Below are 60,948 nucleotides of genomic sequence, written 5' to 3'. Positions count from 1 at the left end.
CGCGGGTTGGCCACATCCACGGCTTCTCCTGCGGCACCAGCCGTACTGGGAGGTCGTACAAGACGTCGTACGACATGCAGGTGGGGGCGGCATTCTTGGATGGTCTTGTCCTCACCCCCGTAGTGAGGACGGGAGCGAAGACCTCTTCGTGCGCGCTGGTGCAGCGGCCGTTCGCTGGTATGGTACTGGCGCGCAGGTGGCCGCTGTTGTCGGTGCTGAGGTGGTCGCCACCGCTGGTGAGGCTCCCCACTGCAGAGGTGGTTGCCTCCGCCGGCGAGACCGTCAGTGCCACCTGCTGCCGGACCTCCGACTCTTTGGCTTTAATGGCCTATTGTCGCCCCCTGTAGGGAGACGGGGGCGAGGTCCTACCTGCAGTGGCGCACATGCTGGGATCATTGCCGCTGCTGGCGAGTCGTCGGTGCAGAGGCGGCCGTCGCGGCCGGTGCTGATGCGGTTGCCTCTGCTGGTGAGCCGCTCGGGGCTTGCTATCCCGCGGTCCTTGCTGGTGTGGAGGTAGTTCATTCCTGCAGGAATGGAGCTGGGGTCCCGCTTGTAAGGGAATGTAATGACATCTGTTTGAGAGCAAAATGTAATAACATATGTACGCAGGATTTTAGCCTGGGAAGCCCAGTTATGTGCCCGAACCCCCTAGATGGTGGCTTTAAGTACTAAGACACCTGCCGCAGGGGGGTGGAGTATGCAGGCTCACGGTACGGGACCAGGCTGAGCGGCTACATGGTTTCCGGACCACCCCAGGAGACAAGTGCCCGTTTTTCAGAGCCGGGCCTCCAGGTCGTTGGATGCACAGGACTTTAGTTTTAAATACTAGGACACCCACTACGGGGTGGTGGAGTGTGCAGGATTTTGGGTACGGGACCAGGCTAACCGACCACACAGGCTCCGGACCACCCTATGGAGCGGGCATCCGTTCTTTAGAACTGGCCCCCAGGCCTTCCCTTGTTTTTGTAACAAATAAATATTGTCTTCTAAGCTGCATTTAACACTTATCTGTGTAACGCCTGTTCCTGTTGTGAGCGATGTTGTTGACTCCTCCCTGGTACCGGGCCCCCCGCCTGGGATGCAGGCTTGATGTGTTAAGGTTGGATACCAGTGTTTCTGAAAAAGGTTGTCAACAATCCTCGGGAGGCAACCTCGCCGGGATCTGAATCTGTACACAACTTTTAACTAGGAAGCATTAGTAGTACACCTCATAGGGCTCTCCATCTGACATTAGTCGTCCTTTGATACATACTCGGGACTTGCAGGTTTTAGTCCGGGTGGCCAAGTTGCGTGTCCAGACCCCCTTGGGTCGCGGTTCTAGATACTAGGACACTTGTCGCAGGACGGTGGAGTGTGCAGGCCCACGGTACGGGACTTGGCTGAGCGGCTACACGGGCTCCGGACCACTCCAGGAGACCAATGTCCGTTCTCTAGCTCCGGTCCCAAGGTTGTCGGACCCGCAGGAATTATAACTCTAGATACTTAGTCCCCGTCAAGGGGTGGCGGAGCATGTAGGCCCACGGCACGGGACCTGGCTGAGCGACTACACAGGCTCTGGACCACCCTATGGAACAGGGTCCCGTTCTCTAGAGCCGGCCCCCAGGCTGTCGGACCTCCCTACTTTCGCGTCAGGGGCCCTAACCTGCAAGCTTCTAGCTAGTGGTACACCAATTTTGATGAGACTATAAGAAAATATTGTTGTATTGAAAACAAGAAAGATAATTGCATTTAAAGTTGAAGAATGAAAAGTGTATCTTTCTAGTTATGTATGTAGATGGCATACTACTAATTAGCGGTGATAAGAACCTGTTGCTAGAGACAAAGAAGTTTTTTCCTTGCATTTTGATATGAAGGACATGGAAGAAGCATCATATGTGCTAGGAATTCAAATTCACAAAAGACATAAATAAAGGAATATTAGTGCTCGAGTGACTGAAAAAGTTCAACCATGGCGGCAGTGAACCATATCGGACCTTCCTCACCGGACACCAAAACTCTATCCCACTAGTAGAAAACAACTCTAAGCATGCGATGAGGTCTAATTTTTATAGGTGGTTTCAGTTATCGCGCGCCAGCGAAAGAAAATCGATGTGCCCAATTAAAGAAACGCCAGTGGAAACACATTTTCACTGGTGCTTCTCTTAACTAAACCACCAGCAGAAATCATTTATTTCCATTTGCGGTTGGTGTAAGTGAGCCGCCTGTGAAAACTATACCATCACTGACGATTGACTTCAACCATCCACCAGTGGAAATGCATTATTTCCACATGTGGTTTAATTAGCAGAACCACTAGTGGAAATGTGTTTCCGCTAGCGGTTCCTCACTCTAACTGCATGTGACATTTGTAGTATAAAACCCCTTTTTCCTCCTTGTATAGTACCGTTTCTCGCGTCCACCTTTCATTGTAGGCGATTTTGGAGATCCATATTTTACAAAATACAAGGCTATAAAGTACACCCTTGATTTCATGTGTGTACATAATTAGTTGATTTCACAATGACTATTACACATGCATGGTTTCTTATGTATTTTATTACATGAATATGAGGTCTTGTCTCAATTTCGTAAGATAATGAATGAAGAAGTGCCACACAAAGACGCAACATAAGTTCCCGAGACGACCACTGAGAGTTCAAGGAAAAGGAAGGAGAGTGATAAAAAAATGAGGTGACAGAGGACTGAACAGGTGACTAGACAACACATATAGAGTCTCAGAAGTGAGCCCGAAAGGTCAGCTTCTAGCTCCTGAAGAGACATTGCCAAATTTTTGGAATGCGCTTGGATTCTTAGTTAGAAATAATCTTGACATCACATTCCGATAGTGAAAATATGTGGTAGACGATGTCAAGAATCAAATTTGGGGTAAGCTTTCAATGAGGTTAGTTCTTCCTTTGGATTTAGAAGAACTCGTAAAGGAATACACAATAAAGCAGTGTGCCATAATGTTTTGAAACTAGAGGTCCAAGATGAATATCAAGTGGTCAAATAATGGCTTGGACCCAACAAAAAATATAAAGTCTCAATAGGTCAGTGGCCAGTATTTATAGAGCAGAGAAGTAACCCAGATTTCATATCTATAAGCGAAGTCAATTTAGAATTGATAAAGAAGAACAAGTACCACCACCTAGGTACATGTGGTTACTAGCGTCAGATTTCAAAATGGTGACAAGAAGATGCCACGAAGAATACCATAGGGTTGTCGGCGCTGTCTGAGAAAATTGGTGAAAGGACCGCCAATTGGATTCGTGCTCAAAAACCAAGAGAAACCTAGTCTAGTGTGTCTTTTGATAGTCCCATTGTTGAAGAAACAACAAAGATCATTTATGCGATGGCAGCTAAGCAAATTGAAGGATCATTCAAGACACAGCGGGAGAGAGAGAGACATTCTTACGACTGGTATGTGGAACGCCGAGCATCATAGTCGTGTATGAGGCATGACGTCTAAATAAGGATGAAGATGGATTTGGATCGTAGTGGAAAGGTATATACAAGAATGTGATCGAAACAAGGAAGTTATGGTTGATTATTTGAAGGAGGCTAAGAAAGAGTTCAAAAACTTGATATCTGAAATGCTATTGAATCCTCCTCCGGATTTGATGCAACAATTGGCGAGTGTGATGCTCATTCAACAGATGACCACTCAAGCTCCACAGATCTGTTGCTAATTCAAGCATCTCACCCATCTTCCATAGAGTGTCCAACCATCCTAAGCTCTATCACATCTACGAGAAATAAGGTCTGCTATCTAGTTGACGGCATCGCAAGGCCTACGACGTGCTCTCTACTTATAAGATATGGAATTAACAATATTTGGATAAGGAAAGTAGCCACAAGCTTTGTGATCCTAGGACACCAGTTCCATGGCCGCGAAATTCTAAAAGATTATTGCAGGGTAGAAGTGTCAACAGTCGTCCAAGGATACGGGGACGACATGCTAGACATCCCTGGGCCTGAAGGTATTGAGACACTTGGATAGGCTATCAAGAATTTCATACTTTGGCCTCGACGGGATGTTCAAGTGGTTGAGCCACCACCATCATTATCTGATGCCCTCTCCCTAACTCAAGAGTCATCACATGCAAATACTATTGCCAAGAAATTGTCCTCACCTCCTCAATCTTCACCTACTGCCAAGTCAATTCCTTTTCAGCTACCATCGCCACCTCCTCATCTTCTTTCTAACCCACTGTCTCTGTCTCTAGCATCGCCATTGGAAAGTGTTATATATATAATTCAGTCTTGGTGGAAAAATTAAATAAAGACGGAAAACTTCCACGGACCGCTAAATTAAATAAATCCTCTAAGGGCCCGTTTGTTTCGTTGGAATTGATTTCCATTTTAATAATTATAATTTAGACAAAACTAATTGAGTTTATATATTTATATATGTAATATATTTGTATATTATCTTAAATCATACGAGAGAGATAGTTATATACTACATTTATGTTATAGAGGCGCAAGTAGAAGAATATGCTATAAGTTGTACATCGGAAAAATAGCATGTAAATCTATAGAATCAATTTCCATCTCTCACCCCATGAATTTGAGGTAGACTTATATGATAACTTTGGAAAGTGGTGGAATATCATACTCTAAAAAAATAGTCTATTCCATTAGTAAGATTCCAATTCCTCGAAATAAAAGGAAACAAACGGGGCCTAATGGAAAAGGGAGTTCCACTAGTGGTTGTCTCAATACATCCGCTAGTGGAAAGTTATTTACATAGTCGGGTCTTTAAGAGAAATGACAGTGGAAATCCCTTTTCCACTAGCGGTTGCTTGAAGAGAACGACCAGTGGAAATATGTTTCCACGGTCAGTTTAAAAATAAACACCGGTGGAAAAATCAATTTTCATTGGGCCCCAGCGTAGGCGATTCTAAAAATTACCTAGGAAAATGTGTTACAAACCGGCTCTATAGAGTTTTTGTGTACTAGTGTCCTAGACACCTAATCCACAAGGAGCAGAAGGATCAGAAGGAGTGCATGACACCACCGCATCAACTCGTGACATCACGACGATCTCAACGCCGCTATCTACCTCGGCTCCGAAGGTACGATCACCTATCCCCCTTCCCTTTGTGTGATACTAGATCAAACTCGAATACATCTATGTCTAAGAGATTAGACGGTCAGGGAAAGGTAGTTAGGTGTTGCTTGGTTCACAAAATATACTACCGGAATCGCGTTCTTTGCCAAGTGTCTAATGGCTATTTTACACTCGGCAAAGGCTTTGCCGAGTGTAACACTTGACAAAGAACACTCGGCAAATACTTTATCGGCAAAGGGTTCTTTGCCGAGTATTTTTTTCAGACACTCGACAAAGACTTTGCCGAGTGTCGAAAAGCACTCGGCAAATTAAGAATCGAATTTTTTTAAAAAAACAACAAACCATTTTTTTAAATTATAGGAACTACTCTCCAACCCTACATATTACCTTACCCATTGCTGTATCATTTTTAACTATTATTTTGAATCAAATTTATATGTTTTGTGAACAGTGAGATTCGAACTCGCAACCTCCATCTCGCGCATACCCTCCTACACCACTACACAAATTATGTATATTACGTTTTCATTCCCCATGTACTATAACAAACCGAGAGTAATTTGATTATTTAAGTCACTAAATGAGTTCGTTTGAAAATGTGACCAACTATAAAGTTGCATAACTTTTTGAGATCTATAAGTTTTATTTTAATAGTTTCTACATCCGAGACCGTTTACAAAATTTGAATTTAAAATTTGGAAACTTCACACGATTTTTTCAATGATAAGATGATTTCAAATCAAAAAATGTTAATTACAAAGTCTCATTACATTTCAAGACATACAACTTTTATTTTAGTGGTTTTTCCATCTGAGATAGTTTGAAAAATTCAAATTTCAAAATTCAAACAAGTTTTGCATAACAAGATGATTTCAAACCAAAACATTGTTAAATAAAAAGTTTCATAACTCTTCAATACCTACAACTTTCATATTGGTGGTTTTTTCTTTCGAGGTTGTTTTCAAAATTCAAAATTTAAATTTTTAAATTCATACGTAGTTTTCGTTGACAATATGACTTCAAATGAAAAAGTTGTCAACTACAAACTTCTATAACTTCTCAAGATCTACAAAGTTTATTTTGGTTGTTTGGTCATTTGTTAATCTCACATGATGGTTCTAACAATATGCACAAATTCTATACGTCTCTCTCGTAGTTTCATAAACTACGAGAGAGAGATAGGTTTTATAAATAAATTTATTTTTATTTTGTCATATAAAGAAATGTTCAATATATAAATTGTACATCATGATGAGTTATACAAATTTGTAGTTGAAAACTTTTTCATTTGAATTAATTTACTGCTTTAAAATGTGATTTTTAAATTGTCTTTGCCTAGTGTTGAAAAAAAGCACTCGGCAAAGAGCTCTTTGCCGAGTGTCAAAAAAAGACACTCGGCAAAGAAACTCTTTACCGAGTGCCAAAAATAAAACACTCGGCAAAGAGCTTCTTCGTCGAGTGTTATCTTTTACCGAGAGTTTTTTGCGTGGCACTCGGCAAAGAGCTATTTGCCGAGTGCCGAAAAAAACACTCGGCAAAGAATTTGGCACTCGACAAAGAGCCAAATTCCGGTAGTGATAACGTAAATGACAATGATAATAATTTGCACTCGAGTACCAACGGTAATAAGTATGAATAGGCCGGTAGCAGTTCCTAGTGTGGTATCTGATTACGGTTAGACTTAAACAAAAATAATTTAATTTTATCAGTTCTCTACCACGTTACAAATATGTGAACAAAATAGCACCTTAGATCCTAGGGATTACAGATTCACAAAAGTTACTCCTCATTTCTTCTCCTCGATGAACGGTGGATTCGGACGTTGAAGGAGAAGGGACAACCTGGACAATATATACTCTGGACCATGAGAATTCCCACTGAATTTTGAGGGAGTTTAACTGATCCTTGCTGAATTCTTGTGAAATGCCGCACTTAATTTACCCAATTCCATGTTCTAGCAGGAAGGGAATTTGTGGGGAATCTGTAGCAAATACGTACGACGGAGCGGTGGGGTGGTGAAGACTGAAGAATACATGGGAGGAGGATGGGCCACATAACATAAATTGTGGGGAGGGTTCATTCAACAGACTGATGATTTTGGGAGGTGGGACGGTATGCGTGCCTCGAGAGCAGCAACAGCCCTGCGCATACAAACTCCTCACCGATCTCTCTCTCTCTCTCTCTCTTCCAGCCTGCCTGAGGCGCGTGCAGTGCGTGCATGCGGCTCTCGGTTCTGGACCATGGCCAGGCGCGCGCGGGCGGTTCTTGTCGTGGCCCGTCTCGGCATGCAGATGCAGGTCGATCCGGTCAAGCGGCCGAGAGCGATCAGTTAACCCCCCTTGTCCTGCTCGTTTACTTCTCACCGTGCCTAGGTGCCTTCTCTGACTAGCTAGCTTTCCAGGCACCTTTTCGCAACCGCCGACTGAAAACTGTTTTGCTGCGTGGAACACAGGCTGACTTTCACTCACTGGATCGAAGCGGAAAAATGGGACGAACGAACCCTTCTCCGAGACTGCAACCCGATATCTATGTGGCCTGCGTGCTCTCTGATATTTATAAATTTTATAGTATTTTAGTTTCCTTTTTAAAAATAAAGAATGCATATGCTCGGATGGGAAATGAAATAAGCAACATATAGCCGGGCCTCGGTGCAAAGGGGAGAGAGGAAATTAAAGGCAGCAACGTCTTCTCCACCTGCTCTCTCTCTCAGGCGAAGAACGGCGAGGAAGCCAGGAGAAAAGCCGGGGCTGTTTGCATGGCCTCTTAGATGCAGCGAGCATGGCGCCAAACTGAAAGTCTGTTTCGCCATTAATGGCCCAGCACCTCCCTTACTGGAACCCGTAGATACAGATGCACAAGAGATCGAGCCCAGGGATACGTAATATATCATCAGCAAGGGGCTAGGATGCCATTAGATTGATAGAAAGAGATAGACTGATACTACAGAAGAGAAAAAGGAGGAGCTAGCGAGAAAGAGAGAGAGAGAGAGAGAGATCGAAGGAGGAAAGGAAGAGCACTAGAACACAACAACTAGTCAGTGGTTTGTTAGTATTAGATAGCTAGGCTCCAAGGGCCACCACAAATGACTAGCGTCCTAGAAAGATTGGGTCATGGGGTGGTTCGCTAGTGTGGAGGGATAGAGGTGTTGCTTGGCCGCTAGCCCTCCCTCCCCCCCGGCCCGGTCCCTAGAGTCAAACCGTATTTCTAGGTCTCTGGCAGCCGGCTCGGCGATATATACACGTACTACACCGCCTGTGCGCGTATGCTGTGTCGGCGTGCGCCTGCGCCCGCAACAGCCTGTGCTTGCAGCTAGCGATCCGTCCGTCGACCGGCCGGTGCATGGTGAGCGGCGGCAGCACCAAGGAGCAGCAGCACGAGATGAACATCTCCTTCGGGATGATGAACCAGCACCATCAGCCTCCGTCCTCCTCCTCTTCCTCGTCCATGCATGCGGCCGCCGCGAGCTTCATGTAAAGTTTTTTTCTCTCTAATTCCTCCACCTGGCCTTTTGCTGTTTTCTTTGATTCAGCTGGCCTTTTTGTGCTCTTTCTGTTTGCTGTTGTTCTTGAATTCTTAATCGATCGATCCATCCACGCCCGTCCATCGGTTTCTTTGGCCTGGATGGGTTTGATTTGGTTGGTCGTGGACTCCCTGATCATCTCTCTTTCTTTCACTGATCGACTTCGGTTCTTGTGAGCTCGCTTTCCTCTCTCCTCTATCTAGATAGGAAGGTAGGGTGCCGACCTGATGATATGGCACCGAATTAATTCACCGTGCCTTTCCTCTTTCCAGTTCCACAGATTTTTTTCATTTAATTGTTGCCTTTAATTTGCACTGATCTTGTTTGTTTCCCCCCTTTCACTCTATTTATGAAAAAAAATTATGTGGTTCTTGATTCTGCAACAGAACCATAAATCAGCTGACTTGCTACACATTAAAAAAATATATTTGAGTGCGATTGCTAACTTCGATATGGCACACCGGATTTGATTCTTCGATATCTTGTTCTTCCTTCCTACTTCCAAGAGGACAAAAGTGTGGTAGATGGTGACCAAACCAACTATATCGATTTGAAAAATCTGGTGCTTTAATTTGATTTGTTATTGGTGCCAGATAGTTCAGTTGCAGTGAATTAATTGATTAACGAATCACTAGCTATAGTCTTTCTTTTAAATCCTGGATCCATTCAAGGGGCAGTAATTGTTTTCAGAAAGAGGACAAAAAACAATACTGATTTATATTAATTAGTACATGCAGCAGCTGATATATTGCTACCTCTATCTTTATTTTGCATCTCTTTCAACGATTCTATAGCTTGCCTGCAGTCACCACACATGAAATTTCGAGACTATAGATGCGTAGCGTAGGTAGCCATATTTTTATGGGCTGCCAGATATAAATGCTACAAGGCTAGAGAAGATTCCATATTATTCTCCTGTTCCCATCCTGCAGAGGTTGGACCAGAGATAAATGGCCATCATACTACGCAGTCACACACATACATAGGCGCCAAGCTTAGAGCAGCATGATTTCATGATGATATATGCATGGCAGCACAGCGCCGGCCTTTCAGAGTTTTCAGAGCGTCTATATCAGTAGTGTCACACAGTCACATCAGTGTTGTTACAGATGTATCCATGTGTGTATTTCTGTTTCACAAGCAGGAGCGGCAAGGAGGCGTCAGGGGCGTATGACCATCTGGGCGAGCTGGACCAGGCGCTGTTCATGTACCTGGATCACGGCAGCAGCCATGGCGGCGGCGCCACGCAGCAAGAGCGAAGGCGTAAGTGTGTTAGTACTACTACACGCTAGCTAGCTTGCAACATGCACTTCTCTCTGACGACGACCGGAATTCAACTGCGGCTGCTGCCGGCCGTGTGTGTGTTTTGCTTTTGCATTCCTGTGTTGTGTTCTGTTCTGTTCTGCAGGAAAGTCAAATGCAACTGACCAGCAGTAGTAACGTACAGTACGTATACTCGTAGACTAGTGCAGTACTAGCATGTTTAATTTTTGGCTGCATTTACATTTAGTGGCCAGTGGTAATACTGATGGCATAGGCCCAGAAACATATGTGTCGATCGTAGTGGACGGGGATAGCAGTGTAGCTGCAGGGATTCCTCCGATCCCATATCGTCCTCTCGATCGATGCAGTCAGATAGATGCATGCATGCAGTAGAGTGCAGAAACGCGCGCATCCTTTTCCGTGGTCAGTCATGTGAGGATCAAGAGAGCGCGGCGATACGCTGGCCTGCATGCAGCTGTGCAGATTCTCAGGTAGTACTCCCATTTGACCAGGATGCTGTGCTGCAAATCGATCTGCAGCTGCTAGAGCGGTTTGCAGGACCCAGCAGACCAGCAGGAAATCGGCAACAACATACATACTGCAAGCTCAAAGTCCATGCACGAAGCCAACAGGCCGGCCTCTCCCTATAGCTTTTTGGCCTTTTGTTTCCCTTGCTTCTTGTCCGTTCTCTTCTCTCTCTCTCTCTCTCTCTCTCTCTCTCTCTCTCTCTCTCTCTCTCTCTCTCTCTCTCTCTCTCTCTCTCTCTCTCCCCATGCATCTTCTCTTCTCCATCTCTCCCCCTACCTCCGGCCGGTCGGACTGTGACATGTAACGGACTGCTCAATGATTTCCCCGCGATCGAGCTGCATGTGCCCGCGGCAGAGCAGTACACGCAGACGGGATCATCTCCATCGGCCAGTACTACGCCAGTGGCTACACTAGTCTCGCTTTCTCTCTCATGCATGCATGTATATGCCCTCCTCTTCCTCTCTCTCTCCTGCACGCTGTGCAGCAAGTGCAAAGCAGCCAAGCACAGGGCACAGCATCTGTACATGCATGCATTGTTTGACTCGATCCTATCCGCTTATCTTTCGGTTTCAGTACAGGCACGCCTTAGCTGTGGCCGCTGTGCGAATCCCTGCTGTCCCGTATCTCCCAGCTTTCTCGTGCTACTGACTGTTGTACTAGTCCTACTACACTGCACAGAGCCCAGCTAGTATCGCCATGATTGAATACTGCAACTCCTGCTGCGTGCTGCATGCCACACCAGAGAGCAGCGTTTCAAGCTCTTCCCCATAGTTCAGTACTTCAGTATATATGTGTGTGTTGTCTGATGAGAACGTACATGGCCCTCTAGCTAGCTCCGGCTCCGCCCACTCTCTATCCAGTAGCTAGCCACAGGCTCTCATCCGCCTCTTGTTCCTTGTCTTGTTCATGGATGCAGAGACACTCAACATCTTCCCTTCCCAGCCCATGCATGTGGAGCCGTCGCCGAAGGTACGCCAAACATGTATCTCAGATTTGTTCAAGCACTCGATGTCTTTTCAGACGCGCACAACTGCTGCCACGGATGAGATTGCAGCTTATTTGGTTTTGGTTGTTTAACTGATCGGTTTTAATTTCTGGTGTGATTAATTGGTAGGGGGAGATTAGTTTAGTCCTGTCCCCGGCGCCGGTGGGATCCAAGCAGCCTAGGTCACCGGACCATCACCATCACCAGCAGGCGGCCATGGAGGAGTTGGCGGGGAGCAGGAGGCAGCAGGAGCACCTCCACCTGCAGCACCACCAACCCTTTGCTGCCGCTGCTGAGCCAGCAGCACCCGGGATGATCAAAGATGTCAAGCCACTGGCCAAGGTGAGTGGTTAACTAGTGCTCCACTACTTGAATACCAATCTAGAACAAGGCTACTAAATTGATTAAATGTGTTCTCTCTCGATTTGACCATTGCTGTTTTGTGTATATATGATTATTTTAATTTCCATGGTGTTAGTAATATTGTTTTTTTTCTCGATTTTTTGCTGATGTATAGAAGGATCACAGGAGAGGCACATCGACCGCTGAACGCGACCCAAAAGTATGGCCGGATTGTGATACTGCTCTTAATTAAGTAGCAATTATTGATGAATTATTTAACCGCTCAGTCTACCTACTTGAAAAGAAAACACTACTTGTCATCATTTTTGCTGCACTAACTTTGTTTCTTGTTTCTGCACCATGCTGTAATGAACACGCCTGCAGACGCTGAGAAGGCTGGCCCAGAACAGGGAGGCTGCAAGGAAAAGCAGGCTAAGGAAGAAGGTGAGCGAGTCTCGATACTGATGACCTACATCAAGATTGGAACAAAAGAACGAGAAAAAATATAATGGCAAAGAGTTAACATCGTTTTCTTTGTTTTTTTTGAAGTTTGACATGGTTCAAATTCTTGTCTCCACCATCCAATGACAGTGTAGATTTATATTGTTTTACTTCTCTTTTGCTGCATGCAACAGGCTTACATCCAGCAACTCGAGTCCAGCAGGATCAGACTAGCTCAGCTCGAACAAGAACTGCACACTGCAAGAGCTCAGGTATATGATTAGTATGCAACAGATTTAATAATAACCACAAAGGAAAAATGAAAAAAAAAGAAACGTAGTGCTTGTATATCTTGCCTCTCGACCCTTGTTGGCTTCGTAAAGGTTGAATTTTTTTAACTGATCTCTAGATAAATATGTATTCTTTCTGCAGGGAGTTTTCTTCCCCAACAGTGGCATCCTCGCTGACCAAGGTGTCGCCGGCAAAGGCGTCCCCATCGGCGGCATCGACGGCCTCAGCTCAGGTACAAACTAAACCACCTCTCCTCGCATTAATTCCATTCGGTTGATAAGTTCGTCCAGCAAATATTTCCTTTTCTGATTAAGAGCTATATATATACTCGTACGTCGGCCATATATACGGGGATTCCAGAGGCGGCGATGTTCGACGTGGAGTACGGGCGGTGGCAGGAGGAGCACTACCGGCTGATGTACGAGCTTCGGGCGGCGCTGCAGCAGCACCTGCCGGAGGGGGAGCTGCAGATGTACGTGGAGAGCTGCCTGGCTCACCACGACGAGATGGTGGGCATCAAAGAGGGCGCCATCAAGGGCGACGTCTTCCACCTCATCTCCGGCGTCTGGCGGAGCCCCGCCGAGCGCTGCTTCCTCTGGCTCGGCGGCTTCCGCCCCTCCGAAGTCATCAAGGTACGTGCACACGTGTCCCTCCCTCCCTTACTAGCGCAGTAGCGCTCCATATAATTGTCATCGGGAGAAACGAACCCGCAACTTAACCCTAAACCTAGACAGTCAATGGTTGCCGTCATGATTGATTTGCGTTAGAACGTCGCTCGATGGCCATTGACAGCGACGTCGGTAGACGTGTGAGGAAAAGAGCTGTTGTTTCTCTACAAACTGGTGCATGAAAACATGCATGTAAAACCCTATTTTTTTTTTGCTATAGCAATTTCAGGCAATACATGACTAACTACAGGCAAGGGTTTTAATTTCAATATTCGAACTTTTTTCAGTCACCTCCAAAATTTGCTAAATTTCATAAAAAATGTTAGAGATATATATGATGATTTTCTAAGACCTAAACAAAACATGACTACACACCTGAGTAGAAAAATATAACCCTTTTTAAACAACAAAGACAATATGAGCCTAGAGTACGTTAGATATTCATGATAAAGCACATCCATTAGTGTAATACAAAAACTTGAATATTATTTATTTCAGCCTCTCTCGAATTCACGAAATTTCACCGAAATTTCGGAACTTGATACATGCATGTACTAGATCTAATATATAATCCACCTTGTTACTAGGTCATATATGGGGATTGATCCGGTCACTTTGGACTAACTACGAGGTTGGCCATTCCAGATAGGCAGCGTTTACAATCCCTAGATACCCAAATAAAAGAATGCATTGGACCCGCCTGAAATGTAGCAGTAAACGTGTGTGATGTGTACGCAGTCCGATATTTAGAATATTAGTGTAAAATATAAAATATTAGATTTAAAGGAAAGAAAAACTAAAGTACTATTTAGAAGCAACCCAGTTTTTAATAAATTGATTTTTATCTTTTATGTAGGAGAGACCAGCTTCATGGTTTTTTAAGAAACTGATAATTCAATTTCTATAAATTGAAGCATAAATTGGTATGTTTGGAGCCACCTCAATTTTTATAAACCAGCTTTTTAGAAACTGGGTGCTTCCAAATAGGCCCTAAATTGTCTTGCTAGAAGTATGGTCTTAGCTCCCTTTTGCGGGGCTCTTTTAAAGGATCCTCTAACAACTCTTTCAAAAAAAAATCTACCAAACAGAAAGCTCCTTTGGTGGATTCTTTGTAAAACTAGGAAGGAGCTATCCCTAGAAATCGAACTAAGTGAGGAGCCAAAAAAAGGCTTCTTCGACTCTCTACTCCTTTCCTGTCCCACGAAAATAGAAGGAGCTATATTTTCAACCAAATAGAGTGACGATAGTGCTCCTATAGAGGCTCTTCATGAAAAAAAATTAATGAAGGAACTGTTTCACATAAAAGGCAAAGCCGGAGCTAGAGTTGTTAATACAAGTGCCTTATCACCCTGTGGTAGGGCTCTTTTAAAGGCTCCTCCAACCGCGTCTTCAAAAAATCTGTAAATGAGATGCTCCCTTACTGAGTTCTCCGTAAAAATAAGGAGTTGTCCCTAAAAACCGATCAAAGGCGAGAGCACCAAAAGGAGGCTTCTGTCGTTCTTTCTTGTTCTCCCCTCCTCCATGAAAATAGAAGGAACTATGTTTCCAATCAAATAAAGTGCTCCTTTATAAACTCTTCCTGAAAATAAAGAGAGAAGAGTGCAAGATCTCTACATAAAAGGGCCTAAATCACATTAGATCAGTAGCCGTTTCACAATATTTGTTTTACAATATTTTTAGCTGACTAACTATTAGTTCTAGTACATTCAAACACCCTTAAAAGTAGCCATCTAGAACCTGATCCACCAGTAGCATTGATGACGAAGCCGTGAGAGGAGTTGATATGTGTATGCCCCGGTGTGTGCAGCGGTTGAAAGTAGCAGCAATGATGGGCGTTCGTTCCCGCAGCGCCGTGGGTGACGGCAGCCGAAATGTTCCTTCGGTAGGTACGGCTGCCGATAATGGAAGTGGCAGGCCTTGCCCGGCAGCGCTCTTGAAGGCTTCCCGCCTTCCCCAGCGGCGAACCGGGGCGCGCGGCATTGAAGCGCCGGGGCCCTCGTGAAATCTCTGTCGATGGAGCGCCGTACAGGCATGCGCGCCCCGTCATATACGCAGCGCATGCATGCACACATGCTGCTGTGCAGCCCCGACATGGACGATCATAGTATATATAGTAAGACGTAAGTACTAAGTAGTAGGTGTGAAGTCTGGAAACAGTAGGTTTGCAATAAAGTTTTGTATACGATCGTCGTATAATCAAATTAGCAAAAATTACGAAAATTTCTTAAAAGTTATTGTTTACTATACTAACATATTAGATTTTAAATTATAATTCATTCTATATTACAGCATGTAAAAATAGTAAAATTATTGTTTTTCATCCTTCGTATTGAATTGCATATTCCCTTTTTATATCCCTTAACATATAGTGAATTAGAAACTTAAAATTTGATATATTAGAGGGTGTTTGGTTTGTAGGGACTAATTTTTAGTCTCTCTATTTTATTCTCTAAATTATCAAATACGGAAATTAAAACTCTATCTATTTTCGTTTTCATATTTTATAAATTAGGGCTAAAATAGAATAAAATTGAGGGACTAAAAATTAGTCCCTAAAAATCAAACACCACCCCTTAGCAGAGTAAATAATAAAATATATGTATACCTTTTTTTAGAATTTTTATATTTTTAGTAATTTAGTTACATAGAGGTGATTTTTAGTAATTTAGTTATATAAAATTAGTCTCTAAAAATCAAACACCACCCCTTAGTGTGATAATACAGTGATGGCTACCCAAAACCCGAATATCCGACGGGCTCTACCTGATATCGAAGTGGGTATGAGATGATTTCTTTACTCGCAAGTATGAATGGGGAAGAACTTTTACTTATCAGGTAGACAGGTACAGGTGTGGATGGGTACTACACATACCCGTATACCCATAGATAAAATATACATGCTTCGTACCACAATTACCATCTAATAAATTAAAGCACGTCTTAACTAAAATAAATTCTTTCGTTGGCTATAGTTAGTTATATGATATTTTATGGATACCGATATACACTCCACGAACTCTTTACTGAGTGTAACTCTCGGTGGACTGTACATCGACAACGGTTTCTTTGCCGAGTACTTTTTGTCGGTGTCACCTGGTACTCAGCAAGGACAAAGAGTCGGATTCCAGTAGTGATAGAGTGGTACTATCCGATAGGTATGTATATATATACACGTTTCTATTCTTAGATATAGTGTATATCTAAGTAACATTAGTATATTTAGGAAAGACAAAAAGTCTTGTAATTTAGAATGGAGGGAGCACCATTAAATTGTTATGCAATGTGTTTTTAGTGTGTTTGTTTAGTGATAAATACTGACGTTTTTTTTTATAAAATTGGTTACACTTTAGATGACTAGTGAAATATAGAACTTGAATTGCATTTTTTGAGATGGAGGCAGTAAATTCGAGCATCTCATTATCGTTCCATCACATTTATTTGTACAATGAGTGCGTAATACATATGAGCCGGGTTACGAAGTATGAATTGCTGCGTATATACCATGCATATATGACGTGTAGATGCTTAAATTAATTAATTGCACGTACTCCCATATGTATACAGATGCTGCTGAGCCACGTAGAGCCCCTGACCGAACAGCAGATCGTGGGCGTGTACGGGCTGCAGCAGTCGGCGCTGGAGACGGAGGAAGCGCTGAGCCAGGGCCTGGAGGCGCTCTACCAGTCGCTGTCTGACACCGTGGTCTCCGACGCGCTCAGCTGCCCCTCGAACGTCTCCAACTACATGGGTCAGATGGCCGTCGCCATGAACAAGCTCTCCACGCTCGAGGGCTTCGTCAGACAAGTAAGTAACCAAGGCCGTTGGCCGATGCATCCGATCCATTCAGTTCGTTGGTGCTAACTTGCACTGCTTGCTTCAGCATCACTACTACTCTTCCCAGCTAATTCGCTGTCGCTGTAATGGGTTAGTTATAGCTGCAACTAAAACAAATATTGATCAAAGATCTATATAGTATAGTATAGTAGCACTCCATAATATATCGTCAGTTGAAGCAAGGTACGTTGGATAGCTTGGATGGTTTACCTAATTATTTGAGCTCGACAGTCCAGTTCTTTAGTCATACTAAACAGTGGTTTAGATATATCGAGCATGCACGCCAGGTGCAGGCCGGCAAAGCAGACGCATGGATTAGGTATCAATAAAAAAGCACCGAACTGTCGCCATCCCGAAATTGGAGAACCTGCAGCATTGTTGCACAAACTCCAGGGCTCATTCAGATTTTCATGTTGGGTAGGTACCCTTGATGCCGACATTGTTTAGGCCGGCTTCACCTGCCCAGGGCCCGGCCCTCATACAGTCATACTAGTTACGTGCGTGGACTGTGTTCATTAATTAGGACACTGCAAATAGTGCTGCTGGCTGATATTATTGACTGATTCGTTTGTGACGATGGCAAGACGCCAGACACAGTACTGACAATGATATATATGATATGTCGTCCCCCTAATCATTTTGATCTGTTCTATCTTGTATATATGCTGCGTGGTGTTTGTTTAATTTTGTGTTAATTATTAACTATATATCGATCAGCTTCATTCTGACGAACATCATGGACGCATGCATGACGCACAGGCTGAGAACCTTCGGCAGCAGACGCTGCACCGGCTGCACCAGGTCCTGACGACGCGGCAGATGGCGCGGTCGCTGCTGGCCGTGTCGGACTACTTCCACCGCCTCCGCACGCTGAGCTCGCTCTGGGTCACACGCCCCAGGGCACCGCAGGAGCAATAATAGGTCCACAGCTGGTGACGGCGGCGCTGATGAATGGCGTGATCGCCGGCCGCCGCATACAACGGCACACGCGCATGTGTCCATTCATGCATATATGAGTCGTGCATGGGCGCATGCATGGTGTGTCGTTCGTCATCAAGAACAGAGCTTGCAGGTAGAGCCAGTTAGGGCCGGCCGGGGGAGAGAGAGCTAGTGAGGACGAGAAACCAACCAAAGGATAATGTTAATCTTGGCGACGATTGTCGTGTTGGTTGCTTTGTAGCTATAGCTAGGTGTACTTGATCGTTCGATCGCGATCTATCGATCGATCGGCTGCTGCTGTAGTCGATGCGGTGGAGTGATGATGTTGTTCTAAGTTATTAGTTATCTCTCATGATCACCGGACGCATATGCTTCGTAGTCGTTTAATTTGGAGACGTGTGTGGGGTTTTAGGCAACCGTCATAAATCTTTGATAGCATGTAACACATGCTAATATAAGCTTGCTTTGATGGTAGAAGTCAAGACGGTGATGAGTTTCTCATCCCCCCCCCCCCCTAGAGTCCCAGTCCCATGTATAGACTATATATAGTACCTGTTTGTTTATAAGAGCATAAATATAAATATGATCTAAACTTTATTAAGATGGTAAGTAAGAACGAATAGCGGGCTAGTAACCATGGGAAGACATCCAAGGCCTTGAATGGTGTAGCTAACTGGATAGAACGGGGTAGTATCTCTTATGAATTAATGGATCGTATAGGTGATATCTGAGAGCACATAGAAGAGTGGTGTATAGGTGATCCTGCAAAACTAGCTTAAAACAACACAAACTTGGTCCAAATTATGGGTTAGAGTGACTAAAAACCAAGTTCGGATGAGACGAGGATAGAAAGAAAGACTCTTCACTTGATTTCTCACTTGAGATGTGTATTAAACTAGGAGCAATATGTAAGTGAAGTTCATGCTCAAAGGAAGATGAAAATCATAATAAAGTAAATGGACAAGAGACACATCGATTTTTTCCGTTGTTCGGCCAAAGTCTACTCCACGTTGTGGTGACCTCCTTCAGTCAAGGGTTGCAGTCAACCCCTCTTAAGTGATCTAAAGATCAAACTTGAGTGCCACGATATTCTTCCTTATATCAATCCCGTTTGTGAGGAATCTCTATAAATTGGAGTCTCTCACACCTTACACAAGATGATCACAATCCAAATCATAGTAAGAGAGGGAGTAGAGTACACATACGATCACAACGCAGCAACAACATGCACAAATGCCAAGAAGAGAGCACAACAACAAAGCGACAGAGTGACGATTCAGAAAAGCGCTAAATCTCCCTCAAAACACTCTGAAGGCGTGGTCACGAAGTTTCGGTGTTTTAGTGCGCTAAATCTCCATGACACCTAGGGGTCAATTTATAGCCCCAAGGGGCCTAGGAGCCGTTGGAGCTTCATTTGTAAGGCCCCGGTTGCCTTCTGTCCGTGGTGCACCAGACTGTCTGGTGGCGCACCAGACAGCTCCTATGCAACAACCACTGAATCGTCTGGTTGTCCACCTTCCTTTTCAGGTGGGCACCGGACTGTTCGGTGGCACACCGCACATGTCCGGTGACCCTCCCGATCGTTGTCATGCTGACGAGGCCGGCGCTGCTCGCGCGATCGATCGTTGACGCTGGGCAGAGCCATTGGTCGCCTAGCGCACCGGATAGGTCCGGTGTCCAGTGCACACCGGACTGTTCGATGATTTTTAGAAAGTGAGTACCAGACGTCTTCCCGAGAGTGGCCAGTTTGAGCGAGCGATCGGTCCAGCATCGGACATGTCCGGTGCACATCAGACAGGCCGGTGGTACCCAGTTTGGCCCAACTCCTTTGTGTCAAACTTCTTCCCTTCTTTTTGGCTCGACTTGAGAAGTTCCCTAGCACCTAGATGAACATCGTTAGCAATTAAGACAATTTACTAAGTTCTAGAATCATACCTTTGCACCCTCATTTCAATAGGATTTGCAATGAGCTCAAACTAAGTCCAATTGCCACTTAACTTGCATGAAGAAGTTCGTAGCCAAATACTGGTGCAACAAACATACCATTAAATAAGTGTAAAATACTTAAACCTCCTGTATTTGTGGTTTTGTCCAAGGGTACATTTTTTTGTACTTTAATCCCACTCATTTGGCCTTAGCATCTTCAATTTGTTCAATTAGAACATGTGCTCATGCTCATCCCAAGATGGTTAGTTTATAGTGGTGTGTTGAGCAGTTAATCACCAAAACACTTATAAATGGCTTGATGGCACATTTCTCTTTCAATATCCCTTGCCTTTGGTGAGGTTAATGTATACACCACTGTAGAGTTTCATTTTTTGCTATAAATTCTATGCTCTAGATACATACTGAAATAAGAAAGGACTTGTCAAAGATCAAGCTCCAATTGTTAATTTCTTGAAATTTCTTAAACATGCTTCGATTTATTAGTAGTTAAGATAACATTAATTCATGTATAAAATTCCTTTATGCAAAACTAAATACAATCCTTGCTAACAAACCAGATGCACATTTCTTGTAATTATATCTAGTAAGTCCTATTGTGTACAACTGAGTACTCTCCCTATAATTGTTTGAGTCTCATAGGTACTAGTACTACCGCTCCCTCGTATGATTTCTTCTATGCAGGGCTGGATCTGCCGTAAGCGACAGGGGCGACCGCTTAGGGCCCAAGCAGCAAAGGGGTCCAAATTTTTAAAAGACTATTTTAATGTAAACTTTTATTACACATTTTCTAAAAATACTATGTTTTACCTATAAAATCTTGTATCCTTGAAAGTCGCCTAGAGGGGGAGTGAATAGGCAAATCTGAAATTTATAAACTTTAAGCACAAATAAAAGCCGGGGTTAGCGTTAGAAATATAATCGAGTCCGAAAGATAGGGTGAAAACAAATCACAAGCAAATAAGGCAGATGACACGGTGATTTGTTTTATCGAGGTTCGGTTCTTGCAAACCTACTCCCTGTTGAGGTGGTCACAAAGACCGGGTCTCTTTCAACCCTTTCCCTCTCTCAAACGGTCACTTAGACCGAGTGAGCTTCCTTCCTTGATTTCCCGAGTCACTTAGACCCTGCAAGGACCACCACACAATTGGTGTCTCTTGCTTCGCTAACAAGGCTTTGAGAGTAAGAATGAGAGAAAGAAGAAAGACAACCAAGCAACAAGAACAACAAAAGAACACAAGTCGATCTTCTCACAAGTCCTAAAAACTAGAGTTGAATTGTGGACTTTGATTTGATCGGAGGCTTTGATTTGTGTCTTGGAGTGTTGTGTATTGCCCTTGTATTGAATGAGGAGTAGTGAATGCTTGGATGTATTGAAGAGTGGTGGTTGGGGTATTTATAACCCCAACCACCAAAATGGTCGTTGGGGAACTCTGCTGTCGACGGGCGCACCGGACAGTCCGGTGGTGCACCGGACAGGTCCTGTTCACTGTCCGGTGCGCCATCTGCGCCTGCTCTGACTACTGCGCGCGCAGTCCACGCACTGTAGCGTTGTCAGCCGACCGTTGTGCTAGCGACCGTTGCTTCGCTTGGCACACCGGACAGTCCGGTGCTACACCGGACAGTCCGGTGAATTATAGTGGAGTGGCTTCCCAAATTCCCGAAGGTGGCAAGTTTGGAGTCGATCTCCCTGGTGCACCGGACACTGTCCGGTGGCACACCGGACAGTCCGGTGTGCCAGACCAGGGCAGCCTTCGGTTGTCTTTTGCTCTTTTTATTTGAACCATTTCTTGGACTTTTTATTGGTTTGTTGTGAACCTTGGCACCTGTAGAACTTATAATCTAGAGCAAACTAGTTAGTCCAATTATTTGTGTTGGGCAATTCAACCACCAAAATCATTTAGGAAAAGGTGTAAGCCTATTTCTCTTTCAATCTCCCCCTTTTTGGTGATTGATGCCAACACAAACCAAAGCAAATATATAAGTGCAGAATTGAACTAGTTTGCATAAGGTAAGTGCAAAGATTGCTTGGAATTTAAACCAATATACATTTCATAAGATATGCATGGATGCTTTCTTCATATTTAACATTTTGGACCACGCTTGCACCACTTGTTTTGTTTTTGCAAATTATTTTGGAAATTCTTTTCAAAGTCTTTTGCAAAACAGTCAAAGGTATATGAATAAGATTTTGAGAAGCATTTTCAAGATTTGAAATTTTCTCCCCCTGTTTCAAATGCTTTTCCTTTGACTAAACAAAACTCCCCCTTAATGAAACTCTCCTCTTAGTGTTCAAGAGGGTTTTAGATATTAATTTTGAAGAGGTTATATCAATTTGAAATTATATCACAAATAAGATACCAATTGAAAAACCTTCTTTTAATACAAATTTGAAAGACTACATTTTTGAAATTGGTGGTGGTGCGGTCCTTTTGCTTTGGGCTAATACTTTCTCCCCCTTTGGCATGAATCACCAAAAACGGATACTTGTGAGTGAAATATAAGTCCTTTCAAACTCTCTCCCCTTTTGGCAAATAATATATGAGTGAAGGATTATACCAAAGTGAAGAGCGATGTGGAGTGACGGCGAAGGATGAATAATTCGATGGAGTGGAGTGGAAGCCTTATCTTCGCCGAAGACTCCTTTTCCCTTTCAATCTATGACTTAGCATAAAATACACTTGAAAAACACATTAGTCATAGGGAGTGAAAGAGATATGATCAAATGTATGAGCTAGGTGTGCAAGGAATCAATCAAAGTTCCTAGAATCAAGAATGTTTAGCTCATGCCTAAGTTTGGTAAAGGTTTTCTCATCTAGTGGTTTGGTAAAGATATCGACTAATTGTTTTTTGGTGCTAACATAGGCAATCTCGATATCCCCCCGTTGTTGGTGATCCCTCAAAAAGTGATACCGAATGGCTATGTGCTTAGTGCGGCTGTGCTCAACGGGATTATCCGCCATGCGGATTGCACTCTCATTATCACATAGGAGAGGACTTTGGTTAATTTGTAACCATAGTCCCTAAGGGTTTGCCTCATCCAAAGCAATTACGCGCAACAATGGCCTGAGGCAATGTACTCGGCTTCAGTGGTAGAAAGAGCTACTGCGTTTTGTTTCTTTGAAGCCCAAGACACCAGGGATCTTCCCAAGAACTGACAAGTCCCTGATGTGCTCTTTCTATCAATTTTACACCCTGCCCAATCAGTATCTGAATAACCAATTAAATCAAAAGTGGATCCCTTGGGGTACCAAAGACCAAACTTAGGAGTATGAACTAAATATCTCAAGATTCGTTTTACGGCCCTAAGGTGAACTTCCTTAAGATCGGCTTGGAATCTTGCACACATGCATACGGAAAGCATAATATCCGGTCGAGATGCACATAAACAAAGTAGAGATCCTATCATCGACCGGTATACCTTTTGATCTACGGATTTACCTCCCATGTCGAGGTCGAGATGCCCATTAGTTCACATGGGTGTCTTGATGGGCTTAGCATCTTTCATCCCAAACTTGGTGAGTATATCTTGAATGTACTTTGTTTGGCTGATGAAGGTGCCCTCTTGGAGTTGCTTGACTTGAAATCCTAGAAAATACTTCAACTCCAGCCATCATAGACATCTCGAATTTTTGAACCATAATCCTACTAAACTCTTCACAAGTAGATTTGTTAGTAAACCCAAATATGATATCATCAACATAAATTTGGCATACAAACAAATCATTTGCAATAGTTTTGGTAAAGAGAGTAGGATCGACTTTTCCGACTTTGAAGCCATTAGCGATAAGAAAATCTCTTAGGCATTCATACCATGCTCTTGGGGCTTGCTTGAGCCCATAAAGCGCCTTAGAGAGTTTATATACATGGTTAGGGTACTCACTATTTTCAAAGTCGGGAGGTTGCTCAACATAGACCTCTTCCTTGATTGGTCCATTGAGGAAAGCACTCTTCACATCCATTTGATAAAGCTTGAAGCCATGGTAAGTAGCATAGGCAAGTAATATACAAATTGACTCAAGCCTAGCTACGGGTGCATAGGTTTCACCGAAATCCAAACCTTCGACTTGTGAATATCCCTTGGCCACAAGTCGGGCTTTGTTCCTTGTCACCACACCATGCTCATCTTGCTTGTTGCGGAAGACCCACTTGGTTCCTACAACATTTTGATTAGGACGTGGAACAAGATGCTATACCTCATTCCTCAAGAAGTTGTTGAGTTCCTCTTGCATCGCCAACACCCAATCCGAATCCCTTAATGCATCTTCCACCCTATATGGCTCAATGGAGGACACAAAGGAGTAATGTTCACAAAAATGAGCAACACGAGATCGAGTGGTTACCCCCTTTTGAATATCGTCGAGGATGGTGTTCACGGGGTGATCTCGTTGTATTGCTTGGTGGACTCTTGGGTGTGGTGGTCTTGGACCGTCATCATCTTCCTTGTCTTGATCATTTGCATCTCCTCCTTGATCATTGTCCTCTTCTTGAGGTGGCTCCTCTTGATCTTCATTTTTATCATCTTGAGATTGATCCTCATCTTGGGTTGGTGGAGACGCTTGATTTGAAGATGATGGTTGATCTTGTGCATGTGGAGGCTCTTCGGATTCCTTAGGACACACATCCCAATGGGCATGTTCCTTAGCGCGACGCACGGAGCCTCTTCATCATCTAGCTCATCAAGATCAACTTGCTCTACTTGAGAGCCGTTAGTTTCATCAAACACAATGTCACAAGAAACTTCAACTAGTCCAGTGGACTTGTTAAAGACTCTATATGCCCTTGTGTTTGAGTCATATCCAAGTAAAAAGCCTTCTACAGCCTTAGGAGAAAATTTAGATTTTCTACCTCTTTTAACAAGAATAAAGCCTTTGCTACCAAAGACTCTAAAATATGAAACATTGGGCTTTTTACCGGTGAGGGGTTCATATGATGTCTTCTTGAGAATTCGGTGAAGGTAGAGACGGTTGATGGCGTAGCAAGCGGTGTTGATTGCTTCTGCCCAAAACCGGTCTGAAGTTTTGTACTCATCAAGCATGGTCCTCGCCATGTCAAGTAGAGTTCTATTCTTCCTCTCCACTACACCATTTTGTTGTGGCGTGTAGGGAGAAGAGAACTCATGCTTGATGCCCTCATCCTCAAGAAAGCCTTATATTTGTGAGTTCTTGAACTCCGTCCCATTGTCGCTTCTAATCTTTTTGATTCTTAAGTCGAACTCATTTTGAGCCCGTCTCAAGAATCCCTTCAAGGTCTCTTGGGTTTGAGATTTTTCCTACAAAAAGAACACCCAAGTGAAGCGAGAATAATCATCCACAATTACAAGACAATACTTACTCCCGCCGATGCTTATGTAAGCTATCGGGCCGAATAGGTCCATGTGGAGTAACTCAAGCGGCCTATCTGTCGTCATGATGTTCTTGTGTGGATAATGAACACCAACTTGCTTCCCTGCTTGACATGCACTACAAACCCTGTCTTTCTCAAAATGAACATTTGTTAGTCCCAAAACGTGCTCTCCCTTTAGAAGCTTATGAAGATTCTTCATCCCAACGTGGGCTAGTCGGCGATGCCAGAGCCAACCCACGTTAGTCTTAGCAATTAAGCAAGTGTCAAGTTCAGCTCTATTAAAATCAACTAAGTATAGCTGACCCTCTAACACTCCCTTAAATGCTACTGAATCATCACTTCTGAAAGGGAAATGTGCCCTTGGGCCATTTCTAAGTATTTTGGTAATTAAGTGCCCAACACAAATGGTTTAAGTGCAAAGTGTGCAAAATGGTGGATGAAGTGCAAAACATCAATAAGGTATGATTCTAGACTTAGTACATTGTATTTTGTGTACTAACATATTTGTCTAAGTGCTAGAATAAAAAAACACAAAAGGAAAAAGACTTGGCTGGAGCAGCCAAGACTCTGCGCAGTCTGGGTACACCGGACTGTCCGGTGGTGCACCGGACAGTGTCCGGTGCGCCAGGCTGGCGTCTAGTCAACTGGCTGCTCTCGGGAATTCATCGGCGGCGTACGACTAAAATTCACCGGACTGTCTGGTGGTGCACCAGACTGTCCGGTGAGCCAATGGTCGGCCGCGCCAACGGTCGGCCGCACAATCCGCACGTGACGCGTGGCCGAGCCAACGGTCTGATGGGGGCACCGGACAGTGTCCGGTGCGCCAACGGCTCCAAATCTTCAATGGTCGGCTGCACCAATTTAGGAAAGCAATCTACACCAGACACTGAACAGTGCCTGTCCGGTGGCACACCGGACTGTCCGATGCGCCACCCGACAGAAGGCAAGAATTGCCTTCCTGGATTGCTCTCAACGACTCCTAGCTGCCTTGGGACTATAAAAGGGACTCCTAGGCGCATGGAGGATATAACCAAGCATTCTTTGATCATCTCTAAGCACCAAGACTTCATTCTAGCGCGTTTGATTCTTTGTGATAGCAATTTGAGCTCCTCTTGAGTTGAGAACTCCGTGTGTGAACTTAGAGCTCAAGTTGTGACCAGTGTGCGTGTTTGAGCTGTTGTTTTTGAGACTTGTGTGTGTTGCTTTTCCCTCCCTTACATCCGTGCTTCTTTGTGATCATCATTTGTAAGGGCGAGAGGCTCCAAGTTGTGGAGATTCATCGCAAACGAGATATAGTGAAAGAAAGAAACTTTGTGGTATTCAAGTGGATCCTTGGATCACTTGAAAGGGGTTGAGTGCAACCCTCGTCTATTGGGACGCCACAACGTGGAGTAGGCAAGTGTTGTACTTGGCCAAACCACGGGATAACTCGCGTGTCTTTTGTGATTGCTTTTCTGTGATACTTGTGTTCACAAGAGCTTGCTATTTAGCCTACTAACACATAATCAAGTTTTGTGGCTATAAGTTTCAAGTTTTTACAGGATCACCTATTCACCCCCCTCTAGGTGCTCTCAATTGGTATCGGAGCCGTTCTCATCACGAAAGGGACTAATCGCCCGAAGAGATGGATCCTAAGGGAAAGGGGATGGTGGTCAACGACAATGAGAAGGAGTCCATCTTCAATGATCCGAGGGACGACAAAGCCAATGACTCCGGCTCGAGTCAAAAGAAGAAGGATGGAAAGAAGAAGAGGTGCATCAATAAGATTGTCTACTACGACAGCGACAAATCTTCCTCTTCTCAAAAGGACGACGAATACAAGGAGAAAAAGAAAACGGTTAACTCGAACTTTTCTTTCGACTATTCTCGTATTCCGCATAATTCCAATGCTCATTTGCTTTCCATTCCACTTGGTAAACCTCCACACTTTGATGGAGAGGACTACGGATTTTGGAGTCACAAAATGCGTAGCCATTTGTTCTCTCTTCATCCAAGTATATGGGAGATAGTAGAAAATGGAATGCAATTTGATAGTTCGGATAATTCTATGTTTATCAATGAACAAATCCATAAAAATGCACAAGCCACTACTGTTATTTTAGCATCCTTGTGCAGGGAAGAATACAATAAGATGAGCGGCTTGGATAACGCCAAGCAGATCTGGGACACCCTCAAGATCTCGCATGAGGGGAACGACGCCACCATGCTCACCAAGATGGAGTTAGTGGAAGGCGAACTAGGACGGTTCGCGATGATTAGGGGAGAGGAGCCAACTCAAACGTACAATAGGCTCAAGACCCTGGTCAACAAGATAAGGAGCTATGGGAGCACGAGATGGACGGATCACGACGTCGTCCGACTTATGCTAAGGTCCTTCACTGTCCTTGATCCTCATCTTGTAAACTCTATTCGTGAGAATCCTAGGTACATCAAGATGACGCCCGAGGAAATACTCGAAAAGTTCGTAAGCGGGCGAATGATGATCAAGGAGGCAAGATATGTTGATGAGGCGTTGAATGGCCCAATGCCGATCCACGAGCCTCAAACCGTTGCTCTCAAAGCAACAAGTAGCAGGAAGACGCTACCTAGCAAGGTGGCGCAAGTTGAGGCAGCCGGGCTAAATGAGAATGAAATGGCCCTCATCATCAAGCGCTTCAAGACGGCGCTCAAAGGTCGCAAGGAGCATCCCAACAAGAGCAAGACGAAGGGAAAGCGCTCCTGCTTCAAGTGTGGTAAGATTGGTCACTTTATTGCTAACTGTCCTGACAATGATAGTGACCAGGAACAAGGAAAGAATGGGAAGAGAGAAAACAAGAAGGTTTACAAGAAGGCTAAGGGCGAGGCACACCTTGGAAAAGAATGGGACTCAGATTGTTCTTCGTCCGACTCTGACGACGAAGGACTCGCCGCCACAGCCTTCAACAAATCGTCTCTCTTCCCCAACGAGCATCACACCTGCCTCATGGCAAAGGAGAAGAAGGTAAGTACTCGAAGTACTATTACGTATGCCTCTTCAAGTGATGATGAAGTAGACTACACAAGCTTATTCAAAGGTTTAGATAGAACTAAAATTGACAAGATCAATGAATTAATTGATGCTTTAAATGAGAAGAATAGATTGTTAGAGAAGCAAGAGGATCTTTTATATGAAGAGCATGATAAATTTGTTAGTGCGCAAAATTCTCTTGCTTTAGAAGTTAAAAGAAATGAAATGCTTTCATGTGAATTATCTACATGCCATGAATCTATTTCTAGCTTAAAGAGTATTAATGATGATTTAAATACTAAGTTAGAAATAGCTAATAAATCAAGATCTTGTGTAGAACATGTTGTGATTTGCAATAGGTGTAAGGATTTTAATGTTGATGCTTTTAGTGAACACTTAATTTTCATTTCCAAATTAAACGATGAAGTGGCTAGTCTTAATGCCCAACTTAAGACTAGCAAGAATGACTTTGACAAACTAAAATTTGCAAGGGATGCCTACACTATTGGTAGACACCCCTCAATTAAGGATGGGCTTGGCTTCAAGAGGTAAGCCAAGAACTTAACAAACCAAAGGGCTCCCATTTTCAACAAGGAAAAGGGGAAGGCTCCTATGGCTAACTGTAGTCAAAAGAATCATGCATTTATTTATGATAGAAAATTTTCTAGAAATGCTTATCATAATAGGAGTTGTAATGATTATGATTCACATGCCATGATTGCTTCAAGTTCTTCCTATGTGCATGGTAGAGATATGCCTAGGACAAATGTTATTCATCATATGCCTAGGAGAAATGTTGTCCATGTGCCTAGGAAAATGCATAATGCTACTGTTATTCATGCCTGCAACACTGATTGTGTACTTCAATGTAAAAATAAGAAAGTGGTTGCTAGGAAATTAGGGGCAAAATGCAAAGGAGACAAAACTTGCATTTGGGTCCCTAAGGATATTGTTACTAACCTTGTAGGACCCAACAAGAGTTGGGTACCTAAAACCCAAGCCTAATTTGCCTTGCAGGTTTATGCATCCGGGGGCTCAAGCTGGATTATCGATAGCGGATGCACAAACCACATGACGGGGGAGAAGAAGATGTTCACCTCCTACGTCAAGAACAAAGATTCCCAAGATTCAATCATATTCGGTGACGGGAATCAAGGCAAGGTTAAAGGACTAGGAAAAATAGCTATTTCATCCGAGCATTCCATCTCTAATGTGTTTTTAGTTGAATCGCTCGGGTATAATTTGTTGTCCGTTAGTCAACTTTGTAATATGGGTTATAATTGCTTATTTACAAATGTAGATGTGTCTATCTTTAGAAGAAGTGATGGTTCATTAGCTTTTAAGGATGTACTAGACGACAAACTCTATTTTGTTTATTTTGCAAAAGAGGAGGCCGATCTAGATGCATGCTTAATTGCTAAGACTAGCATAGGCTGGCTGTGGCATCGCCGTCTAGCACATGTAGGGATTAAGAACCTTCACAAACTTCTAAAGGGAGAACATGTGTTAGGTCTAACAAATGTAACTTTCGAAAAAGATAGACCTTGTGTAGCTTGTCAAGCAGGTAAACAAGTGGGAAATGCTCATCATAGCAAAAATGTGATGACCACATCAAGACCTTTGGAGCTACTTCATATGGTCCTCTTCGGACCCGTCGCCTACCTCATCATCGGGGGAAGTAAGTATGGTCTTGTTATTGTTGATGATTTTTCCCGCTACACTTAAGTATTCTTTTTGCAGGATAAATCTGAAACCCAAGGGACCCTCAAGCGCTTCCTAAGGAGAGCTCAAAATGAATTTGAGCTCAAGGTGAAGAAGATAAGGAGCGACAATGGGTCCGAGTTCAAGAACCTTCAAGTAGAGGAGTACCTTGAGGAGGAAGGAATCAAGCACGAGTTCTCCGCTCCCTACACACCACAACAAAACGGTCTGGTAGAGAGGAAGAACAGGAAGCTCATAGACATGGCGAGGACGATGCTTGGAGAGTTCTAGACGCCTGAGCGGTTTTGGTCGGAAGCCGTGAACATGGCTTGCCACGCCATAAACCGAGTCTACCTTCATCGCCTCCTCAAGAAGACGTCGTACGAACTTCTAACTGGTAAAAAACCCAACGTGTCATACTTTCGTGTATTTGGAAGTAAATGTTATATTCTAGTGAAGAAAGGTAGAAATTCTAAATTTGATCCCAAAGCTGTAGAAGGGTTTTTGTTAGGTTATGACTCAAATACAAAGGCGTATAGAGTCTTCAACAAATCATCGAGTTTGGTTGAAGTCTCTAGCGATGTTGTATTTGATGAGACTAATGGCTCTCCAAGAGAGCAAGTTGATATTGATGATGTAGATGAAGAAGATGTTCCAACGACCGCAATACGCACCATGGCGATTGGAGATGTGCGACCACAGGAACAAAAGGAGCAAGATCAACCTTCTTCCTCAACAATGGTGCAACCCCCAACTCAAACTGATGAACAGGTTCATCAAGAGGAGGCGTGTGATCAAGGGGGAGCACAAGATAATGATGATATGGAGGAAGGAGCACCTCAAGCCCCTCCAACTCAAGTCCGAGTGATGATTCAAAGGAATCATCCCGTCGACCAGATTTTGGGTGATATAAGCAAGGGAGTAACTACTCGCTCTAGATTAGCTAATTTTTGTGAGCATTACTCTTTTGTCTCTTCTATTGAGCCTTTCAGGGTAGAAGAGGCCTTGCTAGATCCGGACTAGGTGTTGGCCATGCAGGAAGAGCTTAATAACTTCAAGCGAAATGAAGTTTGGACACTGGTGCCACGTCCCAAGCAAAACGTTGTGGGAACCAAGTGGGTGTTCCGCAACAAACAAGACGAGCACGGAGTGGTGACAAGGAACAAGGCTAGACTTGTGGCAAAAGGTTATGCCCAAGTCGCAGGTTTGGACTTTGGGGAGACTTTTGCTCCTGTGGCTAGGCTAGAGTCTATTCGCATTTTGTTAGCCTATGCCGCTCACCATTCTTTCAGGTTGTTCCAAATGGATGTGAAGAGTGCTTTCCTCAACGGGCCAATCAAGGAGGAGGTGTACGTAGAGCAACCCCTGGCTTTGAGGATGAACGGTACCCCGACCACGTGTGTAAGCTCTCTTAGGCGCTCTATAGACTTAAGCAAGCCCCAAGAGCATGGTATGAATGCCTTAGAGACTTTCTAATTGCTAATGCTTTCAAGGTTGGGAAAGCCGATCCAACTTTATTCACTAAGACTTGTGATGGTGACTTATTTGTGTGCCAAATTTATGTCGATGACATAATATTTGGTTCTACTAACCAAAAGTCTTGTGAAGAGTTTAGCAGGGTGATGACTCAAAAATTTGAGATGTCGATGATGGGCGAGTTGAACTACTTCCTCGGGTTCCAAGTGAAGCAACTCAAGGACGGCACCTTCATCTCCCAAACAAAGTACACGCAAGATTTGATCAAGCGGTTTGGGATGAAGGACGCCAAGCCCGCAAAGACTCCAATGGGAACCGACGGACATGTCGACCTCAACAAAGGAGGTAAGTCCGTTGATCAAAAGGCATACCAGTCTATGATAGGTTCCTTGCTTTACTTATGTGCTAGTAGACCGGATATTATGCTAAGTGTATGCATGTGTGCTAGATTTCAATCCGACCCAAGGGAGTGTCACCTTGTGGCCGTTAAGCGAATACTTAGATATTTAGTTGCTATGCCTTCCTTCGGGATCTGGTATCCAAAGGGGTCTACCTTTGACTTGATTGGATACTCAGACTCCGATTATGCTGGATGCAAGGTTGGTAGGAAGAGTACATCAGGGACGTGCCAATTCTTAGGAAGGTCCCTGGTGTCTTGGAGTTCTAAGAAACAAACTTTCGTTGCCCTATCCACCGCTGAGGCCGAGTATGTTGCCGCAGGACAGTGTTGCGCGCAACTACTTTGGATGAGGCAAACCCTCAGGGACTTTGGCTACAATCTGAGCAAAGTCCCACTCCTATGTGACAATGAGAGTGCAATCCGCATGGTGGATAATCCTGTTGAACACAGCCGCACAAAGCACATAGACATCCGTCATCACTTTTTGAGAGATCACCAGCAAAAGGGAGATATCGAAGTGTTTTATGTTAGCACTGAGAACCAGCTAGCCGATATCTTTACCAAGCCTTTAGATGAGAAGACCTTTTGCAGGCTGCGTAGTGAGCTAAATGTCTTAGATTCACGTAACTTGGATTGATCTATAGCATACATGTGTTTATGCCTTTGATCATGTTCCTTATGCATATTGTTGCTTATTTATAGTGCTCAAGTTGTACACATGATCCCCGGACCTCAAAAGTTCATGTGTGAGTGATGCACATATTTAGGGGGAGTTGTGCTACAACTTGAGCTCTTGAGACTAACCGTGTGCTTGAGTTTACTTAAATTAGTCTCAAGGATGGATTGAAAGGGAAAGGTGAACTTGGACCATGCAAGACTTCCACTGCACTCCGATGAGAGGGTAATTAACTCCAAGTTCATTTCTTTGCTCTTATTGCCTTTTGCTCTTAATTGAAGATTTTGGTGAGGCAATGGGGTTAAAGGGCCAAAAATGATCCCGGTTTGGTGCTTGATGCCAAAGGGTGAGAAATTAAGGTCAAAGCAAGCAAATGGATCAGCTACCACTTGAGAATTTTGAAAATAGTAGAATTAGAACTTTTGATTTGTCAAAATACTCTAAGTGTCTCTTTTTGTCAAAAGTTGGTCTCTTGTGGGGAGAATGTTTGATTATGGGAAAAGGGGGAGTTTTTGAATCTTTGATCAATTTCTCTTGGAATACCTCTCTTTATGTTTCAACAAGTGTATTTGACTTAGAGATAGGAAATTGAGTTTGATTTGCAAAAACAAACCAAGTGGTGGCAAAGGATGATCTAAATATGCCAAATTTGAATCAAAAACAATTCTTGTTCAATATTGCATTGATGTTGCACTTCTTTTAGTTGCTTTTTGTTGTGTTGGCATAAATCACCAAAAAGGGGGAGATTGAAAGGGAAATGTGCCCTTGGGCCATTTCTAAGTATTTTGGTGATTAAGTGCCCAACACAAATGGTTTAAGTGCAAAGTGTGCAAAATGGTGGATGAAGTGCAAAACATCAATAAGGTATGATTCTAGACTTAGTACATTGTATTTTGTGTACTAACATATTTGTCTAAGTGCTAGAATCAGAAAAAACACAAAAGGAAAAAGACTTGGCTGGAGCAGCCAAGACTCTGTGCAGTCTGGGTACACCGGACTGTCCGGTGGTGCACCGGACAGTGTCCGGTGCGCCAGGCTGGCGTCTGGTCAACTGGCTGCTCTCGGGAATTCGTCGGCGGCATACGGCTAAAATTCACCGGACTGTCCGGTGGTGCACCGGACTGTCCGGTGAGCCAACGGTCGGCCGCGCCAACGGTCGGTCGCTGAAGCGTCCCGATCCTTTGGGACTCAAATGTGATACAATTACTAGTCCCAGGAGGCTAGTAAACACATTCCTTACTTCAAATAGTACAGAGTTTAGATAAAGGTTATTACAATACCGGGGTACAAGCTCGAGAGAGACAAAATAAGAAGCGCAGTAGAAAAATATACTAGCCCAAGCCACAGACAGAACTGGGTGCAGACACAGCCCTCTCAATCAAGCATAGCAGAAAAGAAGTCTTCGTCTGCTGAAAAACATAAATAAATCTGGGTGAATACACAAGGTATTCTGCAAGCCCACCCCGCTCCCGTAAAGAGAACGAGACCTATATCATACATGCTTTATTTGGTGGAGTTGAAGTCACTCTTCATTTTCTTAGAGAAAGGCAGTTGCTGTAAGGTTTTCCCAAAGACTTAAAAGTAACGAAGTACTCAACCGCCACTGAGCTTCCCACTCCCGTGGCCTTGTTTTCTCTTTTCAAAACGCACTTACACATGTTTCCCTGTTCACGGAGGTTATAGGAATTCTCTAATTGTCATACCATACCAGACTCGTCCATACCAGTGGACACAGACTATTCGAATAGGTTTCAACTCTGCGCAGAGGGGTACACTTTACCCACTAGCCCGGTTTCTACGATCTCACAGTCGCGAGACCCGAATGCCGGATCTCTTTCCTTCCTCGTACGTCCTAACCTTAACGGTTATCCAGAAGGAGTCAGGCCACCACCATGTCCAAACCAGACAAAACTTTCCCCCTCCTTATCCTCCCGGTGCTCCCCAGCCTTCATAACCCTGGGGTTGGACCGCACGAGTTCGGATTGAGTGACTGCCCACACAGTCTCGAGTGGTTGTACTATTAAGGAGTACAGATAGTGAAAATGACAAGCCGGTCCTTATATGAGGGGACAATCCTTCCGCTCACGCCTAAACCAGCTCAGCCAACACCTTAGGCCCTCCCCTAAACCAGGGAGTCCTTGATCATCCCACTCCCAAGGTGATGAGGGTGAATACCCTTCATCACATAACCTTTTAAAAAGAGACCTTATTTGAAGAAACATATTGCCCTTTTTCCCAACCCACATTTCGTATCCAGAATATAGATGTTAATGCGGGCCATCTCTCACTCATAATGCAATTATCCCACCCTAAATTCCCGGCCTAGGCAGTGGTAGAAAGAATAGGTAATTTATGCATCAAGGGAAGGATGGACTTGCCTTCGTCGAAGCTTTCCTGGCACAAAAGATCTACTTCCGGGAGATCGGGCTCCGGCTCTTCTTCCGGGGTTACGGGTTCCGGATCAGTGGTCCCCGCTTCCTCGAATAAAAGCATTTAATAAAACAATACATCAACATAGGTTTTCCAATTGCAGTGTGTCATATGCTAACATTATTATTACTTGTGACTTTTAGAAATCATTTGGATAATTTTTGGTGCATAAAATATTGAGGAAATACTATTTAAATGAGAAAAGGTTGAAGAAAAGAAAAAGAAAAGGAATTCCTTCTCAGGTGGGCCGGGGGGGTTTTCGGCCTAGCCAGGCGCGGGGCATGCGCGTGCAAGGGCGCCGGCCCAGCTACGGCCCACGGGCGGGGAGACGGCGCGGGCGCGCGGGAGCGACGGCGTCACCACGGGGCCCACACGTCAGCGAGAGCGGAGGGGGAAACGGTGCCGCGGGTTGACGGTGCGGGCGAACCAGTCGTCCGTGGGGGAGAAAACCCGGCCACCGGTGGGCTCGACAGCGATTCACCACCGGTGGCCCTGTTCTTGGTCCACGGGGAGGTGGCTTAGCACGGGCAGGGGCTGGCGATCCTAGGGGTAGGCTTGATTTGGCTAGAGGGGGCCGGGAGGGGCTGTCCGCGGGGAGGTGACGGAGCTCCGCGGCGGGAATCGCCGCCGGGGAAGTGGTGTTTTGAGTTCGCGGCAATGTGAGGAAGCTGCCAGGTTAACTTAATCGCTCGCTGGACCAATGGAGAGGGAGAGAGAAGAGGGGGAAGAACTCACCGGAGAGGGAGAAGACGGCGGTGCTTCGCGAATTGGGCTCGGGCGAGGGGTTGGGGGCAGTGGCCGAGGCCGGTGCGGGTAAGGAGGTGCCTGGGGCGACCTTTTTATAGGCGCCCGAGGGGAGGGGAGCGGTGGAGCTCGGCGGGCGCCGGTGAGGTGCACAGCGCCGGCATTAATGTCGCACAGCGGCGACGATGAGACTCCACGGCGGGGCAGTACTGGGCAAGGACGTGGTCAAGCGGCGAGGACAGGGCGGTGCCGAACTCTTCCTGTGTGGCGAGGGGATGGCGAGGGGACGACGGTGCATCGTACGCGAGGAAGACGACGCGGCTGACCGGTGGGGCCGGTCTGCCAGTGAGAGAGAGAGAGGCTGGCAGGTGGGGCTGGCTTGCCAGAGAGAGAGAGAAGGAGGGGAGCGCGCGGGCGGCTTCGCGCGCCGGAGTGGGCCAGCTATTGGGCCGAAAGTAGGATGCGCGGGCGCGAGGGAGGGGGGAGGCGGCCGCGGCATGGGCCAGATTTGGGCGAGCAGGGGGGAGAAGAGCTTTTTCTTTTTCTTTTTATTTTCAATAACTCATTTCCATTTTTGTCCCTTTTCTTTTTGAACAAATCATTTAGTAGATAATCCAGGTGTTGAAAAATAAAATCTAAGTGAGGTGCTTCTGATCAAACAAAGTGTATGCATATGATGGGAAAAATCTAAGGGAGTTTTGGGATAGATAATAAGAAGAGAGGGGGGTAGATTAGGGTTTCAAACCTGGTTTAGAATTTGGGATGTTACAAACCTACCCCACTTAAAGGAATCTCGCCCTCGAGATTCAGACGGGGCTCGAGAAAAGGTAAGGGTATTCCCTCCTCAGAGAGTCCTCACTTTCCCAGGTAGCTTCCTCTTCTCCATCTCTGCTCCACTGAACCTTACAAAGTCTCACTTCTGAGTTGCGGGTCCTTCGGACTGCTGAGACGAGAACCTTCACTGGCTTTTCTCGGTACTGGAGATCCTTTTGAATCTGAATTGCCTCTACCTCGATATGGTTTTTTGGCACTTGCAGGCATTTGCGGAGCTGGGACACATGAAACACATTGTGAATGTCTGACATGGATTCTGGTAGCTCAAGGCGATATGCTGCGGGTCCCACTCGGCTAATGACGGGGTAGGGGCCGACGAAACGCGGTGCTAGTTTTCCTTTCATTTGGAACCTTTTGACACCACGCATGGGGGAGACCTTGAGATAAACGAAATCTCCTTCCTCAAATCTGAGTTCTCTTCGTCTGTTGTCTGCATAACTTTTCTGTTGACTCTGAGCTTCAAGTAACCTCTTGCGGATTAGGGCAACTTTCTCTTCGGCTTCTTTAACAAAGACAGGTCCTTCTAGTGTCCTTTCCCCTACATTGGACCACATTAGGGGAGTCTTGCATTTTCTTTCGTACAATGCTTCGAACGGTGACATTTTGATGCTGGCCTGATGGCTGTTGTTGTATGAGAATTCGGCGTACAGCAAACTGGACTCCCAATCCCTGTCGAACGTTAACACACAGGCTCTTAGTAAATCTTCGAGGATCTTGTTGACTCTTTCCGTTTGACCATCTGACTGGGGGTGATAAGCGGTGCTGAAATCTAACTTGGTGCCCATTGCTTGCTAGAGGCCTTTCCAAAATTTTGAGGTGAACTGCGTTCCTCTGTCTGACACTATCTTCCGCGGAATGCCATGGAGCCTGACTATCTCCTTAAGGTATATTCGGGCAAGGGCGGCTCCTCCAAAAGTGGTTTTTACTGGAACAAAGTGGGCCACCTTGGTGAGACGATCGATTATTACCCAGATAGAATCATTCCCTTTCTGCGTTTGGGGCAGTCCGGTTACGAAATCCATGCCTATTTCTTCCCACTTCCATTCAGGCACTGGGAGGGGTTGCAGCAGGCCTGCAGGCTTCTGGTGCTCGGCTTTTGTTCGCTGACAGGTGTCACACCGGGCCACATATTGTGCTATTTCATTCTTCATCCCTTTCCACCAATATCTGGCTTTGAGGTCCAGGTACATTTTGGTGGTTCCTGGGTGGATGGAGTAAGCGGAGTTGTGGGCTTCATTGAGCAGGACTTCCCGTGCCTCTCCCATTGGTACACACAGACAGTTCTTGAACCAAAGGACTCCTTGTGCATCTGTCCTAAGATCCGGAAGTTGCTCCTTGCGAGCTCTTTCCATAAGTCTAGTTGTCTCAGCGTCCAGGCGTTGAGCCTTGCATATGAGATCTTCTAGCATTGGCTTGACTTCCAGGCTACCGTTGTCTCCCAGACATGCATTTAGCTGAGCTGATTCTTTCTTCCAATCTTCTAAAAAGTTGGTCCCCTTAATCCCGAAAGGTTTTCGGCTGAGGGCGTCTGCTACCATGTTGGCCTTCCCGGGGTGGTAATGGATTTCGAGGTCATAATCCTTGATCAATTCAAGCCACCTTCTTTGACGGAGGTTGAGGTCCGGCTGAGTGAAGATGTACCTCAGACTCTTGTGATCGGTGAAGATGTGGCATTTGTTCCCAATCAGATAGTGCCTCCATATTTTCAGGGCGTGTACTATGGCTGCCAACTCCAAGTCGTGGGTGGGGTAGTTCTGCTCGGGTGGCTTGAGTAGGCGGGATGCATAGGCAATAACTTTCTCATTTTGCATCAAGACACACCCTAAGCCCTGCCTTGAAGCATCACAGAAGATGACGAAATCCTGGTGTATATCTGGTAGTGTCAAAACGGGCGCGGTTGTAAGCTTTTCCTTGATGATCTGGAAACTTTCCTCACATTTCGGTGTCCACGCAAACTTATTGTCCTTTTTGAGAAGTTCGGTCATAGGTTTCGCTATGCTGGAGAATCCTTTGATAAAGCGGCGGTAATACCCTGCCATTCCCAGAAAGCTTCGTACTTCACTGACGTTGGATGGCTGTTTCCATTTTGAAACGGCTTCCACCTTGGATGGGTCCACTTCTATCCCTTTTGCAGTCAAGATATGCCCTAGGAAGGCTATCTTTTCTAACCAGAACTCACACTTGCTGAGCTTAGCATAAAGTTGATGTGCCCTGAGTCTTCCGAGGACGATTCGAAGGTGACGCTCATGGTCCTTGCAATTCTTGGAATAGATGAGGATGTCGTCGATGAAGACCACGACAAACTTATCCAATTCTTCCATAAATACCTTATTCATGAGGATCATGAAAAAGGCGGGTGCGTTTGTTAGCCCAAACGACATCACTGTGAATTCATATTGTCCGTATCTGGTGACGAATGCAGTCTTCTGAATATCTGCTTCCTTGATCCTCAGTTGGTGATATCCTGACCTGAGGTCTATCTTGGAGAAATATTTGGCTCCCTGCAGCTGGTCGAAGAGGTCGTCGATCCGAGGGAGAGGGTACTTATTCTTGATTGTAACTTCATTCAAGGACAGGTAATCAATACACATTCTCATACTTCCATCCTTTTTGGTAACGAAAAGGACGGGTGCTCCCCAGGGAGACGAACTGGGACGGATGTACCCTTTTTGTTGCAGCTCTACAATCTGGAGTTTTAATTCTGCTAACTCTGCGGGGGCCATGCGGTATGGTCTCTTTGCGATGGGCATAGTGCCAGGAATGAGATCTATATAGAACTCCACTCCTCTTTCAGGTGGCATTCCAGGCAACTCTTCCGGAAATACATCCACGAACTCTTCTATTACAGACATGTTTTCTGCTGCCAGATTAAACATCATTGGATCGTTGGCGGGCGGTTGGGCCTGGCAGGAAACTGCTTTTCCTTGGTGGTCGGTGAGAAGGACGGTCTTACTTGCGCAGCTTATGATACCTTTGTGCTTAGATAGCCAATCCATTCCTAGGATCACATCAATCCCTTGGGATGGCAAGACGGTCAAATCCGCCAGGAACACTACCCCACTTAAAAGAATTCTGACTTGGGAGCACCTGAGTTGGCATAGGAGGTCTGACCCCGGGGTTCGGGTGACCAAAGGGATAGCTAGGGGTGTAGAGGGGATGCCATGCCTTTCCACAAACTTAGTGGCTATAAATGAATGGGATGCTCCTGAATCAAAAAGCACAGTAGCGGGAGTAAATTCAACAAGGAACTCACCGAGCACTACTCCCGGAGCTTGTTGGGCTTCTTGAGCGTCGACGTGGTTGACTCGTGCTCTGCCCTGGTACTGAGTCCTGCTCTGCTGACTGTTGGAAGGAGGTTCCTTGGAGGTAGGTGCCAAGGGAATCTTGGGGCCTTTCACCGAGTTGGAGTAGGTAGGTCTGGGTGCCTTCAACTGGGGGCAGTTATTCTTGAAGTGACTGGGGTCTCCGCAGTGCCAACAGGCATTTGTCGGCGGTTGGTTGCTCGCAACAGAGGGGGCCTGAAGGGAACTCTGACTCTGTTGACTGTAGCGGGACGGAGTGGGTCCAGATGGTTTATTGAAGCTTGGTCCCCTGGGTGGAAGCCCAAAGGGTCGAGCTCTCTGGTGACGATCTTGCTGCTGAGCTCGGAGAACTTGGAATTTCCTCTTAAGGTGCCCTTTTTCTTCCTCTTTTACCCTTTCCACTTGGATGGCTTTGTTGGAGAGGTGAGAAAAGTTGAGGAAGTCTTGGCTGGCGAGGATGGTCTTAAGCTTGGGTCTTAGTCCTTTCAGAAAACGGGCCATCTTCCTGGACTCGGTGCTGACATCGTCAGGCGCGTAACGGGCCAACTCTGTGAACTTGTGCACATACTCACTGACTGTTCTCCCACCTTGAGTTAGCTCCCGGAATTCATCCTCCTTGAGTTGAACTATCCCCTGGGGTACATGGTGCTCACGGAAGGCTGTTTCGAATTCTGCCCAGGTAGCATCTCTGACGGCCTTGCTGAAGGTGTCCCACCATGCTAAAGCCATTCCCGAAAGCTGATGAGCAGCCAGTTGGACACGCTGATTTTTGGGGCATCCGATGGCTTCCAGTTTCCTCTTGATCGTGCGAAGCCAATCATCTGCATCGAGGGGATTGCTGGACCCCGCGAACGTGGGAGGCTTGAGTCTAAAAAATTCTCCCATCCTGTCCTGTGGCCTTCCACCACCTAGGCGCTGGTTTTCCAGACTTCTAGTGAGGACTTCAATGAGTCAGGTTTGATTGGCTAGAACTTGGGCTAGGTCTAGTGGTAGTTCCGGAGGTGCGGGGAGGTGGGTCTCACTCCCTTCTCCGCCAGCCTCTCCTTCAGCTCTTAGGGGGAAACCTGCTCCAATCCCGGAGGCGGTAGGCTTGGTTTTATCCGAAGCCATCTGCCATGGGAAGAGAGTCACTATCATGCACATGCCATTTTTTTAACTACTTACTTTATTCATTACATCAGGCCATTACATAATACATCACACAGCTACCATAAGCTCATTACACGCGAGTGCTATCTAGGGTACTCCCGAACTCCTTCTCTAAAGTGTCCCCAAATTCCTTGAGAAGGTCATCAAGGCTGGCTAGGGACATCTCCTCGGTGTCGGACGAGTTCCTTAACCCGGCAGGGGGTAGGGCTGGAGGGGCTTCCTCCTTCTGCTCAGTCTGACATCCTTGGCTTTTGGTCTTCTTGCGGATTTTTCTTGCGGGGGCGAGCTTCTTCAGTTTCTTGTCGTAATCCATCTTTAGGGTGCGGTAGGCCTCACGGGTATTGGTTTCCTCGCCTTCTGCTATTTCGAGGCTCTCTTGAAGGGACGCCTTTTCCCTTGTAAGTTCCCTGACTTTTTGCTCCAGGCTTTCCACCCGGGAGGTTAGGTGGGTGCAGTGGAGGGTGAGGTCATCATATTGGTTATCAAGGGTGTGAAGGTATCCAGCCATGTAGACGATGGTGGGGTCATCCTCAATAGGATCTCCTCCTGACAGGGCCTAAAGTCTTTTCCTCTAGGTGGGGGTATTCTTGTTGCTGGGTGGAAAGTAGCGAAGGGGAGTTTCATAGATCACCTTGTTGTAGTTCTGGCATAGTTGTCGGAGGGCTGTTCGGGCAACATTCTGGCAAGTATCTGGGAAGCGGTATCCGGTAAAAGTGGCTTGCAAAGAAGGGTGGTTCGGATAGTTTCGGCTTTCTCCTAGGTAGACTGCCATAGAGCATTTTCCCATTCCGTTCTCGAGATACTCCTTCTAGACGTATTCTGGCTTCTTGCGGACTCCCATGCGAAGCGCACAACTTCGCAACAGATGTGGGAACCCTTCCACTTCTGAGCAGTAGGATGTCCTAATGGCCAGAGAGTCTTCCATCTGGAATAGGAAAAGAAAGGTCTGTTAACAACGGGGAAGAGGAGAGAAGACTTTTCTTAGGGTAAGATGTATTTTCTCTTAGGGCAAGTTTTAGGGTCAAGGCTGCGACCTACGACCAGTCCTATGGCTCTGATACCACCTGAAGCGTCCCGATCATTTGGGACTCAAATGTGATACAATTACTAGTCCCAGGAGGCTAGTAAACACATTCCTTACTTCAAATAGTACAGAGTTTAGATAAAGGTTATTACAATACCGGGGTACAAGCTCGAGAGAGCCAAAATAAGAAGCGCAGTAGGAAAATATACTAGCCCAAGCCACAGGCAAAACTAGGTGCAGACACAGCCCTCTCAATCAAGCATAGCAGAAAAGAAGTCTTCGGCTGCTCAAAAACATAAATAAATCTGGGTGAATACACTAGGTATTCCGCAGGCCCACCCCGCTCCCGTAAAGAGAAAGAGACCTATATCATACATGCTTTATTTGGTGGAGTTGAAGTCACTCTTCATTTTCTTAGAGAAAGGCAGTTGATGTAAGGTTTTTCCCAAAGACTTAAAAGTAACAAAGTACTCAACCGCCACTGAGCTTCCCGCTCCCGTGGCCTTGTTTTCTCTTTTCAAAATGCACTTACACATGTTTCCCTGTTCACGGAGGTTATAGAAATTCTCTAATTGTCATACCATACCAGACTCGTCCATACCAGTGGACACAGACTATTCGAATAGGTTTCAACTCTGCGCAGAGGGGTACACTTTACCCACTAGCCCGGTTTCTGCGATCTCACCGTCGTGAGACCCGAATGCCGGATCTCTTTCCTTCCTCGTACGTCCTAACCTTAACGGTTATCCGGAAGGAGTCAGGCCACCACCATGTCCAAACCGGACAAAACTTTCCCCCTCCTTATCCTCCCGGTGCTCCCCAGCCTTCATAACCCTGGGGTTGGACCGCACGAGTTTGGATTGAGTGACTGCCCACACAGTCTCGAGTGGTTGTACTATTAAGGAGTACAGGTAGTGAAAATGACAAGCCGATCCTTATATGAGGGGACAATCCTTCCGCTCACGCCTAAACCAGCTGAGCCAACACCTTAGGCCCTCCCCTAAACCAGGGAGTCCTTGATCATCCCACTCCCAAGGTGATGAGGGTGAATACCCTTCATCACATAACCTTTTAAAAAGAGACCTTATTTGAAGAAACATATTGCCCTTTTTCCCAACCCACATTTCGTATCCAGAATATAGATGTTAATGCGGGCCATCTCTCACTCATAATGCAATTATCCCACCCTAAATTCTCGGCCTAGGCAGTGGTAGAAAGAATAGGTAATTTATGCATCAAGGGAAGGATGGACTTGCCTTCGTCGAAGCTTTCCTGGCACAAAAGATCTACTTCCGGGAGATCGGGCTCCGGCCCTTCTTCCGGGGTTACGGGTTCCGGATCAGTGGTCCCCGCTTCCTCTAATAAAAGCATTTAATAAAACAATACATCAACATAGGTTTTCCAATTGCAGTGTGTCATATGCTAACATTATTATTACTTGTGACTTTTAGAAATCATTTGGATAATTTTTGGTGCATAAAATATTGAGGAAATACTATTTAAATGAGAAAAGGTTGAAGAAAAGGAATTCCTTCTTAGGTGGGCCGGGGGGGTTTCGGCCCAGCCAGGCGCAGGGCATGTGCGCGCGAGGGCACCGGCCCAGCTGTGGCCCATGGGCGGGGAGACGGCGCGGGCGCGCAGGAGCGACGGCGTCACCACGGGGCCCACACGTCAGCGAGAGCGGAGGGGGAAACGGTGCCGCGGGTTGACGGCGCGGGCAAACCGGCCGTCCGTGGGGGAGAAAACCCGGCCGCCGGTGGGCTCGACGGCGATTAGCCGCCGGTGGCCTGGTTCTTGGTCCACGGGGAGGTGGCTTAGCATGGGCAGGGGCTGGCGATCCTAGGGGTAGGCTTGATTTGGCTAGAGGGGGCCAGGAGGGGGCTGTTCGCGGGGAGGTGGTGGAGCTCCGCGGCGGGGATCGCCGCTGGTGGTCTTTGGGCGAGGGATTGGGGCGGGGAAGTGGTGTTTTGAGTTCGCGGCAATGTGAGCAAGCTGCCAGGTTAACTTAATCGCTCGCTGGACCAACGGAGAGGGAGAGAGAAGAGGGGGAAGAACTCACCGGAGAGGGAGAAGACGGCGGCGCTTCACGAATTGGGCTCGGGCGAGGGGTTGGGGGTGGTGGCCGAGGCCGGTGCGGGGAAGGAGGTGCCCGGGGCGGCCTTTTTATAGGCGCCCGAGGGGAGGGGAGCGGCGGAGCTCGGCGGGCGTCGGTGAGGTGCACAGCGCCGACATTAATGTCGCACAACGGCGACGATGAGACTCCACGGCGGGGCGGTACTGGGCAAGGACGTGGTCAAGCGGCGAGGACGGGGCGGTGCCGAACTCTTCCTGTGTGGCGAGGGGATGGCGAGGGGACGGCGATGGAGGGGACGGCGGTGCATCGTACGCGAGGAAGACGACGCGGCTGACCGGTGGGGCCGGTCTGCCAGTGAGAGGGAGCGCGCGAGAGAGAGAGGCTGGCAGGTGGGGCTGGCTTGCTAGAGAGAGAGAGAAGGAGGGGAGCGCGCGGGCGGCTTCGCGCGCGGGAGTGGGCCGGCTATTTGGCCGAAAGGAGGATGCGCGGGCGCGAGGGAGGGGGGGAGGCGGCCGCGGCATGGGCCAGATTTGGCCCAGCAGGGGGGAGAAGAGCTTTTTCTTTTTCTTTTTATTTTCAATAACTCATTTCCATTTTTGTCCCTTTTCTTTTTGAACAAATCATTTAGTAGATAATCTAGGTGTTGAAAAATAAAATCTAAGTGAGGTGCTTATGATCAAAGAAAGTGTATGCATATGATGGGAAAAATCTAAGGGAGTTTTGGGATAGATAATAAGAAGAGAGGGGGGTAGATTAGGGTTTCAAACCTGGGTTAGAATTTGGGATGTTACAGCCGCACAATCCGCGCGTGACGCGTGGCCGAGCCAACGGTCTAATGGGGGCACCGGACAGTGTCCGGTGCGCCAACGGCTCCAAATCTTCAACGGTCGGCTGTGCCAATTTAGGAAAGCAATCTGCACCGGACACTGAACAGTGCCTGTCCGGTGCGCCACCCGACAGAAGGCAAGAATTGCCTTCCTAGATTGCTCTCAACGACTCCTAGCTGCCTTGGGACTATAAAAGGGACCCCTAGGCGCATGGAGGATATAACCAAGCATTCTTTGATCATCTCTAAGCACCAAGACTTCATTCTAGCGTGTTTGATTCTTTGTGATAGCAATTTGAGCTCCTCTTGAGTTGAGAACTCCGTGTGTGAACTTAGATCTCAAGTTGTGACCAGTGTGCGTGTTTGAGCTGTTGCTTTTGAGACTTGTGTGTGTTGCTTTCCCCTCCCTTACATTTGTGCTTCTTTGTGATCATCATTTGTAAGGGCGAGAGGCTCCAAGTTGTGGAGATTCCTCGCAAACGAGATATAGTGAAAGAAAGAAACTCCGTGGTATTTAAGTGGATCCTTGGATCACTTGAAAGGGGTTGAGTGCAACCCTCGTCCATTGGGACGCCACAACGTGGAGTAGGCAAGTGTTGTACTTAGCCGAACCACGGGATAACTCGCGTGTCTTTTGTGATTGCTTTTCTGTGACACTTGTGTTCACAAGAGCTCGCTATTTAGCCTACTAACACATAATCAAGTTTTGTGGCTATAAGTTTCAAGTTTTTACAGGATCACCTATTCACCCCCCCCCCTCTAGGTGCTCTCAACTTCTTCTAAAGACAGTAACACCTATATCCGTAAAAAGACAATTGTAGCCCATTTTGCATAATTGAGAAACTGAAAGCAAGTTGTAATCTAAAGAATCTACAAGAAAAATATTGGAAATAGAATGGTCATGAGATATAGCAATTTTACCAAGTCCTTTGACCAAACCTTGATTTCCATCCCCGAATGTGATAGCTCGTTGGAGATCATGGTTTTTATCATAGGAGGAGAACATCCTTTTCTCCCCAGTCATGTGGTTTGTGCACCCGCTATCGATGATCCAACTTGAGCCCCCGGATGCATAAACCTACAAAACAAGTTTAGGCCTTGTTCTTAGGTACCCAAATGGTATTGGGTCCTTTCACATTAGAAACAAGCACCTTGGGTACCCAAACACAAGTCTTTGAGCCCTTGTGTTTGGCCCCAACATATTTGGCAACTACTTTGCCTGATTTGTTAGTGAGCACATAAGAAGCATCAAAAGTCTTAAATGAAATATTAGGTTCATTTGATGCTATAGGAGATTTCTTTTTAGGCAATTTAACATGAGTGGATTGCCTAGAACTAGATGCCTCACTCTTATACATAAAAGCATGATGAGAGCCAGAGTGAGACTTCCTAGAATGAATTCTCCTAATTTTGTGTTCGGGATAACCGTCAGGGTATAAAATGTAACCCTCGTTATCCTGAACCATGGGAGTCTTGCCCTTAACAACGTTAGACAATTTCTTAGGTGCATTAAGCTTGACATTGTCTCCCTGTTGGAAGCCAATGCCATCCTTAATGCCTGTGCGTCTCCCACTATAGAGCATGCTTCTAGCAAATTTAAATTTTTCATTTTCTAAGTCATGCTCATTAATTTTGGCACTAAGTTGAGCTATGTGATCATTTTATTGTTTAATTAAAGCTAGATGATCATGAATAGCATCAACATTAATATCTCTACATCTAGTTCAAATGGTAACATGCTCAATGGTAGATGTAGAGGGTTTACAAACTTTTAGTTCATCAATCTTAGCATGTAAAATAGCATTCTCATTCTTAAGATTGGAAATAACATCATTGCAAACATTTAAAACTTTAGCCTTAGCAATTAATTTTTCATTCTCAATTTTAAGGCTAGAGATAGATGCATTCAATTTGTCAATCTTAGTAATCAAACTATCATTATCATTTCTAAGACTAACAATTGAATCATCACAAATATCTAACTTCTCAACTTTAGCAATTAATTTTGCATTTTCATTTCTAAGGTTTGAGATAACATCATGGAAAGTGCTTAGCTCACTAGTCAATTTTTCACACTTTTCTACTTCCTGAGCATAAGCATTTTAACCTTAACATGCTTCTTATTTTCTTTAATTAGGAAGTCCTCTTGGCTATCCAAGAGTTCATCCTTCTCATGAATGGCTCCTATCAATTCATTTAATTTTTCTTTTTGTTGCATGTTTAGGTTGGCAAAAAGGGCAAGCAAGTTATCCTCATCATCACTAGAGTTCTCCTCATCACTAGATGTTGCATATTTAGTGGAGGCTCTAGATTTTACCTTCTTTTTGCCATCCTTTGCCATGAGGCACTTGTGGCCGACGTTGGGGAAGAGAAGGCCCTTGTTGACGGCGATGTTGGCAGCGTCCTCGTCGGAGGAGGAGTCGGTGGAGCTCTCATCGGAGTCCCACTCGCGGCATACATGGGCATCGCCGCCCTTCTTCTTGTAATATTTCTTCTTCTCCCCTTCTTGTCGTCACCCCTGTCACTATCACTTGACAATGGACATTTAGCAATGAAATGACTGGGCTTACCACACTTGTAGCAAACTTTCTTGGAGCGGGGCTTATAGTTCTTCCCCCTCCTTTGCTTGAGGATTTGGCGAAAGCTCTTGATGATGAGCGCCATCTCCTCGTTGTCGAGCTTGGAGGCGTCGATGGGGAGTCTACTTGATGTAGACTCTTCTTTCTTCTCCTCCGTCACCTTGAATGCGACGGGTTGCGTTTCGGGTGTGGAGGAGGCGCCTTGCTCGATGATTTTCTTGGAGCCTTTGATCATCAATTCAAAGCTCACAAATTTTCCTATAACCTCCTCGGGAGACATTAGCTTGTATCTAGGATCACCATGAATTAATTGAACTTGTGTAGGATTAAGAAATACAAGTGATCTTAGAATAACCTTGACCATTTCATGGTCATCCCATTTAGTGCTCCCGAGGTTGCGCACTTGGTTCATCAAGGTCTTGAGCTGATTGTACATTGCTTGTGGCTCCTCCCCTTGATGAAGCATGAAGCGACCGAGCTCCCCCTCGATCGTTTCCCTCTTGGTGATCTTGGTCACCTTGTCTCCTTCGTGCGTGGTCTTTAGTACGTCCCAAATCTCTTTGGCACTCTTCAACCCTTGCACCTTATTATACTCCTCTCGACTTAGAGAGGCGAGGAGTATAGTGGTGGCTTGGGAGTTGAAATGCCGGATTTGGGCAACCTCGTCCGAGTCATAACCTTCATCCCCCATGGATGGTTCTTGCGCACCATATTCAACAATGTCCCAAATACTAGCATGGAGTGAGGTTAGATGTTGTCTCATTTTATCACTCCACATACAATAATCTTCACCGTAAAAAACCGGTGGTTTGCCTAGTGGGACGGAAAGTAAAGGAGTGTGTTTGGAAATGCGAGGATAGAGTAAGGGGATCTTACTAAACTTCTTGCACTCATGGCGCTTAGAAGTGACGGACGACGTGTCGGATCCGGAGGTGGAAGGCGACGAGGAATCGGTCTCATAGTAGACCACTTTCTTCATTTTCTTCTTCTTGTCACCACTCCGGTGCGACTTGACATGGGGAGGTGATTCCTCCCTCTTCTTGTTGCCGGACACTCCCGATGGATCCTTCCCGTGGCTTGTGGCGGGCTTGTCGCCAGTCACCATTTCCTTCTTGGCATGAGCTCCCGACATCACTTCGAGCGGTTAGGCTCTTAATGAAGTTCCGGCTCTGATACCAATTGAAAGTCGCCTAGAGGGGGGTGAATAGGCAAATCTGAAATTTATAAACTTTAAGCACAACTACAAGCCGGGGTTAGCGTTAGAAATATAATCGAGTCCAAAAGAGAGGGTGAAAACAAATCACAAGCAAATAAGGCGGATGACGCGATGATTTGTTTTACCGAGGTTCGGTTCTTGCAAACCTACTCCCCATTGAGGTGGTCACAAAGACCGGGTCTCTTTCAACCCTTTCCCTCTCTCAAACAGTCACTTAGACCGAGTGAGCTTCCTTCCTTGATTTCTCGGGTCACTTAGACCATGCAAGGACCACCACACAATTGGTGTCTCTTGCTTCGCTAACAAGGCTTTGAGAGTAAGAATGAGAGAAAGAAGAAAGCCAACCAAGCAACAAGAACAACAAAAGAACACAAGTCGATCTTCTCACAAGTCCTAAAAACTAGAGTTGAATTGTGGACTTTGATTTGATCGGAGGCTTTGATTTGTGTCTTGGAGTGTTGTGTATTGCCCTTGTATTGAATGAGGAGTAGTGAATGCTTGGATGTCTTCAAGAGTGGTGGTTGGGGTATTTATAACCCCAACCACCAAAATGGTCGTTGGGGAACTCTGCTGTCGACGGGCGCACCGGACAGTCCGGTGGTGCACTGGACAGGTCTTGTTCACTGTCCGGTGCGCCATCTGTGCCTGCTCTGACTTCTGCGAGCGCAGTCCGCGCACTGTAGCGTTGTCAGCCGACCGTTGAACTCGACCGTTGCGCTGGCGACCGTTGCTCCGCTTGGCACACCGGACAGTTCGGTGCTACATCGGACAGTCCGGTGAATTATAGCGGAGTGGCTTCTCAAATTCCTGAAGGTGGCAAGTTTGGAGTCGATCTCCCTGGTGCAACGGACACCATCCGGTGGCACACCGGACAGTCCGGTGTGCCAGACCAGGGCAGCCTTCGGTTGTCTTTGGCTCTTTTTATTTGAACCCTTTCTTGGACTTTTTATTGGTTTGTTGTGAACCTTGGCACCTGTAGAACTTATAATCTAGAGCAAACTAGTTAGTCCAATTATTTGTGTTGGGCAATTTGAGAGCACCTAGAGGGGGGGTGAATAGGTGATCCTGTAAAACTTAAAACTTAAGCCACAAGACTTGGTTAATCATTAGCACAATAATTGCCAAGTGGCTAGAGAGGAATCTTCAACAAAACATAATAACCAACAAGGATCAATCGCAGAGATGGCACGGTGGTTATCCCATGGTTCGGCCAAGACCAACGCTTGCCTACTCCACGTTGTGGCGTCCCAACGGACGAGGGTTGCAATCAACCCCTCTCAAGCGGTCCAAAGACCCACTTGAATACCACGATGTTTTGTTTGCTTTTTCTCAATCCCGTTTGCGAGGAATCTCCACAACTTGGAGCCTCTCGCCCTTACACTTGAAATTCACAAACAAACACGGAGCAAGGGAGGGATTAGCAACACACTCAAGACAAGAAATCACAGCAACACCACGCACACAAGTCGCAATGAGAGCTCGCAACACAACTCAATGAGTTCACTACTCAACTAGAGCTCTAATTGCTATCGCAAAGAATCAACAGGCGCGGAATCGATGTCTTGGTGCTTAGGAATGTTGTAGGAATGCTTGGTGTTCTCCTCCATGCGCCTAGGGGTCCCTTTTATAGCCCCAAGGCAGCTAGGAGCCGTTGAGAGCAATCTAGGAAGGCTGATCTTTCCTTCTGTCGACTGGCGCACCGGACAGTCCGGTGCACACCGGACACTGTCTAGTGCCCGATTTCCTTCCTTAAATGGCACAGTCGACCGTTGGCAGCCTGAGAGCCGTTGGCGCACCGGACAGAACGGTGCCCCCTTCTAGCCGTTGGCTCGGCCACGTGTCCCGCGCAGATCGCGCGGCCGACCGTTGGCCCTGCCGACCGTTGGCTCACCGGACAGTCCGGTGCACACCGGACAGTCCGGTGAATTATAGCCGTACGTCGTTGATGGTTTCCCGAGAGCGACGAGTTCGCCTGTGAACGGCACACCGGACAGTCCGGTGAACCACCGGACAGTTCGGTGATTTATAGTCGTACACCGCCGTCGAAGTCCTGAGAGCAGCCTTTTCGCCAGAGCCAGCCTGGCACACCGGACACTGTCCAGTGCACCACCGGACAGTCCGGTGCACCCAGACTGAGCAGACTTTGGCTGCTCGAGCCATCTCTTCTCCAACTCAATTTTTTCTGTTTCCAGCACTTAGACACAATACATTAGTCCATAAAACAATGTACTAAGTCTGAGAAACATACCTTTATCCTTGATTTGTACTTTGTCCACCTTTTTACACTAGGGCACTTGTGTTGGACACTAAATCACCAAAATACTTAGAAATGGCCCAAGGGCACATTTCCCTTTCAATCTCCCCCTTTTTGGTGATTTATGCCAACACAACATAAAGCAAGTAGAACAAATACAAAATCAATTCAAATAAGAACTCAAATTGTTTTGATTCAAATTTGACATATATGGATCACTCTTTGCCACCACTTGGTTTGTTTTTGCAAATCAAACTCAAATTTCTATCTCTAAGTCAAACACACGTGTTAAGACATAAAGAGAGTCATTCCAAGAGAAATTGATTCAAGATTTCAAAAACTCCCCTTTTTCCCATAATCAACACTTCTCCCCACTAGAACCCAACTTTTGACAAGAGAGACAATAAAAGAGTTTTGACAAACCAAAAGCTCTATTCTACTATTTTCAAAAACTCTTAAGTGGTAGCTGATCCATTTATCGCTTTGGCCTTTATTTTCTCCCCCTTTGGCATCAAGCACCAAAACGGGATAAATCTTGGCCCTTTAACCCCATTGCCTCACCAAAATCTTCAAATAAGAGTACAAAGGCAATAAGAGTATAAAGATGAACTTGGAAAAGTTACTCTTTTCATCGGAGTGCAGTGGAAGTCTTGCATGGTCCAAGTCCACCTTTTCCCTTTCAATCCTCCTTTGAGACTAAAACAACCAAACTCAAGAACATGGTTAGTCTCAAAGGGTCAAGTTGTAGCACAGCTCCCCCTAAATATGTGCATCACTTGCAAAAAGGACTTGTGAGGTCCAGGGAGTGTTTGTACAACTTAAGCAACAAAATGCAGAATAAACATGATCAAGGGCATAAACACATGTATGCTACATTTCAATCCAAGTTCCGCGAATCTAAGATATTGAGCTCACTACGCAGCCTGCAAAAGGTCTTCTCATCTAGAGGCTTGGTAAAGATATCGGCTAGCTGGTTCTCGGTGCTAACATGAAACACTTCGATATCTCCCTTTTGCTGGTGGTCTCTCAAAAAGTGATGCCGGATGTCAATGTGCTTTGTGCGGCTGTGCTCAACAGGATTTTCCGCTATTCGGATAGCACTCTCATTATCACATAGGAGTGGGACTTTGCTCAGATTGTAGCCAAAGTCCCGGAGGGTTTGCCTCATCCAAAGCAGTTGCGCACAACACTGTCCTGCGGCAACGTACTCGGCCTCAGCGGTGGATAGGGCAACGAAAGTTTGTTTCTTAGAGTTCCACGACACTAGGGACCTTCCTAAGAATTGGCACGTCCCCGATGTACTCTTCCTATCGACCTTACATCCAGCATAGTCGGAGTCTGAATATCCAATCAAGTCAAAGTTAGACCCCTTTGGATACCAGATCCCGAAGCAAGGCGTAGCGACTAAATATCTCAAAATTCGCTTCACAGCCACTAAGTGACATTCCTTTGGATCGGATTGAAATCTAGCACACATGCATACGCTAAGCATAATATCTGGTCTACTAGCACATAAATAAAGCAAGGACCCTATCATAGACCGGTATGCTTTTTGATCAACGGACTTACCTCCTTTGTTGAGGTCAGTGTGTCCGTCAGTTCCCATTGGCGTCTTCGCGGGCTTGGCGTCCTTCATCCCAAACCTCTTTAGCAAATCTTGTGTGTACTTCATTTGGGAGATGAAAGTGCCGTCCTTGAGTTGCTTCACTTGGAACCCAAGGAAGTAGTTCAACTCGCCCATCATCGACATCTCGAATTTCTGTGTCATAACCCTGCTAAACTCTTCACAAGACTTTTGATTAGTAGAACCAAATATTATGTCATCGACATAAATTTGGCACACAAAAAGATCACCATCGCAAGTCTTAGTAAAAAGAGTTGGATCGGCTTTCCCAACCTTGAAAGCATTAGCAATTAAAAAGTCTCTAAGGCATTCATACCATGCTCTTGGGGCCTGCTTAAGTCCATAGAGCGCCTTAGAGAGCTTACACACGTGGTCGGGGTACCGTTCATCCTCGAAGCCAGGGGGTTGCTCTACGTACACCTCCTCCTTGATCGGCCCGTTGAGGAAAGCGCTCTTCACATCCATTTGGTATAACCTGAAAGAATGGTGAGCGGCATATGCTAGCAAGATACGAATTGATTCTAGCCTAGCCACAGGAGCAAAAGTCTCCTCAAAGTCCAAACCTGCGACTTGGGCATAACCTTTTGCCACAAGTCGAGCCTTGTTCCTCGTCACTACCCCGTGCTCGTCCTGTTTGTTGCGGAACACCCACTTGGTTCCCACAACATTTTGCTTGGGACGAGGCACCAGTGTCCAAACTTCATTGCGCTTGAAATTGTTGAGTTCCTCCTGCATGGCCAACACCCAGTCCGGATCTAGCAAGGCCTCTTCTACCCTGAAAGGCTCAATAGAAGAGACAAAGGAGTAATGCTCACAAAAATTAACTAATCTCGAGCGAGTAGTTACTCCCTTGCTAATATCACCCAATATCTGGTCGACGGGATGATCCCTTTGAATCGTCGCTCGAACTTGGGTTGGAGGTGCCTGAGATGCTTCTTCCTCTTCAACTTGAACATCCTATGCTCCCCCTTGATCATGCGCCTCCACTTGAGGTACCTGTTCGTCATCTTGGGATGGGGGATGCACCATAGTTGAGGAAGACGGTTGATCTTGCCCCAAATGTTCCTGAGGCCGTACATCTCCAATCGTCATGGTGCGTATCGCGGCCGTTGGAACGTCTTCTTCATCTATATCATCAAGATCAACAACTTGCTCTCTTGGAGAGCCATTAGTCTCATCAAATACAACGTCGCTAGAGACTTCAACCAAACCCGATGATTTGTTGAAGACCCTATACGCCTTTGTATTTGAATCATAACCTAATAAAAACCCTTCTACAGCTTTGGGAGCAAATTTAGAGGTTCTACCTTTCTTCACAAGAATATAACACTTGCTCCCAAATACACGAAAATAAGATACATTGGGTTTGTTACCAGTCAGCAGCTCGTATGAAGTCTTCTTGAGGAGGCGGTGAAGGTAGACCCTGTTGATGGTGTGGCAAGCCGTGTTCACGGCTTCCGACCAAAAGCGCTCGGGGGTCTTGAACTCTCCAAGCATAGTCCTCGCCATATCTATGAGCGTCCTGTTCTTCCTCTCTACCACACCATTTTGCTGAGGTGTGTAGGGAGCGGAGAACTCGTGCTTGATCCCCTCCTCCTCAAGGAACTCCTTCACTTCAAGATTCTTGAATTCGGACCCGTTGTCGCTTCTTATCTTCTTCACCTTGAGCTCAAACTCATTTTGAGCTCTCCTGAGGAAGCGCTTGAGGGTCCCTTGGGTTTCAGACTTATCCTGCAAAAAGAACACCCAAGTGAAGCGGGAAAAGTCATCAACAATAACTAGACCATACTTACTTCCTCCTATGCTCAGATAGGCGACGGGTCCGAAGAGGTCCATATGCAGCAACTCCAGAGGTCTTGAAGTGGTCATCACATTCTTGCTGTGATGTGCTCCTCCCACTTGTTTACCTGCTTGACAAGCTGCACAAGGTCTATCTTTTTCGAAATGTACATTGGTTAGACCTATCACGTGTTCTCCCTTTAGAAGCTTGTGGAGGTTCTTCATCCCCACATGTGCTAAGCGGCGATGCCACAACCAGCCCATGCAAGTCTTAGCCATTAAGCATGCATTTAGACCGACCTCTTCTTTTGCAAAATCAACTAAATAAAGTTTGCTGTCTAGTACACCCTTAAAAGCTAGTGAACCATCACATCTTCTAAAGACAGACACATCTACATTTGTAAATAGACAATTATATCTCATATTACATAATTGACTGACAGATAGTAAATTATATCCAAGAGACTCAACTAAAAACACATTAGAGATAGAGTGCTCATTAGATAATGCAATCTTGCCTAAACCTTTCACCTTGCCTTGGTTCCCATCACCGAATATGATTGAATCTTGGGAATCCTTATTCTTGACGTAGGAGGTGAACATCTTCTTCTCCCCCGTCATATGGTTTGTGCATCCGCTGTCGATAATCCAGCTTGAACCCCCGGATGCATAAACCTGCAAGGCAAATTTAGGCTTGGGTTTTAGGTACCTAACTCTTGTTGAGTCCTACAAGGTTAGTCACAATTTCCTTAGGGACCCAAATGCAAGTTTTATCACCCTTGCATTTTGCCCCTAATTTCCTAGCAACTATCTTCCTATCCTTTCTACCAATAGCAAAGGAAGTATTTAAAGCATGATAAATTGTAGAGGGACCATTCATAACTTTTCTAGGAACATGAACAATACTCTTCCTAGGCATATGATGAACATTTTTCCTAGGCATATCTCTACCATGCATATAGGAAGAACTTGTAACACCCAGATTTTAGGGGTCCAAAACCCGGGCGTAAACATAATCACCAGGTGTGCTGGGACCAAGTCTCACACATATGATGAATCATGGCACAGGATTGAATGTCACATCTTTACTAAATAACAGGAGTTCTATACAAAATAAATAATTACATTATAAGGAGACAACGGTCCAGCAACCCAAAGTTGACTGGGAGACGACGACCTAGACCTCTCACGAACTTGCCACAGCATCCTCCTTGCGCCTCATCCTGCGGTACCTATTCTTGACCTGTGGGGGGGTGTGAGACAGCAAGAGTGAGCTCACATACGTTCATCGCTCAACAAGTTGTGGGGAATAATGTGCATGAACTCGCCAAAGGTGGGAGCTCACGTGAAGTGTAAGGCTTACCAAAGAGGATGGTTAGAGCTGAGCATTGCTTTTAAAGTTGGTCAAAATTTTATTAGCAGTTACTAAGTATAAGTAAATACCAACCCAATTAAGTAGTAGAACAAAGTAACAACATCACCTGCAATGCAATGCATATGACAAATTGAATTTAAGTTCCATAATTTAATCATCAGAGAGTCCTGAGCTGCTCATGACCGTGAGCTCGGCTAGTATACCAGTTTTACACTCTGCAGAGGTGGTACCCTTTACCCACAAGTCATGTTACCCATCTGCCAAGGGATCGCGACTTCCCATACACCTCTACCGAGGAGGCGAGGCAGGGTAACACTACGAGGCCTTTACAAAGTTCCACTAGCTTCAGAAAACCCGCTACAGTTTATAGGAAGCTCCAATGCAGGAATCCCTTGCAGGACCGCCATCGCAGCAAAATCCTCCCGAGGGCCTCCCTACACTGACCACTCCCCTACTGCCCTTGCCCCTTTCGGGTAAGGTAGTCCTCCACTAGCTTTCCTAATTAGTCAGCCAAGGGCGTCCCATTAAACCCTTGTGGTGGCACGTGGTTCTCAAGTTAAGCTCTATGTTCCAATTAACATTTAATGATCTTGTCATGAACATAAATAGAATAACAACATAATTGGAACATAGATGTAATGAAATATTAACCCAAAACCATATAAAGCAGTAGCAGAACTACCCAAGTGATCCGGGGGTAAACAAGGTATTCAGGATGAACAAACTAGGGTGACCTATTGGGTCCCATCAAAATTAACCTATGCAGATCATTATGATTAATCCGAACATGAGTAGGTAAAAGAAGTGATCAAGGGCACAACTTGCCTGAGACTTGAGATTCCAGGTACCAGGATGATCTTCAGATTCTCGTGACCTCACTGCTAGTCGTAGCAATTCAAACAAACATGGTATAGGCAAAATTAACATTACACCAAACATAAGAACAAAATACACATAATATACACATTAAAATAAGATCATAGGAACAGGAATCATTAATTTTGGAGTTATAGATTTGAAGTTATGAATTTTCAAAGGTTTTATGTGTTTAAAATGGATTAAGTGAGAGATTAAATTCCTAATTGTTTTTATGACAAAACAGAGGCTCTAGGTGGTAGAGAATAAAATTACAAAATTTTAGAAAGTGGAATGGATTAATTTGGACTAAAAATGGATTTTCTATGATTTAAACAAGTTCTAGCATTTATTTATCTATTAAAAATCCATTTATAAACTATTTTCTTTGTTTTATAATACTCTGGACTGGGCCTCAATTATTGCAAAGCGCAGGGGGCTCTGCGCAATGTTTCCTAGACTCAAAGAACAGCACCCGGGGACTGCGGGTTGTTTTTAAATAAACAGAGGGGCTCTTTAGCAATATGGGCACGACGAAAGGGTATCGGTGAATCGGAGCCGTTGGATCCAACTCTAAGGGCCACGATTAGATCCACATAAGTCTGAACCGGTACGCGTTAACGGCCGCAAGATCGGAGATCGACGGCCACAGATTAATGGAACACGATCTGTTTGGATCCGCAGGATACCGATCCGACGGCACAGATCCAATCACCTAAAGCGGTACGCCTAGCACTTCTTGGCCGCCAGCAGTCAGATCAACGGTCGGGATCTAAACACCGAAGAGGTATGCCCCGATCTAATCTCCATCGTTTATTTCGCGATCGACGGCCACAGGCCCTTCTTCTTCCCTCGACCAAACGCACGGCGGCGCCGCCCCGCACGCTCGGCGGAGCACGCCGGCGAGGATGCAATCGGCCGTTCCCGAGTGCCATATACAAATTGGACCGAGCTACACGTTGAGAAGGAAGAGACGAGCACGGTGTACGGGTCCATACCGAGAATCGCACCGTGAAGCGCCCTGGCCACGGAGAGTTGCGGCCGCGAGCAGATGCTCCACGACGGTGAGAAATCGCCGCGCCGCCAAGGCTTCCCGAGCACCAAATCCTTCACGCACGCGATCTTCACCTCCTAGTGAACCCTTCCGCCCAGTTGCCCGACACCAAGCGCTGGTAGTGGGGAGGGGGCGTAGCGGCGGCGCTCGGCTCGATTCCTCCCAATGCTGCGCTCACGGTAGAGGACCATGAAGAAGGGGGAATCGACGGGTACATTTATAGCGCAGGGAAAGGAGTCCGCGTCGAGGACAATCGGTTGGCGGGGAAGGGAGGACCCCGAGATTCCCGGCGACGACCATGGCGGGATTGCGCTTCTCCGTCGCGGGCTCGGTTCCGAGGTGAACGGTCGAGCTGACAACGCGGGTCCCACGAACAGAGGAAGCAAGGATGCGGCAGTGGAAGCGGCTGACGAGACGGGCCCGCAAGGCAGTGAGCGCGCGCAATTATCGCATGAAGCCACCGACTGATGGGCCCCGCTGGTCAGTTGCAGTGGGGGGCGTTGCGCCTGCGGGAGCGAAGTTGGGCCGCGCGCAGGGGAAGGGAAGGAGGTGGGCCGAGCAGGGGGAATTCGGCCCAAGGTGAGTTTTTCCCTTTCTATTTTCTTTTTCTTTTATAATTTCTGTTTTATTTCCAAATCAAAACTCAAACTAGATTCAAATTATGGTTTTTAATTTCCAGATTTCAAACATCAAATCAAATTCTAATTATTCTATTACTTGTACTGAAATTATTTATTTATTATTCTCCATATTGTGTAAAAGAATAACTTTATTAAAATTTCCTTTCTCCCCTATGTTTTATATTTTCTTTTGAGGTCAATTCAAATTATGTTTCCTTGATTCAAATAAGATGCATCACATAACATCAGTATGGGGTGCACTTTTCTTTATTTGTTCATTTGTTATTTGCATAATTTAATGTCATTAGCTGAGTATAAAAAGGAAATCAAGGAATCCCCGAAACATCCACTTATATATTCACTTATTTATCCATTTTTTTTCTACCAATTTTTGGGCTTTACAAATCCTACCCCCTTAAAAATAATCTCGTCCTCGAGATTAGTAATAAAAGGGATGTATGCTTATATTGTTCTTGGAACATATGCACAAACAAAGAAATCTCGGCATGATGCATAATCCTTTAACAACACATAGGTTTGATAGACCTTACTGTTCCTTCTAAAATAATATCATATCATCTACTAACTAAAGTAACATCTAGATCTTACAAATCATCATAATTTATATTTATGTAGCTTGGTGGAGCTGGTGGTGGTGGTGGAGGTTGTTGTTGTTGTTGTCTTATCTGATTTTGCATCTCGGTCACCAGGTTTGTTAATTGTTGTATTACCAGTCTTTGGGTAGCAACCACTTGATCGATCTCAACAGGTGGAGGATTTGGAGGATTCATTTCTGTTTGTTGTTACGTGATAATCTTTCCTTTCCTGGTATTGACCATGAAAGTTAGAAGCATATGGTAATAGTTTTGCAAAGGAAATTATTCAATAAGTGGAATGAATAAGCTAGTAGTTGGTTATAATCTGAAGATTCTTTAGTAGGGCTTAATCTTTGTTTTATGTTCAGATTGGGGTAACCAGTTGTATAAGGTGAATATCCAAGGGTAAGATGGAATCTATCAAGATGAGAGATATATATGGGTGAGATAGACTACATGATGTAGGTCAAAATTTGGTTTGATGTCAGGTGGTGGTTGATAGATTATGCAATCCATTATGACTCTATTGATTGGGTAAGTTATGTAACTTGTTATATAGGTCGAGTTGTTGTGTATGGCCAAGTTGATATAAGTCTCCAAATTAGGCTTAAGTGATTTAGGAGTATGGCCTTATCTTGTGTACCAGCATTAAGTAACTTACTCTAGATTAGATCATAATAGATTAGATAAAATCTAGATTAGGTTAGATATGACTAGGTTAGACTAGTTTAGGTTAGATAGATCTACTAGGGTAGGATACATGTTAGAATCTTTTGGGATAGGATGGATTATATGATGTAAGTAGGTTAGAATCTCTTCAAGATAAGGTGAATTTATTAAGGTAAGAAGAATCTTTTACGATGAGGTGGATCTAGTAAGACAAGAGAGAATCTTATAAGATACGATGAATCTATTAAGACATGGGAGAGTCTTTTAAGATTAGAGGGATCTCTATGAGATAGATATATTTTAATGGAGGATAATCTAAGTGGCTTTAGTTTTCTTATGAATTCTATTTATGCCTATACGTATATGCAGATGTAATTGTGGACATTACTCCACAACCCATCACACTCAAACAAAGATCCAAATCAGACAGATATCATAAGAACAAACATTCAAGTGCATAGATAACCATAAAAATAGTTTTGTTTTTGTTCCTAAGAGTAGGTCTCCTATTCCTAAAAGTCACTTTAAGCACAGGATTTCAAAGTGTGAAATCCAAGTTTGTCTTTAGAAGGAAAATAAAGGTAAGAATAATCAGAGTAAAGCGGAAATAGATGAGAAAAGATTAAGGTAGGTTTAGAAAGAATCAGAGTAGTAGAGGTAAGTAGATAATGGTTTTGTCCATTTCTATCTAGGTTTCGTCCTACAGTCAACATTCCTCTGATACCACTTCTGTAACACCCGGATTTTAGGGGTCCAAAACCCGGGCGTAAACATAATCACCAGGTGTGCTGGGACCAAGTCTCACACATATGATGAATCATGGCACAGGATCGAATGTCACATCTTTACTAAATAACAGGAGTTCTATACAAAATAAATAATTACATTATAAGGAGACAACGGTCCAGCAACCCAAAGTTGACTGGGAGACGACGACCTAGACCTCTCACGAACTTGCCACAGCATCCTCCTTGCGCCTCATCCTGCGGTACCTGTTCTTGACCTGTGGGGGGGGGGTGTGAGACAGCAAGAGTGAGCTCACATACGTTCATCGCTCAACAAGTTGTGGGGAATAATGTGCATGAACTCGCCAAAGGTGGGAGCTCACGTGAAGTGTAAGGCTTACCAAAGAGGATGGTTAGAGCTGAGCATTGCTTTTAAAGTTGGTCAAAATTTTATTAGCAGTTACTAAGTATAAGTAAATACCAACCCAATTAAGTAGTAGAACAAAGTAACAACATCACCTGCAATGCAATGCATATGACAAATTGAATTTAAGTTCCATAATTTAATCATCAGAGAGTCCTGAGCTGCTCATGACCGTGAGCTCGGCTAGTATACCAGTTTTACACTCTGCAGAGGTGGTACCCTTTACCCACAAGTCATGTTACCCATCTGCCAAGGGATCGCGACTTCCCATACACCTCTACCGAGGAGGCGAGGCAGGGTAACACTACGAGGCCTTTACAAAGTTCCACTAGCTTCAGAAAACCCGCTACAGTTTATAGGAAGCTCCAATGCAGGAATCCCTTGCAGGACCGCCATCGCAGC

General features: G+C 45.4%; 1 protein-coding gene across 2 annotated transcripts; it reads left to right on the top strand.

Moving 5' to 3' along the window:
* Positions 1 to 7,757: 7,757 nt before the first annotated feature.
* Positions 7,758 to 18,338, top strand: LOC100272950 (uncharacterized). 2 transcript variants are annotated; one of them, XM_008652855.4, is made up of 11 exons: positions 7,758 to 8,523; positions 9,718 to 9,836; positions 11,281 to 11,333; positions 11,479 to 11,691; positions 11,867 to 11,911; positions 12,076 to 12,135; positions 12,327 to 12,404; positions 12,565 to 12,655; positions 12,784 to 13,055; positions 16,656 to 16,895; positions 17,685 to 18,338. In XM_008652855.4, the coding sequence occupies exons 1-11, from the start codon at positions 8,393 to 8,395 to the stop codon at positions 17,841 to 17,843; spliced, it is 1,461 nt and encodes a 486-aa protein (XP_008651077.1). In that variant the 5' UTR covers positions 7,758 to 8,392; the 3' UTR covers positions 17,844 to 18,338. The 2 variants fall into 2 exon arrangements, with proteins under 2 accessions (XP_008651077.1, NP_001140874.1); NM_001147402.1 differs by lacking the exons at positions 7,758 to 8,523; positions 9,718 to 9,836 and having other exon boundaries at positions 11,193 to 11,691; positions 17,685 to 18,226.
* Positions 18,339 to 60,948: the final 42,610 nt, after the last annotated feature.

The sequence above is a fragment of the Zea mays genome, chromosome 7 (assembly GCF_902167145.1).
Source record: "Zea mays cultivar B73 chromosome 7, Zm-B73-REFERENCE-NAM-5.0, whole genome shotgun sequence".
In the NCBI taxonomy this organism is placed as follows: Eukaryota; Viridiplantae; Streptophyta; class Magnoliopsida; order Poales; family Poaceae; genus Zea; species Zea mays.
The sequence above is the reverse complement of the archived record's forward strand: the minus strand, read 5'-3'. Positions and strand labels throughout refer to the sequence as shown.

Coding starts and splice junctions, on each gene's coding strand:
- LOC100272950 (XM_008652855.4), top strand. CDS start 8,393: ATGGTGAGCGGCGGCAGCACCAAGGAGCAGCAGCACGAGATGAACATC. Junction 12,136..12,326: donor AAAGCAGGCTAAGGAAGAAG/GTGAGCGAGTCT, acceptor TGCATGCAACAG/GCTTACATCCAGCAACTCGA. Junction 13,056..16,655: donor GCCCCTCCGAAGTCATCAAG/GTACGTGCACAC, acceptor ATATGTATACAG/ATGCTGCTGAGCCACGTAGA.